Below are 72,089 nucleotides of genomic sequence, written 5' to 3' on the forward strand. Positions count from 1 at the left end.
CAGATGGATCGTTTGGACTCACTTGATTTTGAATCACTTGAGACATGCAAATCATATCACATGGGCAAGATGACTGAAAGGCCTCGTTTTCAGTAAGATGGAACAAGAGAGCAACTTATTGGAAGTAATACATTTTGATGTATACAGTCCAATGAGTGCTGAGGCATGCAGTGGATATCGTTATGTTCTTACTTCACAGATGATTTGAGTAGATGCTGAGAATATTTACTTGATGAAACACTAGTCTGAATTATTGAAAGGTTCAAGTAATTTCAGAGTGAAGTTGAAGATCGTCGTAACAAGAGGATAAAATGTCTGTGATATGATCATAGAGATGAGTATCTGAGATACGAGTTTGGCACACAATTGAGACATTGTGGAAAGTGTTTCACAATTAATACCGCCTGGAACACCATAGTGTGATGGTGTGTCCGAACATCACAACTGCACCCTATTGGATATGGTGCACACCATGATGTTTCTTATCAAATTACCACTATCATTTATGGGTTAGGCATTAGAGACAACCACATTCACTTTAAAAGGGGCACCACGCAATTCCGTTGAGACGACACCGTTTATAGAAACCTAAGTTGTCGTTTCTTAAAAGTTTGGGGCTGCGATGCTTATGTGAAAAAGTTTCAGGCTGATAAGCTCAAACCCAAAGCGGATAAATGCATCTTCATAGAATACCCAAAAACAGTTGGGTATACCTCCTATTTCAGATCTGGAAGCAAAAGTAATTGCTTCTAGAAATCAGTCCTTTCTTGAGGAAAAGTTTCTCTCGAAATAATTGAGTGGGAGGATGGTGGAGACTTGATAAGGTTATTGAATCCTCGCTTCAACTAGTGTGTAGCAGGGCACAGGAAGTTGTTCCTGTGGCACCTACACCAATTGAAGTGGAAGCTTATGATAGTGATCATGAAACTTCGGATCAAGTCACTACCAAACCTCGTAGGACGACGAGGATGCGCACTACTTCAGAGTGGTACGTGATCCTGTCTGAGATATCATGTTGTTGGACAATACTGAACCTACGAGCTATGGAGAAGCGATGGTGGGCCCATATTTTGACAAATGGTTAGAAACCATGAAATCCGAGATAAATGGATCTTTGAGAAGAAGACGGACGTGGACGGTAATGTTACCGTCTATGAAGCTCGACTTGTGGCAAAGAGTATTTTCACAAGTTCAAGGAGTTGACTACGATGAGTTTTTCTCATCCGTAGCGATGCTTAGGTCCGTCGGAATCATGTTAGCATTAGCTACATTTATGAAATCTGGCAGATGGATGTCAAAACAAGTTTCCTTACCAGTTTTCGTAAGGAAAGGTTGTATGTGATACAATCAGAAAGGTTTTGTCGATCCTAAGGATGCTAAAAGGTATGCTAGCTCCAGCGATCCTTCCATGGATTAGAGCAAGCATCTCGGAGTCAGAATATATGCTTTGATGGGGTGATCAAAGTTTTTGGGTTTATACAAAGTTTGTTAGAAACTTGTATTTACAATAAAGTGAGTGGGAGCGCTACAACATTTCTGATAAGTATATGTGAATGACATATTGTTGATCCGAAATAATGTAAAATTTCTGGAAAGCATAAAGGGTTGTTTGAAAGGAGTTTTTCAAAGGAAGACCTGGATAAAGCTACTTACATATTGGGCATCAAGATCCATAGAGATAGATCAAGACGCCTGATGATACTTTCAAAAGACAGCACACCTTGACATGATTTTGAAAGACTTCAAAATAAATCAGCAAAGAAGGAGTTCTTGGCTGTGTTACAAGGTGTGAGTATTGAGTGAGACTCAAGACCTGACCACAGCAGAAGATAGAGAAAGGACGAAGGTCGTCCCCTATGCTTTAGACGTAGGCTCTATAGTATGCTATGCTGTGTACCGCACATGTAGTGTGCCTTGCCATGAGTTGGTCAAGAGGGTACAATGGTGATCCGGGAAAGGATCTCATGACAGCGGTCGAACTTATCCTTAGTATCTAGTGGACTAAGGAATTTTCTCGATTATGGAGGTGGAAAGGAGTTCGTCGTAAAGGGTTACGTCGATGCGAACTTTGACACTAATCCGGATGACTCTGAGTAGTAAACCGGATTCGTATAGTAGAGCAATTATTTGAAATGGCTCCAAATAGCGCGTGGTAGCATCCACAAGATGACATAGATATTCGTAAAGCACACACGGATCTGAAAGGTTCAGACCCGTTGACTAAATAACCTCTCTCACAAGCATAACATGATCAAACCAGAACTCATTGAGTGTTAATCACATAGAGATGTGAACTAGATTGTTGACTCTAGTAAACTCTTGGGTGTTGGTCACATGGTGATGTGACCTGTCAGTGTTAATCACATGGTGATGTGAACTAGATTATTGACTCTAGTGCAAGTGGGAGACTGTTGGAAATATGCCCTAGAGGCAATAATAAATAGGTTATTATTATATTTCCTTGTTCATGATAATCGTTTATTATCCATGCTAGAATTGTATTGATAGGAAACTCAGATACATGTGTGGATACATAGACAACACCATGTCCCTAGTAAGCCTCTAGGAGACTAGCTCGTTGATCAATAGATGGTTACGGTTTCCTGACCATGGACATTGGATGTCGTTGATAACGGGATCACATCATTAGGAGAATGATGTGATGGACAAGACCCAATCCTAAGCCTAGCACAAGATCGTGTAGTTCGTTTGCTCAGAGCTTTTCTAATGTCAAGTATCACTTCCTTAGACCATGAGATTGTGCAACTCCCGGATACCGTAGGAATGCTTTGGGTGTGCCAAACGTCACAACGTAACTGGGTGGCTATAAAGGTGCACTACGGGTATCTCCGAAAGTGTCTGTTGGGTTGGCACGAATCGAGACTGGGATTTGTCACTCTGTGTAAACGGAGAGGTATCTCTGGGCCCACTCGGTAGGACATCATCATTATGTGCACAATGTGACCAAGGAGTTGATCACGGGATGATGTGAGTTACGGAACGAGTAAAGAGACTTGCCGATAACGAGATTGAACAAGGTATAGGGATACCGACGATCGAATCTCGGGCAAGTAACATACCGATGGACAAAGGGAATTGCATACGGGATTGATTGAATCCCCGACATCGTGGTTCATCCGATGAGATCATCGTGGAACATGTGGGAGCCAACATGGGTATCCAAATCCCGCTGTTGGTTATTGACCGGAGAACGTCTCGGTCATGTCTGCATGGTTCCCGAACCCGTAGGGTCTACACGCTTAAGGTTCGATGACGCTAGGGTTATAGGGAAAGCATGTACGTGGTTACCGAATGTTGTTCGGAGTCCCGGATGAGATCCCGGACGTCACGAGGAGTTCCGGAATGGTCCGGAGGTAAAGATTTATATATGGGAAGTCCTGTTTTGGTCACCGGAAAAGTTTCGGGTGAAATCGGTAATGTACCGGGACCACCGGGAGGGTCCCGGGGGTCCACCAAGTGGGGCCACCAGCCCCAGAAGGCTGCGTGGGCCAAGTGTGGGAGGGGACCAGCCCCAGGTGGGCTGGTGCGCCCCCCCACCAAGGCCCAAGGCGCATGGGAGAGTGGGAGGGGGCAAACCCTAGGTCCAGATGGGCCTTAGGGCCCATCTAGTGGGGCGCCTCCCCCTCTCCTCCCCTTGGCCGCCCCCCTTGATGGGATCTAGGGCTGGCCGCCTCCTCTTGGGGGTGGAAACCCTAAGGGGGGCGCAGCCCCCTTCCCCCCTATATATACTTGAGGTTTGGGCTGCCATACACACACGAGAAAGTCTCCTTTTGGTGCAGCCCTACCCCTCTCCCTCCTCCTCCTCTCCCGCGGTGCTTGGCGAAGCCCTGCGGGATTGCCACGCTCCTCCATCATCACCATGCCGTCGTGTTGCTGCTGGATGGAGTCTTCCCCAACCTCTCCCTCTCTCCTTGCTGGATCAAGGCGTGGGAGACGTCACCGGGCTGCACGTGTGTTGAACGCGGAGGCACCGTTCTTTCGGTGCTTAGATCGGAATCAACCGCGATCTGAATCGCTACGAGTACGACTCCCTCATCCGCGTTCTTGCAACGCTTCCGCATCGCGATCTACAAGGGTATGTAGATTCACTCCCCTTCCCCTCGTTGCTAGATTACTCCATAGATTGATCTTGGTGATGCGTAGAAATTTTTTGAATTTCTGCTACGTTCTCCAACACATGTACCCACGGGCTTTCTCTTTTTGCCTGAATGAAGACGACTCCATTGCTAAGGTTCTTACTGCAACTGACCCAGCCATGATCTTTAGTCTACCTCTCTTGATCCAGGCGAGAGAGGAAATCAAAGAGATCCAGCAGGGGTCGACGCAAATTCGTGTGGCCAATGACCGTTGTGACATCTGGGAATGCACGCTCGGATGTTTCTCGTCCAAGAAATTCTATAACCACTGCTACAAGCAGGTTGTGGCAGATGAGGCGTTCGGTTGGCTCTGGAAAGCCAAGAGCCTGATAGAATTCAAGATGTTCGGGTGGCTACTCCTAGTTGATCGTCTGAGTACCAGGAATATGCTCAAACGCAGACATTTTGCTGTCACGGGGGGCAACTACACATGCATGTTCTGTCAAAACCCTCCCGAGGAAACTATGGAACATCTGTTCTTCAACTGCCCCTTTAGTCAACACTGCTGGAGTAAAGTTGGAATGGCGTGGCCGATAGATGCCAACAGATTGGCTCTGCTGCGTGGGGGTAGGGATAACTGGAGGCAACCTCTTTTCATGGATATATTTCTTTTGGCTGCTTGGAGTCTATGGATGGAGAGAAACAACCAACACTTCAGAGGGATTCAGCATTCCTTCGGAGCATGGCTGGCTAGATTCAAGCATCTCTTGGAGTTGCTAACACATAACTGCAGAGAGGAACTTCGCCCCTTCCTGTCTAACTACATTGTAAATTTGGGTCACTAGGGTTGTAGATAGCTTGCATGGCCAGGAGAGCCGCAAAAACCCTTTGTAACGCATATGTAACTGTTCCTTTGTGAGTAATACAAAGTCAGTGGGAGCCTCTCCCACTGTCATTCACCTTCAAAAACATAAATAAATCATGCTCCAACTTCATCACATAACGGTTCACCATACGTGCATGCTACGAGAATCACAAACTTCAACACAAGTATTTCTCAAATTCATAATTACTCAACTAGCATGACTCTAATATTACCATCCTCATATCTCAAAACAGTCATCAAGCATCAAACTTCTCATAGTATTCAATGCACTTTAGATGATAGTCTTTATTATACCTATCTTGGATGCCTATTACTTTAGGACTAAATTTTTAACCAAAGCAAATTACCAAGCTGTTCTAGAAGACTCTCAAAATAATCTAAGTGAAGCATGAGAGATCAATAATTTATATAAAATAAAACCACCACCGTGCTCTAAAAGATATAAGTGAAGTACTAGAGCAAAATTATCTAGCTCAAAAGATATAAGTGAAGCACATAGAGTATTCTAATAAATTCCGATTCATGTGTGTCTCTCTCAAAAGGTGTGTACAGCAAGGATGATTGTGGTAAACTAAGAAGCAAAGACTCAAATCATACAAGACGCTCCAAGCAAAACACATATCATGTGGTGAATAAAAATATAGCATCAAGTAAAGTTACCGATGGACGAAGATGAAAGAGGGGATGCCTTCTGGGGCATCCCCAAGCTTAGGCTTTTGGTTGTCCTTGAATTTTACCTTGGGGTGCCTTGGGCATCCCCAAGCTTAGGCTCTTGCCACTCCTTATTCCATAATCCATCAAATCTTTACCCAAAAATTTGAAAACTTCACAACACAAAACTCAACAGAAAAACTCATAAGCTCCGTTAGCGGAATAAAACAAACCACCACTTCAAGGTACTGTAATGAACTCATTCTTTAATTATATTGGTGTTAAACCTACTGTATTCCAACTTCTCTATGTTTCATAACCTCCGATACTAGCCATAGATTCATCAAAAAAGCAAACAACACACGAAAATCAGAATCTGTCAAAAACAGAACAGTCTGTAGCAATTTGTATCAAACGCAAACTTCTGGAACCTAAAAAATTCTACCAAATTAGGAAGTCCTATATAATTTGTTTATTGATCTACCGCAAAAATAATCAACTGAAAAGCACGTTTCTGTGAATTATGAAAACTAATCTCGTGCGCGCAAAGTTTCTGTTTTTTACAACAAGATCAAATAACTATCACCGTAGGTTATCCTAAAGGTTTTACTTGGCACAAACACTAACTAAAACACAAAACCACATCTAACAAGAGGCTAGATGAGTTATTTATTACTAAACAGAACCAAAAAGAAAGAAACAAAATAAAATTGGGTTGCCTCCCAACAAGCGCTATCGTTTAACGCCCCTAGCTAGGCATAAAAACAAGGATAGATCTAAGTATCATCATCTTTGGTATGCAATCCATAAGTGGCTCTCATAATAGATTCATAAGGTAATTTAGTTTTCTTCCTAGGAAAGTGTTCCATGCCTTTCCTTAACGGAAATTGGAATCTAATATTCCCTTCCTTCATATCAATAATTGCACCAATCGTTCTAAGGAAAGGTCTACCAAGAATAATAGGACATGTAGGATTGCAATCTATATCAAGAACAATAAAATCTATGGGCACATAATTCCTATTGGCAACAATAAGAACATCATTAATCCTTCCTATAGGTTTCTTAATGGTGGAATCCGCAAGGTGCAAGTTTAACGAACAATCATCAAAATCACAGAAACCTAACACATCACACAAAGTTTTTGGAATCGTGGAAACACTAGCACCCAAATCACATAAAGCAAAGCATTCATGATCTTTAATCTTAATTTTAATAGTAGGTTCCCACTCATCATAAAGTTTTCTATGGATAGAAACTTCTAATTCAAGCTTTTCTTCATAAGATTGCATTAAAGCGTCAATGATATGTTTGGTAAAAGCTTTATTTTGACTATAAGCACGAGGAGAATTTAGCAGGATTGCAACAAGGAAATACAATATATTAAAGAAAAATTATCATAATTAAATTCCTTGAAATCCAAAATAGTGGGTTCATTGCTATGTAAAGTTTTGACCTCTTCAATCCCACTTTTACCAATTTTTGCATCAAGATCTAAAAATTCCGAATCATTGGGACGCCTTTTTACTAAAGTTGACTCATCTCCAGTCCTATCATTATCAAGATTCATATTGGAAAACAAAGATTTAATAGGAGACACATCAATCACTTTTAGATCTTCATCCCTATTATCATGAAAACTAGAAGAACACGCTCTTACAAAGCAATCTTTCTTAGCACTCATCCTAGCGGTTCTTTGTTTGCATTCATCAATGGAAATTCTCATAGCTTTGAGTGACTCATTGATATCATGCTTAGGTGGAATAGATCTAAGTTTCAAAGAATCAACATCAAGGGAAATTCTATCCACGTTCCTGGCCAATTCATCAACCTTAAGCAATTTTTCTTCAAGCAACGCATTGAAATTCTTTTGTGAATTCATAAACTCTTTAACACTAGTTTCAAAATCAGAGGGCAACTTATTAAAATTTCCATAAGAATTGTTTTAGGAATTACCATAATTATTAGAGGAATTACTAGGAAACGGCCTAGGATTAAAGTTTCCTCTATACGCGTTGTTACCAAAATTGTTCCTACCAACAAAATTCACATCCATAGAATCATTATTATTCTCAATCAAAGTAGACAAAGGCATATCATTAGGATCAACTCTTATTAGCAAACAACTTCATAAGTTCATCCATCTTTCCACTCAAAACATTGATCTCTTCTATTGCATGAACCTTTTTACTAGTAGATATTTCGGTGTGCCATTGAGAATAATTAACCATAATGTTGTCTGGAGTTTAGTAGCTTCTCCTAAAGTGATTTCCATAAAAGTGCCTCCCGCGGCCGAATCTAAAAGATGTCTAGAAGCAAAATTCAATTCGGAATAAATTTTTTGTATAATCATCCATAAGTTCAATCCATGTGTAGGGCAATTACGTATCATCAATTTCGTTCTCTCCCAAGCTTGTGCAACATGTTCATGACCAAGTTGCTTAAAATTCATAATATCATTTCTAAGAGAGATAATCTTAGCGGGAGGAAAATAGTTAGAGATAAAAGCATCTTTGCACTTATTCCAAGAATCTATACTATTTTTAGGCAAAGATGAAAACCAAGTTTTAGCACGATCTCTAAGCGAAAACGGAAATAGCTTCAATTTAACAATGTCATTATCCACATCTTTCTTCTTTTGCATATCACACAAATCAACAAAGTTGTTTAGATGGCTAGCGGCATCTTCACTAGAAGGCCAGAGAATTGATCTTTAACAAGATTTAGCAAAGCAACATTAATTTCACAAGATTCAGCATCAGTAAGAGGAGCAACCGGAGTGCTAAGGAAATCATTGTTGTTGGTATTGGAAAAGTCACACAATTTAGTATTGTCTTGAGCCATCATGATAAACAAGCAATCCAACACACAAGCACACAAGAGGCAAACGAGAAAAAGAGGCGAATGAAAAAGACGCGAATAAAACGGCAAGGGTGAAGTGGGGGAGAGGAAAACGAGAGGCAAATGGGAAATAATGTAATGCGAGGGATAAGAGTTTGTGATGGTTACTTGGTATGTCTTGACTTGTGCGTAGACTCCCCGGCAACGGCGCCAGAAATCCTTGTTGCTACCTCTTGAGCACTGCGTTGGTTTTCCCTTGAAGAGGAAAGGGTGACGCGGCAAAGTAGCGTAAGTATTTCCCTTAGTTTTTGAGAACCAAGGTATCAATACAGTAGGAGGCCACACGCAAGTCCCTCGTACCTACACAAACAAATAAGAACCTTGCAACCAACGCGATAAAGGGGTTGTCAATCCCTTCACGACCACTTGCAAAAGTGAGATCTGATAGAGAATATAAGATAAATATTTTTGGTATTTTTGTTTTATAGATTGGAAAGTAAAGATTGCAAAATAAACGGCAACAGAAATAGCTAGTTGACGGGAGATTAATATGATGGAAAATAGACCCAGGGGCCATAGGTTTCACTTGTGGCTTCTCTCAAGATAGCATAAGTATTACGGTGGGTGAACAAATTACTGTCGAGCAATTGATAGAAAAGTGCATAATTATGAGAATATGTAGGCATGATCATGTATATAGGCATCAAGTCCGCGACAAGTAGACCGAAACGATTCTGCATCTACTACTATTACTCCACACATCGACCTCTATCCAGCATGCATCTAGAGTATTAAGTTCATAAGAACAGAGTAATGCATTAGGCAAGATGACATGATGTAGAGGGATAAACTCAAGCATATGATATAAACCCCATCTTTTTATCCTCGATGGCAACAATACAATACATATAGGTTCCCCTTCTGTCACTGGGATCGAACACCGCAAGATTGAACCCAAAGCTAAGCACTTCTCCCATTGCAAGAAAGATCAATCTAGTAGGCCAAACCAAACTGATAATTCGAAGAGACTTGCAAAGATAACAAATCATACATAAAAGAATTCAGAGGAGATTCAAATATTGTTCATAGATAATCTTGATCATAAACCCACAATTCATCGGATCTCGACAAACACACCGCAAAAAAAGTTACATCGAATAGATCTCCAAGAAGATCGAGGAGAACTTTGTATTGAGATCCAAAGAGAGAGAAGAAGCCATCTAGCTAATAACTATGGACCCGAAGGTCTGAGGTAAACTACTCATACATCATCGGAGAGGCTATGGTGTTGATGTAGAAGCCCTCCGTGATCAATGCCCCCTTCGGCGGAGCGCCGGAAAAGGCCCCAAGATGGGATTTCACGGGTACAGAAGGTTGCGGTGGTGGAAATAGGGTTTCGGGGTGCTCCTGGATGTTTTCGGGGTACGTAGGTATATATAGGAGGAAGAAGTAGGTCGGTGGAGCCGCGAGGGGCCCAGGAGGGTGGGGGCGCGCCCAGGGGGAAGGCGCGCCTCCCTGCCTCGTGGCCTCCTCGCTTCTTTCTTGACGTCCACTCCAAGTCCCCTGGATTGCGTTTGTTGCAAAAATAACTCTCCCGAAGGTTTCATTCCGTTTGGACTCCGTTTGATATTCCTTTTCTGCGAAACACTGAAATAGGCAAAAAAACAACAATTTGGGCTGGGCCTCCGGTTAGTAGGTTAGTCCCAAAAATAATATATAAGTTTATAATAAAGCCCATTAAACATCCAAAACAGATAATATAATAGCATGAAACAATCAAAAATTATAGATACGTTGGAGATGTATCAGAAGGCGTTAGCCGAGGCCGAGGACAAAGCGGCCAAGGAAAGCGCCGCGCGCGAGAAGCAGGAGGCCCGGGTCAGCGAGGTCCAGCAAGAGCTCCAGGACACCGTCAAGAAGTACGAGTCCTTGGAGTGTGATTCTAAGACTCAAGAGTCCGAACTTGCCAAGGCCCGCCAGAGCGCACAAGATGCCCGAGCCGAAACCCAGAGCGCCCTCCATGAAGTCCAGGCGTCCAAGAAGATCACGCCGGGTAAGGCTTTCATTATGCGAAGCAAATCTGCAAAGGAAACGTTCCTTTTACTTACCCAAATTTGGAGCTCTCCAGGGGCGTTTACGGATCTGCCACGCAGCATATCAGATGCTGCGGAGTTCTATCAAGCCGAAGAAGGGAGCTCTACGGAGAAGCTGTCCTGGTCTCAATACCTTAGACCGGAACATCCGGTGCCCTTTAGCGACCAGCTGAAACAGCTGGTCGAGCTGCACAAGGCGGCCGAACTAGCCATGAAGGACCTAATAGTCCGGCTATGGCCTGCCGAGCCCATGCCCGGCAGCTACTTCGAACTCGTGAAGCGGCTTGAGAGTGCCTGCCCGCGGCTTGAAGTCATAAAGCGGTCGGTCTGCATTGAAGGTGCGCGGATGGCCTTTGCCCGCGCCAAGATGCACTGGGCGAAGATGGATGCCAAGAAGCTGATGACCGAGGGGCCGCCTGAGGGCAAGGAGCACCGCCGACCCGAGCTATATTTTGATAGTGTCCTGGAGGGATCCCGCCTTGTGGCGGAGCAGTGTGCGAAGGATGTGATCTTTGAATGAATACATTCATATTTGTCTCGCCCTGTATTATGAAACAAAGACAATTTGTGTAATATAATGCTTTGTGTTAAATTTTTACCTCCTGTGCGGCCGTTTATTAAATCCGAGGGTTGGCCAGTCGTCGGCTTCAGCCCCCTCGTAGGTAGTACGGGGGTGTTCGGGATGGAATCTAAACACTCTTGACCCAATTATTTGGTCCTTGAATGAGGTGTTTAGCGCAACGAACAAGGCAATCGGACTATAACGCTTTATCACCCTCACTTAGCCATAGCAGTTCGACAATAAAAATGTAGGCGCAGCCCCTAGCATCCAAACTAGGGTGTTGTAAACACCTGATTGGGTAAGTACCGACCCTTCGCATGATGCGGAAAAAACCTCTATTGATTTGAAACCTCCGAACAGTTGACCGGCTCTCGCCGCATCATGACAGTCAGTTTTCGGCTTTCTCTACTAAGGTGCTCATCCGGATGAACCGGGACACAATCGCAGTAGTTCTCCCTTTACTACCCTAGCCAATATAGCGGAACGTAAGGTAGTAAGCACAGGAGCCGGGCAACCCAACTATTGACCAAAGACATGATTCGGAGCCAATTCATATAATGCTAAATTCGGGGTGCCGAACTATACTGTAAAAGTGTTCGGACTTTGTTGCCGTAGTGCAGGGCGCTATGAAGCCCCTGGCAAATATGAAACGTACCAAAGTGTACGGGTGCTATGTGATAAGATTATCAACAGAAAACAAAGGAAAACAGGAAGAGAGCAAAGGTAATAAGCCGGGGCCTTAAAATTTTGGGCCGCAAACTGCTTCCATTATAATTTGATAAATATGTCAAGGCGTATTGATACAAATAGTGCGATAAGCAACATGCTATTTAGCATGCCATGATCAAGAGCGAGCTGCATGCGGGTATGTAAAACAGGTATAGCAATCGTTAGCAGAGACCACCTGGGGATTCCCTTGTACGTTAAAGCTCCTTGCCTCCTTGGTGTATCCGTCCCATGATCGGTCCGATGATCAGGTTATCGAAAAAAGCCTCAAGAAGAGAAAAACCTGAAATGAAAAAGAAAAAGTGAAGGTGTGCGGATCCAGGGGCGGTTGAGCCGCATTATGGATCATGGTCTAGCTTTGCCTCCGTCCGTGCCCATGGTATTTTGAGTGCGTAGTTATGTACGCGGGGCACAAATGTCACCGCTTGATCGGGAATGGGACAGAGGCCGGATTGCTAGTCAAGCTCTGGACGAGCTGGACCGTCCTGCTGCAGAGTAGTTCGGACTCGCTTGACGGTGTGCGGAGGCTTTACTGCTGAATTGAGGTTCTGCCTAAAAAGGCTACTTTGTACTTCTGCTGCAAGGGCCGCGGTGTGTTCCTCGGTACGGAGGGAGCGCTCCGTATTTCCGTTGACCGTTATTACACCGCGTGGTCCCGGCATCTTGAGCTTGAGGTAGGCGTAGTGCGGCATCGTGTTGAATTTAGCGAATGCGGTTTGTCCAAGCAGTGCATGATAACCACTGCGGAGAGGGACGATATCGAAGATTAACTCTTCGCTTCGGAAATTATCCGGGGATCCGAAGACCACTTCCAGTGTGATTGAGCCCGTGCAACAGGCCTCTACACCTGGTATGACACCTTTAAAGGTGGTTTTTGTGGGCTTGATCCTTGAGGGATCGATACCCATTTTGCGCACTGTATCCTGATAGAGTAGGTTCAGGCTGCTGCCACCATCCATGAGGACTCACGTGAGATGGAATCCATCAATAATTGGGTCGAGGACCAGTGCGGCTGAACCGCCATGACGGATACTGGTTGGGTGATCCCTGCGATTGAAGGTGATCGGACAGGAGGACCATGGGTTGAACTTTGGGGCGACAAGCTCCATCGTGTAGACATCCCTGAGTGCACGATTGCGCTCCTTCTTGGGGATATGGGTGGGGATATCTTCTGTCCCCCTCTGTTTGGCTGCAGGGGCTCCTCGTCATCGTCCTTGCTCTGTGATCCCTTTTCCTTGTTCTCGGCATTTAACTTGTCGGCTTGTTTAAAAACCCAGCAATCTCTATTGGTGTGGTGGCTGGTTTGTCTGGGGTGCCATGGATTTGGCACGGACGGTCGAGTATGCGGTCCAAGATGGATGGTCCCTGATTGTTTCTTTTATACGGCTTCTTCCGCTGACCGGACCTGGAGCCGCTGAATCCAGCGTTGACAGCAGTGTCATCGGTATTGTCACCATTGCTTCGGCGTTTGTGTCTACTGCGTCGGAACTTGCCGTTGCTGTTTTTGGCCTCGGAGCGGCTTGCATCGCTGGCCGTATTTTTAGTACGGGCCAGCCAGCTATCCTCACCCGCACAAAAGCGGGTCATGAGTGTCGTGAGGGCTGCCATAGATTTCGGCTTTTCCTGGCCGAGGTGGCGGGCGAGCCATTCGTCACGGATGCTATGTTTAAAGGCCGCTAGGGCTTCGGCATCCGGACGTTCGACTATCTGGTTCTTTTTAGTTAGGAACCCAGTCAAGAATTTCCTGGCTGACTCCCAGGCTGTTGAACTATGTCACTTAAGTCATCGGCATCTGGTGGCCGGACATATGTGCCTTGGAAGTTGTCAAGGAAGGCCTCTTCCAAGTCCTCCCTGCTGCCAATGGAATTTTCAGGCAAACTGTTTAACCAGTGCCGAGCTGGCCCTTTGAGTTTTAGTGGGAGGTATTTGATGGCGTGGAGGTCATCTCCGCGGGCCATATGGATGTGGAGAATAAAATCCTCGATCCATACAGCGGGATCAGTAGTTCCATCGTATGATTTGATATTTACGGGTTTAAACCCTTCTGGGAATTCATGATCCATTACTTCGTCAGTGAAGCAAAGAGGGTGTGCGGCACCTCTATATCGGGCCGCGTCGCGACATAGCTCCGATGGAGTCCATCTGCGGTTTTCGGCCCGGGCGTGGCTAGGTTTGTCACGTCCGAATAGATAGCCATCATCGCGTGTCGAGGCACGCCCTCGCGATTCGTAGATCGATCTAGTATGTCTACATTATTATCCAATTTTTGCCGCAGGTCATAGGTATGTCCCCGAGGTGTTTTATCTCTACCCTTATGGTGAGGTGGAGCAGGCTGGTGTTCGGCTTGAGTTGCCGCTTTCTCCCGACCCCGTGGTGGTCGGTCAGCCGCTTTGCGCGATGATGGTATGGGCTCCATCGCCTCATCATCAAACTGAGGTAGCAATTTACGCTGCGGGTAACTTTTGGCTGGGCGTTTAAGGTCGTATTCTTCGGCTGCCAGGACATCAGTCCATTTATCGTTGAGCAGATCTTGATCAGCTTGAAGCTGCTGCTGCTTCTTTTTCAGGCTCCTTGCAGTGTCTATGAGCTGGCGCTTAAAGCGCTCCTGCTCGAGGGGTTCCTCAGGCACGATAAAGTCCTCGTTACCGAGGCTCACCTCCTCCTCAGAGAGCGGATGATAATTACTGTCCTCCGAGTCTTCATTTATGGCCTGTTCGTCAGGGCTGACTTGCCCATCCTCCTGATTGTCCTGTTCGGTAGTTTGTTCGTCGTGGTCTTCTACGTCTTTGGCACCGTCCGGAGTGTTGTCATCTCCTGTGTCGGTGTTGTTGTCCTTGCTGCGGCGTGGTTTAGAGTGGCGCCGCTGACGCCGGCGCTTTGGTTGTGTCTTAGGGGGGTCACCCTCCACTGGGTTTTCCTTATCATCACCGCTATTATCTTTTGGCGTATCCACCATGTATACATCATATGAGGAAGTGGACGTCCATCGTCCGGTGAACGGCGTGGCTTGGGCCTCCTCTTCTCCAGCATCGTTGTCCATATCGTCGATGTCTTCGGAGTCGTAATCGAGTGTGTCGGTTAAGTCATCGATAGTGGCTATGAAGTGGGTGGTGGGTGGGAAGCGAAATGATTTGTCATCAGCCTCCAGTTCGAGCCGGACATAATTCGGCTGTGAGTCTTCCGCCAAGGACAGATTTTTTAATGAGTTTAACACATCACCGAAAGGCGAGTGTCGGAAGATGTCTGCGGCGCTGAATTCGAAGATCGATCGAGCTCGGCATCCGCGGACGCATGTGGTTCGGGGCTTGTAGCCGGAAACGAGTCCGGAGTTCCGGTGACACATATATCACATGAGGCTAAGTCTGTGTGCGGCTCCAACACCGCGGAATCTGTGGCCTCCGTGGCAAGGTTGAGCTTCCCGTCCTCGGATGGCGCGATCTGCTCCGGATCTAAGGCCAGAGTAGTTACAGGAGCTATCTCCTAGATGTGGTCCGATGACAGATTTAAGTCATGTTCATCGAGTTGACAGGGAGCGGCTGCCGCGGTCTTGAATCCGTCGAAGATCAAGTCTCCGCGGATGTCCGCGACGTAATTCAAGCTCCCGAATCTGACCTGATGGCCAGGGGCGTAGCTTTCGATCTGCTCCAGATGGCCAAGCGAGTTGGCCGGCAGTGCGAAGCCGCCGAATACGAAGATCTGTCCGGGGAGGAAGACTTCCCCCTGGACAACATCGTTTTAGATGATTGAAGGAGCCATCAAACCTCTTGACGACGGCACAGTGGAACTCTCAATGAAAGCACCAATGTCGGTGTCAAAACCGGCGGATCTCGGGTAGGGGGTCCCGAACTGTGCGTCTAGGATCGATGGTAATAGGAGACGGGGGACACAATGTTGACCCAGGTTCGGGCCCTCTCTATGGAGGTAATACCCTACTTCCTGCTTGATTGATCTTGATGAATATGAGTATTACAAGAGTTGATCTACCACGAGATCATAATGGCTAAACCCTAGAAGTCTAGCTTGTATGACTATGGTAATGAGTATATCTATCTCCCCCTCTGGATTAAGCCCTCCGGTTTATATAGACACCGGAGGGATCTAGGGTTACATAAGGTCGGTTACAGAGAAAGGAAATCTTCATATTTGATCGCCAAGCTTGCCTTCCACGCCAAGGAGAGTCCCATCCGGACACGGGTGAGGGTCTTCGGTCTTCATATCTTCACAGCCCACCAGTCCGGCCCATGGCTAATAGGCTGGACGCCCGAGGACCCCTTAGTCCAGGACTCCCTCAGTGCCCACTCTTGACCTTTCCTCTTGACACTGTACAAAAAAATTGACTTATCTCATGAAAGTGAGGTATGCAATCTATTAGCATTAATAGTGCAAAAATCTGAAGGTAGTAACAAGATTCATCGTTGGTATACTGGCTGTGCAACAGCATTAGAATGCCTTAGCTGAAAAATCTTTAATACATCCAGAATCAACAGCTAACCCTGAAATAATCGAGTGACATTAAATGGAATTGCTTAAATTTATCTGTGGCATTAGACTGAGTGCGGCATTAGTTAAATGTGGCATCACTTTAGCAGTAGCATTGCTTGAGTTGACCACTGGCCTTATACTAACAGCAAAAAGTGGCAATAAGAGCATGGGAGGCCCATTCGGACAGTGGGCGCACCAGTACGATGTACCTCCACAGACGCATAGAGTGGTGAGGGAGGTATGGTTGCCCAGAGCAACAAATATCCAGACAACATATGTGAATTACGTCCCATTTTTGTTCTCTTTAGCTACTGATTTTCCCCTTTTCAACCTAGATGCGGGTTCGATGCCTAGTCTCTTGGACAGTACAGTCTCCCTTCTTTTCCTTATTCAACCCAGACATGGATTAGTCTGCATGAAGTAGGGTTTCCTTTAATAGTGCAAGTTAAGGTTTTCATCTGCGTGACCAGCAGAGCAGAGGATAGCAAATTGGGAAGATGGTGGAGTGGAAAAAGATCCACATGCAGTGACGTGGCAGATGGGGCAATAGAACAATGGTATGGTTCGAAAAGAGGTAGGATACCTGAGGGTCGGCGGGAAGTGGCTTCGCTCGTGGTCGTCATCCTCCGCACACACTACGGCAGCGAGCTTGGGGAAGGAGGCCATCCCGCATGGGCGCTAGGTCTTAGAGGATGGCCTTGTCGTCAGTGCGTGACCTCGCTCGCCGACAACGAGTGTGTCAACACTGCACGTCCTTTTCTTCCCCGACGGATCTGTGACCACCGGTGAGGAGGGAGAGAGAGGCCGTCTTTTTTAGATCTGGATAGAGGATGATAGTGTGAGAAGCAAGTGGGCAGCCCTTAGCAAGAAAGCGCTGAAGCTCCAGCCTATATATCTTTTTTATACTACTAGTACTAGAGGTGGAGTAGTGGTAGAGTAGTTTATATTTTCTCTACATACAGTACTAGTTAGTCATGCTTCAAAACTGAACGGCACGCCAACTAAAAAATAAAAGGTTGATAACTAATGCGGCACCTCGGGCCAACGCGGCCAGATCGCATTTTGCACGAGAAATTACACACCATGTTTCGTTGACATGTGATCCCGCTCCCACATGTCAGTGAGACGACGGCGAGTCCTTTTGTACAATTTCCGAATGGACGTCTATGTAGGTAGGGGCGCCTCTTCGTGTACCGTGGCAACCGTCCACCGACTCTTCACCTTTCCCTCTCAATTTGGAACTGTTGTCGCACGCTCTTCCTCCCTCCTCCATTTGCGTTCACCCTTCCTTCTGCCATTGTTCGATCATCATCTCCATGGAGGGAACAGGCCGGAAACGACCCCGTTATTCTTGCCCCGATCTGAATGATGACGTGGTGGAGGAACTCATTGATTGGTGCGATGTCATCACCTCGGCTAGCATGGCAGGTTCGTTCAAGACCATTCTCGACTCAACTAATAACATCATTACAAGGAACCCAAGGGTCCAGGAGCGGTTTGATCTCCCCTTTCTTCTTCGCCGTCACCCTGCTGACTGGCGCGCGGACGACGGAGGCCTCGCCTTGTGCAAGTTGACACCGCTTGATAATGATACGTGTGGTGTTAAGATGCCATCGCTTGAGGGTAAGTCTTGGGCAGGCGCAAATGGAGATTGTGTTGTTTATATTGGGTACAACTGCGAGTGGGAACTTGTGAATGTGTACACTCGTCACCGGGTTCTACTTCCAAAAATCTCAGACTGCCCACAGGTTGAGCACACCGGTATTCTACGTACGTTCAACTACAATCATGGTGACTGTCGTCTACGGAAGATAGCAATTTGTCGAGTTCCCGACCGCTCTTGGGATTACACGACCTATGAAGTTGTTGCTATCTTCGACAAGCTTGTTGCCTTCCTTCATAGTTCGACTCGATGGATATTGCTAAAAAAAAATCAATTTCTACACACGGATGATCAGTACTGTGATGGAATTCAATACGAGGTCTTGTGTTTGCTGCCACCACTCGTGGCACTATTTTTGCATGGAATCCTTATGCTTTCAGTACGTTTGTATTCCACCGTAATTATAATTGTTTCATCCACATGCATGCAGGTTAGCTAGTTTCCCTTTACTAATTAACCTTCTTGTGTTTCTAAGGTCCTGTGAACATTCCACCATCTATACTTGCAAATTTTTATAACCAAGGGGGAGATCACGATGCTGATGATCACGAGCAGGACCCATATACTCAGTGTCGCCTGGCAACTTCCGACGGATCACCTCTTCTTGTTTGTATACAGGGCACTGCTGATGTTACTAAGGAGGCGGGTGTTGTCTGGCATGGTCGCACTCTCCGGACCTATTCCAACATCCGTTGCAGGGTATTCGGGATGGATACTACTGTGCTAGCGCCAACACCTTCTCCCTGGTTTAGTATTGATACTTTTGGAGGAAACTCGCTCTTCCTTGGACAAAACTATCCAATGAAGGTGAAAGGCGATCCAGCTGCTGTTGACACAACGTTACTACCATTTATGAGAAGCAACTGTATCTATACCTCTGACATTGCTATGGTTCCCTACCATGGCTATCACAATATGCGTCCTAATATAGGTCGCTTCAGCCTGGATGATCAGTCATGCGTCGGTCTCGAGATTGACAGTAGCTGCCCCTTCCCAGAGAATCACTTCTGGTTCAAAGCAAGCGTTTCCAACGCCGATGAGTGGTTGAGCTGAAGTTCATTTCATTGCTTGTTATTTGTTGTGTGATGAAAACTTTAGTATTTATAATGTATCCTCATTGTCGTTGTGGGTTGATGATCTGTTGTATGTAATAAAATGATATGTATGTGATAAACTTACTAAATTTATGAATGGCTTTCGAGTCGCTTCTCTGAGTGGGTGCTGCGACGAGGCAAAAAAATATTTTCCGAATACATAATTGTACGTGCATTGCAACAGGTTATCGGATGAGTCCAATCAACAATAGTACTACTACTATTTGTACTAGCTTCACATGCTTCATGCGTTGGGCGGGTGTTTTTACTGTAGCTGTGAATCCCATCATCCTAGGTCCTTGGATGAGTCCAGTAGAAATTGCATTCTGATGTTTGGGTTCGAACTTTCAAAACTGCTGCACTATCTCTACGTCTACCTATGATACCACCTATGATACTAATCTATGATACTATGCACTATAAATGTAGTATCATACACTAGTATCATACGCATGATACTAGTATATGATACTCCCCACTATGACCAGCCTAATTGTTTCATCCACATGCATGCGGGTTAGCTAGTTTCCCTTTACCAATTAACCTTCTTGTGTTTCCAAGGTCCTGTGAACATTCCACCAACTATACTTGAAAATTTTTATAACCAAGGGGGAGATGACGATGATGATGATCACGACCATGAGAACCCATATACTCAGTGGCGTCTGGCAACATATTCCGATGGATTGCCTCTTCTTGTCAGTATACAGGGCACCGCTGATGTTACTAAGGAAGCAGGTGTTGTCTTCCATGGTCGCACTCTCCGGACTTATTCCAACATCCGTTGCAGGGTATTCGGGATGGATACTACTGTGCTAGCGCCAACACCTTCTCCCTGGTTTAGTATTGATACTCTTGGAGGAAACTCTCTCTTCCTTGGACAAAACTATCCAATCATGGTGAAAGGCGATCCAGCTGCTGTTGACACAATGTTACTACCATTTATGAGAAGCAACTGTATATATACCTCGGACATTGCTATGCTTCCCTACCGTGGCTATCACAATATGGGTCATGAAATAGGCCGCTTCAGCCTGGATGATCAGTCCTGCGTTGGTCTCGAGATTGACAGTAGCTGGCCCTTCCGAGACAAACTCTTCTGGTTCAAAGCAAGCGTTTCCAACGATGAGGAGTGGTTGAGCTGAAGTTCATTTCATTGCTTGTTATTTGTCGTGTGATGAAAACTTTAGTATTTACTAGAATGTTTTGTTGGAACTAATCTATAATCCAACATGTATCCTCGTTGTCGTTGTGTGTTGATGACTTGTTGTATGTAATGAATGGTACATTTGCATATGCATGTCATAAACTCAATTTATAAATGGTTTTCGACTCACTTCTTTGAGTGTTAGTGCCGTAGTAGTATAGCCAGCATCCGTAGTAGCATGATCCGTAGTACTATGAAGTTGCCACATCACATAGAGCCAACCAATAGTTAGTTCTAGTTAGATCAACTAGAGCTAGGTGTCGCACGGAGGCCGAGAAATATGGTGATAGCGTGACTGCATGAGGTGGGCTTGTACGTAGTATGACGTACGCACAGGACTTGCCGTGTTTCCTACTCCTCCGGTCTAAATGTGGAGAAGATTTGGTCGAGTTCTTCCTCCTTTTGCCGACACGTGGGACATCCAGCATCCAGGTCGTGTCATGCAAGAAAATGGAGTGGTAGTTGAAGCCACGTGATGTGCATCTTGGGTTAAACTGTAAATAGAATCTTACTACTCTTGAGTAACTCCAAAAGCGGCCACCAAAGATCTTTATTGGATTTGTTGTTCATCACCAGCACGTCGAGGTGAAAGATGTGCAGGTTCAGTGGGTCCTTTTGCGTTTTCACTGACATGTGGGACCGCATGTGAGGAAACAGACGATGGGCGCCGCACGTCTGCTGGCTGGCTGAGAAGAGAGATAGAGGAGGGCTGAGCACGGACTCCAGGAAATTTGTTCTACGTAACCAGCACCTCGATATAGGCTCGATATAGTGGGGTGGCATGGGCCATAACTAGCATTCATGTCTAGCAGTACAGCACACACCACCCACATGAGTCCCATCCGACACCAATTTTCTTGGAGTCCGTGCTACAGTTATCTCTTCTCCCTCCTGTTTTCTCAGCCATCGCGCGGTGGGCGGGGTGGGGTTTTGCCGGTAGTCGGTTTGCTCAACTGCGGTCCCACTTGTAAGTGAAAATGCAACACAGCACGCATTCCCCCTTGAGCAGCGTGCCGGACCAACCGTGTGGGGGTGTGACGCGAACACGACAGGCTTTTCCTTTTGAACTTGTAACTTGTAAAATTTGGTTCTTCTCCATGGCGTGACCGATAGATAGAAATAACGATTTTCCCTAGAGTAATGAGAAGTTTGGTTCTGGCGCGGTTCATGCATGGAGTATGTACAAAAATTACGAAGTTGATGCGAAAGGTAAGATAATTACTAGTAGTACCATATACTACTACATGGATTTGACGGAAAGATAAAGATACATACGGACCATCAATGACATCCTCACGCCCTAGTGCGCCGGGTCATCAACCGACGTGTGAGGAGCAGCGGCGTTGGCGGCGAGCTCAACGTGCTTCTGAACAATGTCGTCCAAGGTTACCCTGCAGGTCAAGAAGGCCAGTGACCTATCGTCCTCCTCTGGCACATAGTAGTCCTTGTGGACGATTTGCGCGTAGACGTGAGTGATTATGTCGATGGTGTCTTGCTGCGCCAGGCGCTGCGTGGTGAGCGCGACCTCGAGGTGGACATTCTCCGGCGCGATGGCGGGCAGTTGCAGGGCCACCAGTGCATCGAAGAGGTTGTCACCATAGAGGCCGTTGAGGATGGCGGGCATCATAGAGCCTGGGCGCGTGGGCTGGAGGCATACATCAAGGTCGTTCGCGAGATTCTTGACGACGGCGAACTTGTCGAGGAAGCCGACGAGGACCTTGTCGAACATGGAGATGAAGCTGTCGTCCAAGCGGCCTCTCGCCCTGGCGGCCTCAAGCATGACCTGGAGACGTTCCTCGGTGCCGGGCCGCAGGCCGGCGTCGTGGACCATCTGGCACAGCCGGCTGATGCTCACGCTCATCACCTCCATGGGTCTAGCTTCTAGTCAACTGATCTTGCGATTGGAGTGATCACTCTTGCCCTTGGTTAGGGTGCGTAGGTGCGTAGGATTTCGTAGATTGGACTGGCGGGGAGCCTTTATATGAGAAGTGCAGACTGCGTTGCATTCACATGTGTGTTGGCCATCTACTCCTCAGCCCTCTACTGCACCTGCCTTTGGCTGTATGACAGGTGGGCTAGCCACCTGTTAGGCCCACGTGTCATTCACCCAAACGCAGGTGCAATAAGTCAATGAAGCTGCGTCCCCCTCCGTCCCAAAACACTTAGGCATGGTACATTAACTCCCTCCTCGTTTCTTATTTCGTGACATATCAACCAATGAGAGATGTGGGCCATGCATGCTTTCAATGACTTGAGACTACCAAACAAGACATGCAGCGGTTAGTTCATTGCATGTAATCCTATTAATTAGCAAAAAGACATTAAGTTCTCTCGCTTTCCCCTTCGTCTTGTCACGGTGCACAACTGCTGGCTATATGATGTTGCCATGTCATATAGAGCCATCACTTGTAGCCACTCATACAATAAGGTTAGCTATAAGGCTGGCTATAAGAGTACTACTTTTTCTCATCTTCTCTCTCTCTTTCTTCATATTTATTGTATATCGGCCTAGGAAACCGCATATAGCTAGGCTCTTGCATGAGAGCCCACTCCTCGTTTTCACTTGCTCTAAGATGACTTAGAGCATGGTTAATAGTATATCCAGCTGCTGGCTATAAGCCAGTGCCATGTCATCTACAACCCATCTTATAGCCAACATGTACAATAGTAGATCAAAAGAGTGTACTACTTTTTTATTATGTGGCCCACCTTTCATTCTCACAAAGTGCCTAGGAGCACGTGCTAGAGCTGGCTCTTCATGAAGAGCCCGCTTACCTTCTCTCTCCTCTTCTCTTTCCTCCAACTAAGCAGAAATATACTAGTTTATTCCTTATAGCCCGCTGACTCAGCTCTATTGTTCTTGCTCTTAAACACCTACACGGAGGGAGTAGTCTCAAGTCATTGGATGCATACGCACCCCACGTCTCGTATTGGGTGATTTCTTTTTTCGTGGCAAAAAAATAGGGAACGAGGTGGGTAGTTAATGCACCGCGCCTAAAAGTTTTGGGATTACTATTTGGTTTTCGTAACGTGACTAATGCACCAGTACGGAGGGAGTACATAGTAGTCTTTGATTGCAATTTTTGTTGGTAGCTTACAAAGTTGAGAGCTCGGTGAGTACAATAGTAGTCTGATTGATGAGACTTCAGATTTGAGCCATCTACCGGAAGGAATAAAACAATACAACATGTATTTATTTACAGAGGGAGTAGTACATTTTTTTACATGCATTACTAGATATTGCTAGTCAAATACTAAATCCAGATGGACGTGGTAGTACTACTAAATCCAGACGGTGGTGCTAGTACTAGTAGTAGTACTACCAATGTAGTAGCACTGTACTACCCGTTGGTCAAATTATTACGTGCTGCTCCTCACAGTGAAGTGACAAGACCCTGCGCCGGAGATGACACCTGAGTATAGGCGCCGTGTTCAGCATACCATAGTCAGCCTCACCGTTTGCAGTCACTATATATCATCATGGCTGTAGAGCTAGCCTGCTTACAACTAGCCGTGTTCGACATAATTTCCCGTGCGTAGATGCCCGTGCATTGCACGGAACACCAAGATTGGGGGTGGACGGCGCCGGCAGCGGCCATCGCGCTAGATTTTTCCATGGCCTTATAGATGTGGTGGGGAGGAGATAAGGCTGATTGTGAGAGACAAGAAGTTTATTGTAAATAGGGAACAAGTGCGGGCATCTTTTTGCAAAACTAGAGAAGTTTGGTTTGTATGCGTCAGATCTAGATCCGACGGCTATTGGTGAAAGATGGCAGGCACAACATCATCACCAACTCAGTACCTCTTTGATTCGTAGGATTTTGGAAACGCATGAATAGGACATGGCAATATTACAAGTTTCAAACTGATATTACAAATGTTAGGAGTAATGCTGCACCTACGAAGAGGGAATCTAGGAAGTTTACGTAAGAACTTTCGTTACTTTAGGTGGATGCAGCATTATCGTACAAACTAAAATCCACCGCCCTAACAAGTCACTAATGAGCAAATAATTTTTTGAGTCTCTGGCCACTTGATGTTTCAAAAACAAATTCAGCTTCTGCAGAGACTTTCTCATTTAGGCTTAGACGCTTGCGGTGATAAGCACGCCATTCATTGTTGCGCCAGAGAACGCCAAACCTCATTACCTTGAGCACACTTGCCTCCAGAACAAAGAACCTGGCCAATTTAATCTCAGACGTGCTGCCTCGGTAGTCGATCAAATCAATTTCTGTAAGATGGAGATCAAGGCATTCGATGAGATTGTTATAGTGCAACACATTTTTCACTTTCGGGTCTTTTTTTATCTGGAAAAGAAGAGAACATATTAGAGCAGCTGGCTGTATAAGATTGCCGTGTAATCAAGAGGTACCAATATCATTCGCTCATACGATAGGGTTGGCTGGCTAGTGATATTTTTTCACTCTCTCTCTCTCTCTCTCTCTTTCTCTTTCCTCTCATTTACCTAGGAGCACGTGAAGAGCTTGGGCATTTGTTGCCTTCCACTATGTGGTCGATGCCATATTTCTCAAAAGTATGCCACATAATATACATCAATGTCAAACAAAAAGATTTTGGCACCGCTCTCGCGATGTGAGAGAGTTGGCACCGTTGTGCACACAGACCCACATGTATAAACAAATCAATCAAACCAACTACACCAGCCTCTCACTCTCCAAAACAAGTTGTCGGGGAAATGACACCTATGGGATCACAAGAATCCCTACTACGGTTGGCGGGGTGCAGGGTTGAGCGAAGAGCAGGTTTAACAGGAAGCACACGGTTCGTTTACCAGGTTCGGGCCGCGAGGATGTGTAATACCCTAGTCCTGCTTTGGTGGATGTATTGAGTGTTCTTGTGTTCATGAGCTAGCTACGGGGTGCAACTTGCCCAAAAGAGCCGAATCCCTCTCCTGGTCGCCTCGGGCCTCCTTTTATAGGGAAAAAGGGGTTGCCACAGTGGCACACAGGAGGTGGAAAGGTCTACAGTGCTACGAGCTTATCGCCCGTATTACAGGACAAAGCGCATTAAATGTGTCGCTTAGTTGTCCCTTAGCTTTATCGGGGACGGGAACGAGGCCCGTCCCGTCCGTCGCCACCTCGTCTTGCTTCGACACGCACCCAGGCCAGCGATGCGTGTGGCGCCATGTAGGCAGGCAGGTAGGCAGCTGAGGTGGCGTGGTGGCAGGGTCTTCACGAAGATCTGCATGCCACCACGCAGGTGCTTGCTGAGTTGGCTTGGAAGCCGCTCGTCGCCACGCAGGTGCCTGCCCAGCTGGCTAGGCTGGCAGCCGCATGGAAATGGTGGTAGCGTCTTGCTTGGTGTGGGCCTGGGAGTGGCCCCGCTGATGCCCTCGGCAAGGGCTTTGCCGGGGGCCCGGCAAGGGTCTTGCCGTGGCGTTGCATTCGTCCCCCGCAAGGCGCTTGCCGGGGGTCTTGTGAATCTCCTCGGCTAGGATCCCGTCGAGGGGCACCGTCTTCTGGTCCTCATCTGATCTTGTGTGTTCATGATCTTGATGAAGATCTGCATGCCACCAAGAAGGTGCCTCCCGAGCCCTTGTCCCAACGCGGTTGACTACGTTGGAGGCCGTGGGTTCAAGGGTGGCGTGCTCCAATGGTGTTGGGCGAGCTGCCCTGGCAAGGTTCGTGCCGGGGCCGCTGAGGCCGCCCCGGCAAGGGCTTTGCCGGGGGGACCTGCTTCGTCCCTTTGCTCTTTGTGTCTCTGGTCTTTGTTGTTGCCTTGTTTCTCTTGGGCTTCGGCTTCTCTCCTCTGCTTTGATAAGTGTGGCGGTGGCGCGCGGCTCTGACTGCCCATGCACAAGTAAAGGGGTCAAGAGGAGAGCCCCTACTTATGTGCACCGACAGGAGCCCCCGGGCCTGGGCCACACATAAGCGCGACACGTTGTTGGGCCAGGCCCAGAACGGTGCGCGGGCAGGTGGGGCGGATTTTACTGTAGTAACTTTTCGTCCGCTGCGCTTCCCCATTACCCGTGTTGTACGCTCGACGTGGAGGGTCGTGCGTGAAGTGGGGGTCATGCGTGGGTTAGTTCCCGCATTCATGCGTCACATCATGGTAAAGGGGCGGCTCATTTACTCGGGCGGACCCGGGTCACGGCCTTCAAGGCATCCGTGCTCCATGATCACGGGGCGGGGAACGGTCGCTTCACCCGTCCCATCGACTCTGCTTGCTCGCCACGTGTCCTTCATGCAGGTGGCAGGTGGTGGAGGCGGGAAACCGGTCCGTTGCTGATTGGGGCAGCGGGTCGGTTCTGATTCCCCGCGCCCCCGATGGCCGGATTGGTTGAGCGGGGCAGCCGAGCCCCGACCCCGCCTCTTTATAAGAAGGGGGAGGGGGATGGCATCCCGTATCCCTCCATCGTCCGTCTTCATTCACTTTGGCTCCCTTTCCTCCATCCGCCATGGCAAGAGGAGGCGCAGGCTTTTTGACGGTGGCGGCGAGAGTCGCTGCCGACAGCGCGTCCCCCTCTCTCAAGAGCTCGCGGTGGCAGAGCCAGCCATGAGAGGAAGGGGGAGGGGGCAAGGCCGAGGTCGTCGTGGCGCTCGGGGAAGAGGGGGACGGGGCGGCGCACCAGCCTCACCTCCGCCAGCGATGCCTCTTCCAATGGAAGGCCACGTTGGGGACCAGCCTTGTGAGTTATTCATCAGGCTGCGCTGGCCACCGCGCCGTCGTCTTCGTCTTCCTACCCCATTTTCTCGGGAGATGGAGCTCGATCCGCCCCAGGCTCTCAGGCTGCACATGAGGGGCTGTGGGAACGGCGGCACGCGGGTCAACGTCGACTTCCCCGCTCCTCACGTCATGTACCTCCGTCGCGGATGGAAAACATTCGCCCGCATCCACTGCCTGAAGGCGGGGTTCGTCCTCTACTTCAAGTTAATGGAGGGTGGCCTGCTCTCCGTCAAGGTCTTCAGAGATCTTGGAACTCGCCTGAAGTGCTGTGTGGAGAGCTCCTCTGACGATGAAGATTCCTCCTCGAGCGAGAGTGACGAGGAGGACAGCGACAGCGACGACGAGGGTAGTAGGCGGGAGGATGACGGGTCCGATAGGTGTTGGACACGCCATCCAAGGCGATGCCGGCAGCACCTCCATCTGCATCGCCAGCTCCTTGAACTTCTCGGGGTCGCCTCCTTGGGCAGCTGGTTTGGGAGGCCAGAGAAAATGAAGAAGGCGGGTGGCGGGCCGTCAAGTCGGAGTACGCGGGCATCGACGCCTTCATCGCGTATTGACGGTCCTGCCGCCTCATCTTCCAGCTCTTCCCCCATCATCATCATTACCAGCCTCTCTTCGGGGCGGCCACCGGGATGTTCTCCTGGTGCCTTCTGCTGCTCGTGCCTTGCCTAGGCGCTCTTTTTGCCCTTCCGTCATCTTGTTCCGTTTCCTGAGGAGAGGGACAAGAAAGGGATTACGGGCACCTTATCGTTTTTTAGTCTTTAAGCCTACGGGCCTTTGTAAACTTTAAATCTGGTAATCCCCTTGCTCATGTTTGCATTCCGTACGAACTATACCTGTTTGGAACATATTAATGAAAAAGGGGGCTTGCCGGGTTTTTGCGCATGAGCGAGGCCTATGCCAAGGAACGAATCCTTGCTATTCGTAAGATAGACATTATCACCCGGCAACAGGCCTTGCCGTCCTTTCCTTCATCCATAGCCACACTCACGCTCTTGGCGGAGGCTGGGGTGAAGTAGGCTCAGGCCACTCATTTACTTCCTCGTCGCCGCGACAGCAACTAAGTTCCGGCCCCGGGAATAGTTCTAGGGCACAGGAACAGGGGAGCACGGAGGCCTAGGAATAAAAAGAGGTTTCATATGTCCCAATTTTGTACGGGAATGCATATCAGGGGATAAAGGACTTATCTGGGTTAGCAGCTCCCGGCGACCTTGGCTCGTCGTGGTCAGATCTCCAGGCCTGCAGCCTCCGGCAACCTTGGCCTGGCGGGGTTTGGACGTCGGCCTGTCCTCTTTCCTTCAGATAGCCCAGCAAAGATGTTTACGCATCCTGCGAACCTAAAAATGACAGGAGAGAACAAAAAGACGCATACTCAACCTCCAAGCTAGGGGTTAGTCGCCGCTAAGCACTATCAACCCTAACCGAGGGAGAGACTCGATCTAGCATGCATGATGAAACTTAGGGCGCCAGCGCTTCATTTATTTATGCTCAGGGTCAGCGCCTGGCTTTGTACAAAGGGTTACATGCCTTGTCGGCAAGGCTTGTAAAAAAGGGTGGCTTGCCGAGAGGCCCGACAACCGCGCCTTATGGGTAAAACTTGCGAAGATGTTCGATGTTCCAGGAGTTGCTCACTGGAATACCATCTTCGGTCTCTAGGCGGACTGCGCCGGGCCTGGTGACTCGTATTACCCGATAAGGGCCTTCCCACTTCGGCGTCAACTTGTTGGAATTCTTGGCCGATTGAACGCGCCGAAGAACAAGTTCGCCTTCCTCAAAGCTTCGGGCATGAACCTTGCGGCTATGGCAGCGGTGCAAGGCTTGCTGGTAGCGCGCTGCTCGCACAGCCGCCCGAAGACGATCTTCCTCGAGGAGCGTTGCGTCATCTTGCTGCAGTTGCTCTTGCTCAAGCTCATCATAAGCGAGCACTCGGGGTGACCCGTATGTGAGTTTCGTGGGGAGAACTGCTTCCGCCCCGTAAACGAGGGAGAAGGGTGTCTGGCTGATGGCTCGATTTGGTGTCATCCTGATTGACCAAAGAACCGCCGGCAATTCATCGATCGAGCGCCTTCCGCACTTGTGCAGCCTGTCAAAAGTCTTCATTCGGAGGCCTCGCAACACTTCTGCATTGGTTCTCTTAGCTTGGCCATTGCTCCATGGATGTGCAACAGAAGCAAAACAGACCTTGCTATCGAGGTCCTGGATGTTTGCATGAAGGTGCGGCTTGTGAACTGCGTGCCGTTATCGGTGATGACCGTGTTTGGTGCGCCAAAACGGCTGACTAGTCCCTTGAAGAACTTGACGGCTAATTGTGCTCTCACCTTTCTCACAGCTTCCACTTCTGGCCACTTGTGAACTTGTCGATTGCGACGTACAAGTACTCAAAGCCCCCGATGGCACGGGGAAAAGGGCCCAATATATCGAGCCCCCAGACCAAGAATGGCCAGGAAAGAGGGATTGTTTGGAGAGCTTGGGCTGGTTGATGAAGCTTCTTTGAATGGAACTGACACGCTTCACACTTGGTTACTAGTGTCGTCGCATCTTGGAGGGCTGTGGGCCAGAAGAAACCTTGCCGGAATGCCTTGCTGGCAAGGGCCCTCGACCCTATGTGGGAGCCACATATGCCTCCGTGTATCTCTGCCAACAGCTCCAGTCCTTCCTCCCGGGGAATGCACTTCAATTTCACACCGTTTGGTCTCTTCCTGTACAGAACGTCATCAACGAACTGGTACATGGCGGACTGACGGGCTACTTTCTCCGCTTCTTCCTGTTCCTCGGGAAGCTCCCCTGTTTGGAGAAACCGAACGGTATGTTGTGCCCATACCGGAGCCTGAGGCTCGACGGCAAGGACTAAAGGCATCTCCTCCGCCATGGGAGCGGCCGTCTCTACGGCTAGGGCTTGATGCCCTGCCGGAGGCAGTCACTTCACGGCAGGCTCAGTGTTTCCGGCAACATCCTTGCCGGCGGCTCCGGGGAGCTCGGCAGGAAAGTACTTGCCGGGCATTGATTTCCTCCGTTTGTTCTGCTCCGTTGATGGTTCGATGGATGGCTGAGTTAATTGAAGCACAAAGGTACCTGGTTCCACAGGCAGTTTGAGGGCAGCGCGTTTTGACAGGTAGTCGGCGATGTCGCTCTCTGCTCGGGGAACGTGCTCCGGCTGTATACCGTCAAAACGCTCTTCCAGCTTCCTCACTTCATCTACGTAGGCTTCCATCAACGGGCTCCGGTAATCCTTGTTGACTTGCTTGACGACAAGCTGTGAGTCACCCCTGACGATGAGTTTCTTGATTCTGAGGTCTGCCGCGATCCTGAGACCGGCAAGCAATCCCTCGTACTCGGTAGTGTTGTTCGTCGACATCTCCCTGGGGAAGTGCATTTGGACCACGTACTTAAGGTGGTCTCCGGTGGGTGTGACAAGCAGTACACCAGCACCGGCGCCTTGCAGCGAGAAAGCCCCATCAAAGTACATGATCCAGTCGCAACTCGCCTCCTTGCCGGGGAAAGCAGTCTCCTGAACTTCTTCGTCGGGTGTCACGGTCCATTCTGTGATGAACTCCGCCAAGACTCTGCTTTGAATCGTCAAAGTGCTCTCGAACTTAAGGCCAAAAATAGACAGCTCCAGTGCCCATTCCACAATCCTCCCAGTCGCATCTGGGTTATGCAGTATCCGTTGCAACGAGAGGCGGGTGACGACGGTGATCTCGTGTGCTTGGAAGTAATGACGCAGCTTCCTCGAGGGCATAAGGAGGCCGAAGAGCAGTTTCTGCACACCGGAGTACCTTGATCTAGCCCCCTGCAAGAGGGAGCTAACAATGTAGACCGGGTGCTGCATCATCTTCTTCTTCGGCACCACCTCAATTAGCTGTGTCACCTCTGCGCCAATGGCATCAGGCTCTGTTGTCGCTATCACTTCTGCGTCGACCTCTCTCTGCGCCACTAGCGCAGCACTGACCACTTGATTCGTTGCCGCTAGGTATAGCAGCACCGGCTCTTGTGGTTTAGGCGCAACTAGTATTGGCGTAGAGTAGAGGTATTTCTTTAAGTCTTGCAGCGCTGCTTCGGCCTCCGGGGTCCACTCCATTGGGCCCGCCTTTTTCAAAATTTTGAAAAAGGGAAGGGCGCGCTCGGCGGACTTGGATTTGAATCTGCTCATGGCAGCAACGCAGCCAGCAAGCCGACGCACATCCTTAATCCGCCTGGGCGCCTCAATTTGCTCAATGGCCTTGATCTTGTCCGGCTTCTCCTCGATCCCATGCTGCGACACAAAGAACCCGAGAAGCTTGCCGGACGGGACGCCGAAGACGCACTTCTCAGGGTTCAGCTTGAGGTTGATCTTGCGCAGGTTCGCGAATGTCTCTTCCAAATCTGGTATGAGCGTTACCCTGTCCTTTGTTTTGACCACTATGTCATCCATATAAGCCTCCATATTTTTATGGAGCTGGGGTTCAAAACCAATTTGGACAGCTCTTCCAAACGTTGAGCCAGCACTCTTCAACCCGAAAGGCATCCGTATAAAACAATACGTACCACATGGGGTGATGAATGCTGTCTTCTCTTCGTCTTCTCTTGTCATGAAGATCAGGTGGTACCCTGAGTAAGCGTCAAGGAATGACAAAAGGTCACACCCAGCCGTGGAATCTACAATCTGGTCAATGCGCGGCAACGGGAAGGGATCTTTTGGGCAAGCCTTATTGATATCCATGTAGTCAATACACAACCTCCACTTCCCATTTGCCCTGCGCACTACCACCGGATTTGCCAGCCACGTTGGGTGGAGCACTCCTCTCACCAAGCCTGCTGCTTCCAGCTTCGAGATCTCCTCTGTGATGAACTCTTGCCGTTCCAAAGCCTGCTTTCTGACCTTCTGCTTGACGGGTCGCGCATGAGGGCAGACAGCAAGGTGGTGCTCAATCACCTCCCTGGGAACGCCGGGGATGTCGGATGCTTGCCATGCAAACACATCGACATTCGTCCGCAGGAAGGTGACGAGTGCATCTTCCTATTTGCTGTCAAGGGTGGAGCTTATGGTAAAAGCCCCTCCCGTGCCATCTTCCCTAACGGACACCCTCCTGGTCTCTGGCGGCGTGGCTCTGGATTTCTTGCTCTTGCCGTTGGAGCTCTCTGGCACGTCCTCGACGGGAGCACTACACTCTGAAGAGGTGCGCTTGCCGGAGTGGGTGCTAGAGCCCTTACCGGTCTTCTTCTTCCCTCCCGGAGCTTCAGTGGCAGGAGCAAGTGCCTTGGCGGTGGCTGCTGCAACTACTTCCTGGTAGAGTTGGTCAGCGCAAATCAGTGCATCTTTCTTGTCAGAGGGGACGGTGATGATCGTCACTGGCCCAGGCATCTTCAGCGTGTTGTAGGCATAGTGTGATGCCGCCATGAACTTGGCCAGCGCTGGGCGGCCAAAGATCCCGTTGTAAGGCAAGTGGATCTTGGCAACGTCAAAGTCGATCCTCTCCGTCCTATAGTTCAAATCGCTTCCAAATGTCACGGGCAGTGTGACTTTTCCCTTTGGTTGGCTCCTTCCCGGGTTGATCCCCTGGAATGTGCCCATTTCTTCGAGGTCCCCGTCAGGAATCTGCAGCCTCTTGATCACAGCAGGCGAGATCAAGTTCGGACCGGCCCCGCCGTCAACCAGCATCTTTATCACTTTGAGGTTGCGTATTGTTGGTGAAACCAACAACAGCAAGCACCCGACCGCAGTTGTGCGATCAGGGTGATCCTCGGTGTCAAAGATGATAGGCGTGCTGGACCACTTTAGTGGCTTCTGGGCATCGAACGACGGTTCTGCCGCTGTGATCTCACGCGCCCACTGCTTGAGCTCGCGGTGAGAAGTATGCAGCACGGCACCGCCGTCAACGCACATAGCCTCTATAGCTTTCTGAAACTCATGGTCGCCGGACTCGTTGTCCTATTCGTGATCATCGTCTTCCTGCTTCTTGTCGCGACCCCGGGCGTGCCTCTCTTGCTGTTTGTCCTTGCTGCGGTGGCCTGTTTGGCCGTCACGCTTCTTGCCGGACCCCTCGGCACCATCCTGGCCCTTCTCCTTGTCCCGCCTCTCATATTCAGCTTTTTGCTTCTCAGCAAGCAGCTCAACTTGTCGGCAGTTCTGGAGGTCGTGGCCCTTGGTGCGATGGATCTTGCAGTATTGCTTGTCGGAGTTTCCTGCTTCTCGGCAGCCGCCAAGGCCCGGCAGGCGACGCACCCGGCAATCTCCTTGCCGGGGTCGTTTGCCCTAGTCTTCTTGGCGGCGCCGGCGTCGTCAGATCCCTCGACGGCAAGTACGGCTTTACCCTTACGCTTCCTGTTGCGGCGCCGGCTCTTCTTTGCCGGGGCGGCAGTATTTTTGTCCGAAGAGTCGGTTTCCACCCCGGCATCCTCACCAGGGTACTTCCTTCCCTCTTCAGCCTGAGCACATCTGTCGGCCAGAACGTAGAGTTCTGCCACATCTTTCACCTTGTTCATCGCCAGCTCTTCACGCATCTTGCTGTTGCGTACATTCTGGTGGAATGCACTGATGATGGCGGCGGGATGAACATCCCGGATGTTGTATTGTACTCGGCTGAACCTCTGTATGTACTTGCGCAGGCTTTCGCTTTCTTTCTGGGAGATGACATGCAAGTCGCTTGCCTGGCCATGAGCTTGGTGACCTCCCGTAAAGGCGCCAACAAACTCATGGCACAAATCCGACCAGGAAGAAATAGAATCTACTAGCAAGTGCATCAACCACGACATGGCGTTGGGTTTAAGTGCCAACGGGAAGTAATTGGCAACCACCTTATCGTCGCGAGCTCCGGCGGCTTGCATCGCAATGGTGTAGATGTTGAGGAACTCCGACGGGTGGGTCTTGCCGTTGTACTTCTTGCCAATGTCGGGCTTGAACGTGCGGTGAGTGGGCCACTGGAACTGCCGCAGCTCACGGGTAAAGGCCGGTCAACCTACCTCATAACGTAGGCCACCGGGGCCGCCCGGATCTGGGTGGTCCATAGTAGGCCCTGCTCGCCTATCTGACTGATGGCGTGCTTCGCACCGGCGCTCGATGGTGGTTCGAGCGTCTTCGTGAGCTCTCTCCCGGAGCACTTGGCGCTGATCGCGGTGGGTCCGTGGGTCGGACGACGCTATGGAAATATCATCACAAGCATCGTCACGACGGACCGACGCCCGTGGTAACTGATGAGGAGGAGGAGAATGCACTGTGGCCGCAGCGCCTCCGGTCTTCCCACCACTAGCTCGTGGTGCCTCGACGGATCGCCGGCCTGAGGGACCCGCTGACGGCAGTTCGTCCTTGTTGGCGATGCCAACGAGGCTCCGGATGGTGGCTCTCCACTCGTCGAGCTTCTCCGCAGCAGGAGGGAAGTCGAGGAGCAATTGCGCGCGCGCCAAGGCTTCTGTCAGCGTCGGCGGTGGCGAAACCTGCGTGGACCGTGATGCGCTCCGGCCTCTAACCACGTAAGAAGGAGCTCTATCACGGCCCTGCGGTTGCACGCCGTCTTCGCCAGCGCCTCGGCGAACATGCTGGCCTTCTGTGTCCCGTGAATGATGCACGGGACTTTTTCCGCGACGGCGCCCGGGGTCTTCGGCGTGGTGACGCCGTTCGTCGCACGCAGCCTGGGAGGAGCGCGCCGTGGGCGCCGGCGTAGGTGTCTTCGAAGCCGCCGCGCCGCCCGCAGGTGGTGCGACGATGCTCTTGGAGGGCCCCGCGCCGCCTGCGGGGGGCCCAACTCTGTATTTGTATTTGATGGCATGCGGCTCGTTGCCTGGCACACGAGCGACGCCGCTCACCAAGCTCTGGCTGCCAGAGCGATGTTGATGGTCGCGGGCCGCGCCTCGGGTCCTATCCGCGACCGGCCCGCTGCTCGCCCGCATCGGTATGGGCCGTTCGGCTCCCGATTAGCCGATCACCGTGATCGTCTTCTTCTTGGGAGCCATGGCGACGAAGGACCGCTAAACTAGCTGCTAAACTAGATTCTCTCAACTGCGCTCCCCTACCTGGCGCGCCAAAGATGTCGGGGAAACGACACCTATGGGATCACAAGAATCCCTACTACGGTTGGCGGGGTGCGGGGTTGAGCGAAGAGCAGGTTTAACTGGAAGCACACGGTTCGTTTACCCAGGTTCGGGCCGCGAGGATGCGTAATACCTAGTCCTGCTTTGGTGGATGTATTGAGTGTTCTTGTGTTCTTGAGCTAGCTACGGGATGCAACTTGCCCAAAAGAGCCGAATCCCTCCCCTAGTCGCCTCGGGCCTCCTTTTATAGGGAAAAGGGGTTGCCACAGTGGCACACAGGAGGTGGAAAGGTCTACAATGATGTGAGCTTATCGCCCGTATTACAGGACCATGCGCATTAAATGCGTCGCTTAGGTGCCCCTTAGCTTTATGGGGGACGGGAACGAGGCCCGTCCCGTCCGTCGCCGCCTCGTCTTACTTTGACACGCGCCCAGGCCAGCGATGCATGTGGCGCCATGTAGGCAGGCAGGCAGCTGAGGTGGCGCGGTTGATTTTTGTAAGGAAAACTGCCTGGTAGTTTTGCATACTGAGCTGCATGAGTTTACTATCTCATATCATGCACATTACTGAATTGTAGTGCTGCTCTGGTTGCCCATTTATTCATTGTGTCAATGTTGCTTTCGTATTACCTTACCTGGCTGATGATAGATGTGCCATATTGGATTAATTTGGTGTAGCTGGTATGGTCTGGTTGCCCAAACGTTCGTTGTGTCAATGTTTCTTTCCTATTATCCGACCCGGCCAATGATAGCAATGCTAGTGTGTTAATTTGGTGTAGGCTGCTGAAGATAAGAAGACAAAACTCTGAAAACAATAAGGCAACCCCATTGTTTTTTTCCAATAAATGTAGGCCAGATAATATGGCAATAACTCATGATTAATCTGTTCGGTTCCCCTCCTAATTTATGTTATGATGCACTGGTCGAGACACAATCCACTATCAATAATATAAGCCTGCCAAAATCGCCATCTGAATCTGTTCAGTTTCCTCTGTCTCGAATGCAACGGAAAAAATGTATGTTTGTGAACCAATTAATGGCTGAAGCAATGATGGAAATGGTGGAGGAATCAGAGTTGCACATTCGTGCGCAACAATAACTGATCAATGTTTTCAGAGACAGTGTAGCAAAGCAGGAAGAACTTGCCCACATGCTTATGAGCGTCATCCGCGCTGAGGTTGCAGATTGTGACGTTGTAGATCGTTAGGTTCTGTTCATTTATTTGCACTGGCATTAATCTTTGATTGCCTAGTGGATATAATTTCCTGTAATATATGCTGGATGTGCAACGTTTTTCCCTGTATGCCGTACCTTTGCTTGATCGGTTTTGGTCCTGTGCATAATTGCTCGTCGTAATGGGCTCAAATTATCTAATTGGGCCTAAAGACATGTACGAACTTTAGTGGGCCCATTAAGTTAAAGGGCCGTTACCAGGCCGAAAGTTAATGGTCGGCCCTCTTACCTCCCGGGTCGTTAACAGGTCGACATCGAAGCGGGCAACAGGTGGGCCCATTTGATTTCACGGGCCGTTAACAGGCCGTTACTAAGGTCGGGCTACATATGGCCCAACTATACTGTTGGCCTTTAGCAGGCCGAAAGAGACAACGGGCTCGTACTGGACCATGAAGAGCATGGGCTGCTAAGAGGCCGAAAGTCAGGTCGTACTGTAAATGGCCCAACTGTGTTGTGGGCCTTGAGCAGGCCGAAAGAGAAACCGGGCTGGTATTGGACCATGAAGAGCATGGGCCGTTAAAAGGCCAAAACTCAGGTCCGACTACAAATGGCCCAACTCATTTATGGGCCGTCACCAGGCTGAAAGACACACCAGGCCAGGGATTGGCCCAACACTTAAATGGGTCGCTAAAAGGCCAAAACTCAGGTCCGACTACAAATGGCCCAACTCATTTATGGGCCGTCAACAGGTTGAAAGACACACCGGGCCGAAAATTGGCCCAACACTTAAATGGGCCGCTAAAAGGCCGAAAGATGTACATCCTGAAAATTGGCCCATCCCTTGAATGGGCCGTTAATAGGCCGAAATCACATCGGGCTGATATTGAGCCCTAATATATAACGGGCTGTTAACGGGCTCAAACTGACGATGGGCTACAATGGTGTCAAATCTTTAACGGGCCGTTGACGGGCCGAATTGGCACATCTCGTATGGGCCGTAGACTTAAATGGACCTGACACAAGTAGGCCTTATATGGGCCGGCCTGCTAATTTTTACTGGGCCGACCTTTTTCACCGGAATGGGCCACTGTTGGGCCGTGCCACATGTCGACCTATCATAGGCGCCTCCTGTCCAATGAGTGGATGACATTTGTCCCAACGGTGAGGCAACACGTGTTTCCTCCGGCCAATGAGAATTTTACACGTGGAAAATCCTCATTGGTCTGGGCTGTTAACGGGTTATCGGATCCAAAACCGGACCCGATAGCTTAACGGCGACCCGTTACGGTGGATGCCACGTGTCGGTCACCCTTGACGAAAGCACTTCCATGACGCGCCATTTATCGTCATGGAAGTGGACACTTCCGTGATGATAATTTTGGTAATGTCATGGAACACTTCTACGACAGCACAGGTATGACTATCCTGATTCTGTCATAAAATTATCATGAATGTACATGCATGACAGAAAACGTGACCTACTGTGACAAACACGTATCATCACGAAAGTATATTTTTTTGTAGTGTAGGCTGGTCATAGTGGGAGTAACTTAGCAAGTAACATAGCGCATTCCAAGACAAGTTTGCTTATGTAGCAAATAGTTAATGAAGAGAGAAGCGTTTGGAGTAACATAATATGTTCCTGTAACATAACGTAACCCAAAGCAAAATGAGTCTATAATGTAATAAATGCAATCATCTATGACACTACATGTATGTTACTTTGCACTATAAAGATAGTAACAAAGACTAGTATCATATGCATGACACTACTATGACCAGCCTTATGCGTCTAGTCGATCGAGCTCTCCCTGCACCAATCCTATTGATCCCAATCCGCCAATCTCTTTGTTGCTCCCAAGCCTAACTCCGAGCCCAGCGCCACCGTGTTGTCTGGTACTAGAAGTTCTCATCTTCACGTGGCTCGCCACGACGTGGTCGGAACACAATACTGGGCGGTTGCCTGAGGGAGGGAGAGGTTAGCCTGCCGACGTACTTGTACACGTTAATGACCCCGTCTCTACAACTAGTAGAATGCATCCTTAAGAACCTGGTAACAGAAACATTATCCTGCAGGGGGAAAAGAGGCCGTCGATTATTTCAATATAGAAACAAGCAAGCAGTCATTGTACGGACAATGGCCGTTAAGTGACACATATTTCACTTCAATTTTAAATACTGTAGCTGATTGGGTTATCATGACCATGCTTGCAAGCATCTCCCATAGACCCAACTTGTTTTTTGAGGAACATAAACCCAATTATAATTAAAAATAAAGGCTTTCTCCACTTAAAACCAAGCACAAGACCTCTTGGCGGCGGCCCAGGTACTCTCATTGCAGGCCAACTCGTCACAGCTTGCTTACATTAAAAATAAACACCGTCACTGTCTGATTCGTGGCTGCATTTAAGGGACATATGCGAATCTCAAAAGAAAAAGAAAAGGCTAGGGATATACCTTAAATGAAATACTCAAATTATAAAAGTTGAAGACATCATTTTTATCAGGGCTAGAAATTTAGAAACACCTTAGTTGAATATGAAAAGCACAAAACAAAATAAACTAAAATGACAATTGCAGGAAATTTATTCCTGTAGTTCACCAAAATTGTTCCGGTAGTGCAAATACAAATGTTTCATCACTACTATGCAAAGAATCAAGGGAAACCATGTTTATATAGTTGTTGCAATTTGTTCAGTGCTGCAAATAAAATGTTCCCATATTTCATAAATAATGTTAGATTGTTACTGCACAAAGAAATATATAATAGTGCAAAAAATGTTCTTGTAATTTGGAATAATAATCGAACAATCCATCACTACAAAGCAATCATATTATATATGTACTTACGGATTATTCCACCATAACAAGCAGACTTTCCAAATATCTACTCCCTCCGTTCGGAATTACCTGTCGCGGAAATGGATGTATCTAGACGTATTTTAGTTCTAGATACATCCATTTGCGAGACAAGTAATTCCGAACGAAGGGAGTATGACCCAACAAGGTAGTAGTTCTTACGTTTGCATTTTGGACAATAATATGCGACGAATATTTTATTTGTAACATAAGAAATTTAGAAAATACTATATCGAACAAAAAAATTCAGATGAGCATGCGACCATGGTTTATTATAAATAAAAAAGCAAATACCTTGTTTTGCCTACACTCAAATTTGTCTTTAATATGCATAGAAACACCAAAAGAAAGGCTAGGATGTACTTAAACCTTCCAATTTTTTTGTCTCAACGGAAGCTTGAATTTAAGTACTCCCTTCGATCCATATTAATTGTTGCTGATTTAGTATAAAGTTGTACTAAATCCAATGTTCGGGATATCGCTTCTCGATAACTTATCGGTCGTCCCAAGATAAGAGACAAATTGGCTTATCGGTCGATTTTATCAGTCGACTATTTATCGGCAAGTTTTTTTTAAATCTCATGTTTTCGTATCATCGGGATCAATGAACATGACAAACTTGTAAGACATGTCACCTGTTTTCCTCTTAAGCGGCCTGAGATATACCGGAAGTAGCCATCTACACAAACAGGAGGCATCAAGACTACGAAACTCAACCAAAATAAAAAAATTGGGAGCTAAATTGGTTGGGTCCCACAGATTTACGGGTGAATGCCAGCAAATATCGGTGATATATCGGTTGTCAGACCGATATATTGGCTAGACCGATAAATACCAGTGGTATTCACTTATCTTATCAGTCTAACCCCGATAAACGATAAATCGGCTGATTTATCGGCTTACCAGCCGATATTTTGAACGGTGCCTAATTCAACGACAATTAATATGGACTGGAGGGAATAGTAAAATTGTACCGTGGCCAACTGATAACTGGTTGTTAACAAACTATACTTATGATTTACATCTCAACTAGTTTGTTCAATATCTCCATTTAACCTTTTGTTTTAGTGAAAAAGATAAACAGCAACACCCCCTCCCCCCCCCCCCCCCCCAATTTTTTTTTATATACGAACGCACCAAAAAATGGTAAGAAAGGTAGATGTGAGCCTTCATTGTAAATTTTACTTTTAGTTGAAATATGCAGGTTTTGGATACCAAGCTTTCTGGCCCAAATAATAAATTTATACCATATCTTGATGTAATTTTCATGAAATGCATTTTACTACAAGATTTTTAATATTTTTAAATGTATATGCTATTTCAAATGAGTATAACAAAAATATAACATATATTATGTCGTGTAATTAAGGCCTTAATTAGGGCATTAGGCTATGAAAACTTATAGGTCTAGATCCAATATATGAATGGACTTAAGTCACAAAGTTTGTCAGAGTTTGTACTTTGTCTGAGACCATGTAGCTAGGAACAACCGAGAACTATAATCGGCAACGGATCAAACCAACTCAACAGCCCTTTAATATGTACTCCCTCAGTTCCAAAATAATGGAAGTTCTGGATTTCTCCTAAGTCAAACTTGCTTAAGTTTGATCAACTCTACAGAAAAATGTGCTAAGATCTACAACATAAATATATATGAATTTTTTTTCGGTACACCCCCCTTAAAAGTTGGCACGGATCTTAAAGTTACTTAAAAGGCTATCACTGTATTAGCTTGCAGATTAGACATATTGAATATATTGATTTGGATACAAAAGATTATATTATTCTTTTTGATTGAAAGGGTGCCTTGTAATCTTCATGTTTAATCTGCATCGAAATCCGTAAGCTTTTTAAGGGGGTGTACTGAAGCGAAGTTTATATTCTACAAAGAATCTCACGAGACTAATATTTTTTGAATTGTTTGGATCGCTTACCACATGTGTCATGAGACTAATTTGATGCTTTATATGTTGACATATTTTTCTATATAAACTTGATTAAACTAGAACATATTTGGCTTAATTGTGACAAACCCAAAACTTCAATTATTTTGAAACGGGCGTAGTACATATATATTCAGGTGTCGTTACATAACGCAATCAACCAGCCGATACGAATTACGATCCTAGTATAAACTCACAAGGAAGATCTGATGCGTACGTAGGGTGCTTGATACTCACGCTACAAGATAATACTATCTTTAGCACGTGGTATTCGAAAGAGGGCGACCTGGATAGGATAGGCCATACGTACGTAGCGTACGACACTTGAGAGGTGACGAATCCAGAGAGCAGGGCGGTAGCTAGTCAGCTAGGTTGTGCAACGGACGAAGCAACACTGCCTTCCCGAACGAAGCAACAACGACGAGTATAAAAGCCGGCCGGGCTCTCAGACCTTGTAGGCTCGCAGTATCTGAAACAACAAAGTTCGTTCGATCGAGTACCTCGCCGGCAGCGGGATCGGGCAATGGCAGGGGAGTCCCTTGGCCCGCGTGCCCGGCCGACGGTGCCCTCCCCGCCTGACGCAGCAGCCCGGCGGGCGGCGGCGGGGAAGGGGAAGAAGAGAAGCGCGTGGCTGGCGGCGGACGGGAGCAAGCGGTGGGGGGAGGCCTTCTTCCTGCTCTACACGCCCTTCTGGCTCACGCTCTGCCTCGGCCTCGTCGTCCCCTTCAAGCTCTACGAGGTACACTGCCTACCTACGCTGCATGCCCTCTGGTCGATCTTGACAGCAACGAACGAAGCAAAAGCCATGTCAAGAGTCACTCGGCTCGGTTCACGGAGCATTTTTGGATTTATACTGTGATGTGCAGAGGTTCACGGAGCTGGAGTACTTGGTTATTGGATTGGTGTCTGCCGTGCCTGCGTTCCTCATCCCGCTCTTCCTCGTAGGCAAGGTACGACGTACTACTAATCTTGATCCGCACAACATCAACAACATTTGCACCTTAAAACTCAATTCAAATGATGGGCTAATATTATTTCAGTTACAATCAATATTGTCACAAACCTCATACATGCATGGTTAACCTCAATTAACACCAGGAATGTGTTCAGGTTTTCGTAAAATGAGTTTATTGGCACAACATGATCATTTGACATTATTAGCACCGCATTATTGGACACTAACTAAATATGGGACAAAAACTCTTATCGGTCACAAATATCTTTCCACAAATCATTTCTTCAAAAAAGGGCATAAAAGTGTGTTCAGAAAATTATTTTTAACCATGGGACACCAAAACAAAATTGTACAACTAATATCTAGGACTTCAGTAATATTATATCGTTAGGACCATAAGTTAAGTGTAAGAATTGACAGGTATGAGATATCTAAACATTGATTTTGGATATCCAAATATTTTTATACGTATAACTTTTTGCACAGGTAATTGTTTTTTTGCACAAATGATATGGACAAAATAGTTTTATAACCCCCACAATTTTTGCATTTAAAATATTTCCAGATAAAACTTTGCGTAATTGGTACAAATTAATTGCTTTTGTCACACACAAAAAACCATACATCAATTATTCAAAATTTGACCTCAAATGCACAGTTTTGCCCAAAATAAACAGATCATTGCACCTGATTTTTGATTTGTCAAATATTTTGCAGAACTGAATTGTACTTGAAAAAACAAACATGTTGGCAAAGAATAATTTCAAATCCTTCATAAATCATTCATAAGTTAGGTGTGGCGCCTTTTTCCCCGTTTGTTCTCTCTTCCTATCTTCCTGCCCTAGATTGTATTTCTTTTGGAGAAGAGCTCTTGATCCCCTTGAGTAGCAAGAGATTTATGCCTTGTATATGGTGCTGCTTAGTGGTTAGTGCACCAAATTGTGTCTCCTTATATGTTAGTTTACTTGGAACTGACATGTGTGTCATCATTCTTGACTCCAGAGGAACTAGAACGGTGGGTTTGCTGGTTGCTCGCATGTTTGAACAAAAGGAGTAATGTTAAAATGTCTTAAATAAATAAATAAAGCGTAAATATTCTTAGAACTCATTTTCAAACTTGTTTTTACTAATGTTGAGCACAGAGATCATATATTTGAAAGCTAACCCAATTTTTATTTCATTTCAGGCAGACAACAATAGAAGTTTGAAAGATCGTTATTGGGTTAAGGTAATTATTTTCTCTCTGGATCTTTTGTGACCCTATTTGAGTTCTAGGAATATATGTTGTCTTGGGAAACCTGATTACTGCATGTTTCATATTCTAAATATATTTGTGACTACAAATTATATGTCACTCAGTATTAATTTAGACCTACTAAAATGAAAAAGTTTGTTACAAAATTATTAAGAATAAAACTTTGGTCAAGTGACACTCCTAAAAATTTTCTGTAAGGTAAATCAACATGCTACTCAGTATTTCTGGATAATGTAGTATTTAGTGTTTATATTATTCAGTTACCTGTACTTGCTTTGTTATTGAGCTTCTAATACAAGTAACCTAAGCGGTACTTCTCATTGTTTATGGTCATCTTTATATTTGGTAAGGCAATTGTTGGTTCACTTTATATCTTCAAGACTGCTTGCTAATCCAGGGCACTTGTTTCAAATGCAGGCTAATGTTTGGATTATGGTTTTCAGTTATGTTGGCAACTATTTTTTAACACATTACTTCTTCACAGTTCTTGGTGCATCATATACTTTTCCGTCATGGAGGATGAATAATGTAAGATCATGATGCAAGAGATGATGGGTGGGGGATTGGACCTCTAGTGTCACTCTTTACTAATTTAATAGTAGTGAAGTTATGACACTGGTGCTAAAGAAATCAGGAATTTGTGTCATCCCATACCTTTATTCCAACTTCAACACTTCATATACTTCCCTCCATCCACTCTAATTGTTCAGTTGTCTGTTAATACTAGGGTTTGAGTTTCCATGTATTGAAAAAGTAGCATGCCCTAGCAGTATGAGTTCCAAGCCAGTTGTTGCCTCGTTTTGCAGCTCATTGATGCAAATTTAATTTTACGCTTGATTATAAAAATAATTTAGTTGTTACATGTTGTTAGTGCAAGTTACATAATCCTCGTTGATACGAACTACATAAACTTTCCTGGCCAAGTGAATTGGGTTAGAAGATGAACGAAGACTAGTTTTGTCTTGCCTGAACTGAACCGCTACATTATTAGAGTTTCTTGGCCGAAAGTGCAACAAAACAGAATACTCAGCGCAGTCCGCAAGTTGACCAGGACACAATACTTTGTCCATTCTACAACTTTGAGACTTTAACTACATTTCATTTATATGCATGCTTATCTTTATAGTACTAGGTATTGTTGTATACTACTACACTCTTTAAAAAAATCGAATCAACGTATTCCTTGTTGATTTTTCCTTCATATTTCAGGTACCACATACAACATTTCTCCTGACTCATGCTTGCTTCCTATTTTATCACATGGCATCAAATATAACACTTCGCAAATTACGCCACTCTACAGCTAATTTGTCGATGTCTCTTCAATGGTTGTTTGAAGTTGCGTGGATTTTAGCACTCGCATACTTCATAGCATACTTGGAGACCTTAGCCATTTCAAATGTATGTTCCAACATGTATTTCTCCCATAAATAGCATTGGTTTCTTCATGCATACTTAGACACACTATGTAGCTTTTTCCACCATCTAAAACTATTTAACTTCCCTCTGCTTGCTTATACTGGTAGTCCTCAATGATGTGTGTATTAAATCTTTAAAAGAGAACATTAGGATATATCAAATTCGTCCACATTCCAGGTTTGTAATTACAAATTAGTGGTTGATCATTAGTCATGCACTATAGAAATGCCTAATCAAAAGTTAATTTGTCTGTGCACCTAGAGGACCGAAGTGAAGAGAAGCTAGTTTAAAAAGGGGATTGGTTTATTGTTATATATAGAACGGAATCTGCACAATAGAAACTTCACAGTGTTTAACTATTGAAACTTAATGTTTCAAAAAAAATTACTCCTTCATGGATTGGTTATTGACTAGAGTTATCTCCTCTGTAAACATCTACAAGTGTTGTTTCTCAGTTCTAATTGATTTTATATGAAACATTGCATGCTTGTTTGTTTGAAGTAATATATTCTCCTTCTACATTTATACATTTTATCGTAATATATTTTTTATTCCGAAAGAAATTATCTACTGATTTTTTTTGGACATTTGCAGTTTCCATATTATGAATTCATCGATCGGGATATAATGTACACAGTAGGCTCATTGTTTTATGCCTTATACTTCCTTGTCAGCTTCCCAATGTTCTCAAGGTAAAATGAGTAAAAAATGATCTGTTTCAAATGCTTGAGCTACTGTTTGTTTAAAAGGAATGTTATGATTTACCCCTATTCCTGTTATGCACTTTATCGATGAAGTTGTGCATTACGACAACATTTCCATACTCCTAACTTAGTCCATTTTAGCCGAAATATTTATTATACAATATATGTATGAAGAAGCCATGATAGCTTTAGTACACCAAAAATGTGTTAGTTTCAACTTGCAAGAATTTACTTGTATATTGTTTCTGCTGGGTTGATAAGAATGAGATACTTCTAGTGTCTCCTTGAGTTACCAATCACCATCCCTAACAGGAATAAATTCCGCCCTTTTATGGTAATAAATATTCTTATTCCCCTTGTCCACAAACTAAACTAGCATGATGTCATATTTATGGTAGACTAAAATCATGCATCCTTCTTGTCCTTCAAGTCCGAACTCTCTTTATTATTCCAAAGATAGGCTAGGTATTCCTTGTTTTGTGGGTGCCTTCATTAATAAGGAGACACTCTGCTATTCAATACGAATTGCACCATTCCTCTGCACCTGCAGCTGGCAACAACATATCCAACCACCCGCACATCTCGGCCTCTATCTCTCTCTAATCACATGTCACAATCGTTTTGGTAGCAGAGCCAACGATCTCTCTTGTGCCTGTTACCATGGGTGAATCTGCGAGTTTTAACGAATGCATCTCCATCACCACCCTCAAGGAATTCAATGAGCACATGCTCAGTGAGTTTAATACCCTCACCGCCATCATGTAGGAGAGTATGGCGACCATCGCGACCTTCAAGAGGAGCGGAAGGAGCAGGGCCTTGCCAATGCACACTTGAAAAAAAACTGGGCATGGAGACTCCTCTTGGCGCTGACGACACCACCGGGCTGGGGGAGGTGGCTCTCCGCATGTGACCAAGACAACGGGTGCCGCCATCAACACCGCCAACATCCATTGATGGTTGATCGCCCCGCTAGTGGCATCCGCCACATTTCTTGCTGCTAATAGTTCGTCCTGCCTCTGCCGATATTGCTCAAGGGGTGGCATGCCCTCCCCACCAATGAGCACATCGATAGTTGGACTCTCCATTATCACAAGTTGGAGTTCCCGACCTACAATGGCGACGGTCACCCGTTGTCCTGGCTTAATTGATGCGATCATTTTCTTGCAGCTCAATGCACACTAGTGAGCGAGAAAACATGGGTGGCATCCTACCACCTCACGGTCGTGGTTAACATGTGGTACTGCAACTTGGATAACAAGCATGGCCAGTCCACCTGGGAGGACTTCACACATCAATATATGCTTTACCACCCTCTCGCGGCAATCCGTTCGACGAGGTTATTTAGTTCACCTCTAGGTGTAGTGGCCGACTACGAGAAAGTATTTCTGGCTCTCGTCTCATGATGTAAGTTCTTTCCTGACGAGGAGGAACACGACACCTTCATAAGTGGTATTTTCCAACCCCAAGGCTCCAGTTCTTCTCCTTAAGCTAATGACAGTCAGGGCCGCTGCCCGACCAAATCGTTGGAGTCACTCGTCCGGTCCTACTACCCCTCGGACGCCTTGGTTGGGGACACTTATTCGGCACCTCCCATCGTCAATCGTACATTCATTCTCTCTCTCCAAACGAGATGGAGGAGCTACGTCACCAGGGCCTTTGCTAGAACTGTGGAGACACCTTTGTCCATGGACATTGCTACAATTTTTATGTTGCTGATTACATTCTACCCTAATGATGATGAGCCTACCACTAATGTTGGGAAGAGTTGGCAACCCCAATTTTTGTTGCTGGCCTTGTTCGACATTTGCGGCTCTAGAACCATGCAGTTGCACATATCCATTGGTGGCGTCTCCCTTATGGTTCCCATCTACACTGGCTCCACACACAATGTTGTGGCGTTTGAGTTGACTAAGCGCGTGGAGATCACTTTGCACAAATGCGTGTAGCTTTCTATCGTTGTTACCAATGGCGATTGCATTACCAGCGATGACATATGTTGTGGCACTTTCATCGCCATTGACCGGGAGGCTTTCTCCCTCGACTTATACCCCATCCCACTTGGCTTGTTTGACGTTGTGTTAGGGGTCCAATGGCTCAGTACACTAGGTCATATCCTTTGTGACATTACCCAACTCTTCATGGCCTTTTGGCGCGATACTCATTGGGTCATCTGGCACGGGGAGGTGGCACCCACTGGCACACCAACACTTCTATCATCAATATGCCAGCCAGAACCTCATGGCCGAGTTGATGGGACCCTCACATTTTATCAATACCAACACAATATTGCTTCTTGCCGATACATCAAAGCATAAAAGCTTTTGGGAAAGAGAGAGAGAGGAGGGAGAGAGGGAGGGAAGGAGAGAATTGGAAGAGAGAAGACCAACACAACTCACAAGTACGTATGCCATTCTAGATAGCCGTGCTTGAACAATAGAAATGGTAGCCATATTTTTATTTTATCTTGAATAAATTCCATAAACACTAGTACTATAAGCTTGTGTTGTGACACAGAAATGAAAATTAGACGTGTCTTGCACTGGATCCCAAGTCTAAATGCAACTACATTTAACTCTATTACTTGACATTCAGGATTGATGAAAAAGCAGAGAAGTGGAGTCTGTCGAGGGTAGCCATTGATGCCCTGGGTGCAGCAATGCTTGTCACAATAATACTTGACTTGTGGCGCATATTTCTAGGGCCAATAGTGCCCATCCCTGAGTCAAGACAGTGTGCCCAACCAGGTCTTGCATGGTTCCAGGTGCACACATAGCGCATCTAATCCTCTAGCAATCCTGCAAATTCTTTGTTCCACATGTACTATATTGGACAGTGCTAGCTCTTCATAGACTATACTCATTATCACTATATAGTTTACCATTAGAGTCTAGAGGGATGTTGTAGACCTGTTATGTAAATGTGGATGATTTGTAAATCTCTTTGTTTGCTTGGTTTGTTGTTTACAAACAATCTTTGCTTCATGATTAAACCTTATTCTTGGTCATGCCACATTTTTCGGAGTAAAAAAACATCTTCATCCTTATTCAGAAATCGGATTTTGGAACACTTGTGATTACACCAATGCACTTGAATTATCTTGAGTCACATGGGGATCATCACCAAGAGTGAGCATGATACGTTGTTGTTGTGGCTGTTGTGGTGATTGTGGTTGTGTTTGTTTTTGGGCATCCAAGTGCAAATGATATTATCTCATTCATTTATGTATGCACTAGCTCTGTACATGGTATATTTTGCAGTTGGAAAACACACAGAGAGTGGTGTGTACTCGTTTTTTGAGGGAAAATTATCATGGCACACTTTATTAACATCAAATAATAATTGCACCGTACACGTGATATTGTAGAAGAAAGCTAGGTGGCTGGTCGGTCCAATTCCAAATAGAATTGAGGACCATCCTAGGACGTAGCCCAGTTTTCAAAGATGCAAAACATCACTAGCAGGGTATGTGGCCCATTATTGCCTTTATTCGACCCAAATCTAGAGCAAATGTCATTAGAGCATGATTAATAGTACGGCCAACTGATGGCTATGTGATGTTGAAATGTCTTCTATACTTAAGCTTATAGCAGGCAAGTACAATTGTGGGATATAAATATGTACTACTTCTTTGATATATGACTCATCTCACTCTATTACATAGTGTCTAGGAGCATCTGTTGTAGCTCTTCCCTCTTCTCTCTCCTCCAAATTAGCAAAAATATAATATTTAATGTCTTTCAGCCCGCCTACACCATTGATACGTCTCCAACATATCTATAATTTACGAAGTATTCATGCTATTATATTATCTGTTTTGGATGTTTATGGGCTGTACTAAACACTTTTATATTATTTTTGGGACTAACCTATTAACCGGAGGCCCAGCCCAAATTGCTGTTTTGTTGCCTATTTCAGTGTTTCGAAGAAAAAGAATATCAAATGGAGTCCAAACGGAATGAAACCTTCGGGAGAGTTATTTTTCGAACGGAAGCAATCCAGGAGACTTGGAGTAGACGTCAGGGAAGCTTTGAGGAAGCCACGAGGCAGGGAGGCGCGCCCTACCCCCCTGGTCGCGCCCCCACCCTCGTGGGCCCCTCGTGGCTCCCCTGACCGACTTCTTTCGCCTATATATGTCCATATACCCTAAAAACATTGGGGAACAGAATAGATCGGGAGTTCCGCCGCCGCAAACCTCTATAGCCACCAAAAACCAATCGGGACCCTGTTCCGGCACCCTGCCGGAGGGGGGATCCCTCACCGGTTGCCATCTTCATCATCCCGGCGCTCTCCTTGACGAGGAGGGAGTAGTTCACCCTCAAGGCTGAGGGTATGTACCAGTAGCTATGTGGTTGATCTCTCTCTCTCTCGTGTTCTTGATTTGGCACGATCTTAATGTACCGCGAGCTTTGCTATTATAGTTGGATCTTATGATGTTTCTCCCCGTCTACTCTCTTGTAATGGATTGAGTTTTCCCTCTGAAGTTATCTTATCGGATTGAGTCTTTAAGGATTTGAGAACACTTGATGTATGTCTTGCATGTGCTTATCTGTGGTGACAATGGGATATTCACGTGATCTACTTGATGTATGTTTTGGTGATCAACTTGCGGGTTCGGTGACCTTGTGAACTTATGCATAGGGGTTGGCCCACGTTTTCGTCTTGACTCTCCAGTAGAAACTTTGGGGCACTCTTTGAAGTTCTTTGTGTTGGTTGAATAGATGAATCTGAGATTGTGTGATGCATATCGTATAATCATACCTATGGATACTTGAGGTGACATTGGGGTATCTAGGTGACATTAGGGTTTTGGTTGATTTGTGTCTTAAGGTGTTATTCTAGTACGAACTCTATGACAGATCGAACAGAAAGAATAGCTTCGTGTTATTTTACTACGGACTCTTCAATAGATCGATCAGAAAGGATAACTTTGACGTGGTTTCATACCCTACAATAATCTCTTTGTTTGTTCTCCGCTATTAGTGACTTTGACGTGACTCTTTGTTGCATGTTGAGGGATAGTTATATGATCCAGTTATGTTATTATTGTTGAGAGAACTTGCACTAGTGAAAGTATGAACCCTAGGCCTTGTTTCGAAAGATTGCAATACCGTTTACGCTCACTTTTATCCTTAGTTACCTTGCTATTTTTATATTTTCAGATTACAAAAACCTATATCTACCATCCATATTGCACTTGTATCACCATCCCTTTGCCGAACTAGTGCACCTATACAATTTACCATTGTATTTGGTGTGTTGGGGACACAAGAGACTCTTTGTTATTTGGTTGCAGGGTTGCTTGAGAGAGGCCATCTTCATCCTATGCCTCCCACAGATTGATAAACCTTAGGTCATCCACTTGAGGGAAATTTGCTACTGTCCTACAAACCTCTGCACTTGGAGGCCCAACAACGTCAACAAGAAGAAGGTTGCATAGTAGACATCAACCATCTTATTGTACTTGCCCTTAGCTCGTTTTGCTGCATTGTGGGCCTGCAGTTGGCGTTGTGGAAGTGCCCCAGTGGCCGAGATTTGTGGTGCAATGCACCCCAATACCAGCCTCCAAGCTCGACAATCCCGCCATGTAGAGCTCTCCAATACTTTGGGGGTGGGGGGGGGGAATCCGACCTAGGTCTATTTTTTCTGACTAAAGAGTACAACAGGGGAGGTGGTCAACTACTATAGAGGTCGGCCTAATTCACGGATGGACCTCCCGAGGCCGTCTCTAGAAACTCTAGGCCTCGGTGCAAAATGCAATATAGAAACCGTAAATTGTCTCTAGAAGACATGATGACTTATGATGATTGTGGAGACAAGAGTCACAAGCTGCGTCCTCGCCTCTAAGTGAGACATCGTAGCTTGCTACCGCTTGTAGTATCGCTTCTGTCTTTGGCGAGGTCCTAGAACGGCCTTGCCGAGTTCGACGCTCATCGTTGTTCTCCTCATGCTGCCCCTGCCCTTCAGGTTGGCGTGAAGCAGAATACTGACGTTAGAAATTTTCTAGATGCTTGATGATTAGCAAGACTATGGTTAATTGAATACATTCTCCTTCGGTCTCAAAATATGTGTCTCAGCTTTAATACAACTTTATACTAAGATTAGTACAAAGTTCACACACTTATTTTTGGACGGATAGAGTACTTAACTGAAATCCCCTATACTGGGCACCTTAACGCGACAAGTGAGTCACGAGACCACCACCCCCCCCCCAAATAGAGAGATACACATGTGACATGTCACGTTAAACTAACTTAGGATCCCAGATTTATCCGGGCGGGTCCACCACGTCTTTCTCTAAGGGGCGACCGAGAGGCAATCGGGAGGCAGCGCCTAGGGTTAGGGTTTGTACGTAGGGTGGTGACGATCTCGGGGCAGCGGAATCACGGCTGGCGCACTGATCTTGGCAGGCCACGGTGTTGGTGTTCTCCGGATTGAAGGTGGTGCCCATGGCGTCCTCTTCGAGCAGGGGGAGGGCCTTCGCAAGGGGGCAACTCCGAAGAAGGCGGCTCCTACTGCAGCGGGGAGTCAGATGAACAGTGAGAAAAGGAGATCCTCGGAATCTCCAGTAGACGTCAAGACGTCAGAGGAGGCTGCGACCATGTCGGCGAAGATGGGGGGACTTGCGCGGACGGAGAAGGAGGCGGCTGGTTTTGTGTTTGATGATCCAAGCCCTGGGAAGAAGCAGGACATAAAGTGGGCAGTCATAGGGAAATCCTTCTCACCTCGTCCGTTGAACAAACGTGCTTTTGAAAGAGCGATGTGATGTCTACTACACAACCTTCTTCTTGTAGACGTTGTTGGGCCTCCAGGTGCAGAGGTTTGTAGGACAGTAGCAAATTTCCCTCAAGTGGATGACCTAAGGTTTATCAATCTGTGGGAGGCGTAGGATGAAGATGGTCTCTCTCAAGCAACCCTGCAACCAAATAACAAAGAGTCTCTTGTGTCCCCAACACACCCAATACAATGGTAAATTGTATAGGTGCACTAGTTCGGCGAAGAGATGGTGATACAAGTGCAATATGGATGGTAGATATAGGTTTTTGTAATCTGAAAATATAAAAACAGCAAGGTAGCAAATGGTAAAAGTGAGCGTAAACGGTATTGCAATGCTAGGAAACAAGGCATAGGGTTCATACTTTCACTAGTGCAAGTTCTCTCAACAATAATAACATAATTGGATCATATAACTATCCCTCAACATGCAACAAAGAGTCACTCCAAAGTCACTAATAGCGGAGAACAAACGAAGAGATTATTGTAGGGTACGAAACCACCTCAAAGTTATCCTTTCTGAGCGATCTATTCAAGAGTCCGTAGTAAAATAGCACGAAGCTATTCTTTCCGTTCGATCTATCATAGAGTTTGTACTAGAATAACACCTTAAGACACAAATCAACCAAAACCCTAATGTCACCTAGATACTCCAATATCACCTCAAGTATCCGTGGGTATGATTATACGATATGCATCACACAATCTCAGATTCATCTATTCAACCAACACATAGAACTTCAAAGAGTGCCCCAAAGTTTCTACCGGAGAGTCAAGACGAAAATGTGTGCCAACCCCTATGTATAAGTTCAGAAGGTCACTGAACCCGCAAGTTGATCACCAAAACATACATCAAGTGTTCTCAAATCCTTAAAGACTCAATACGATAAGATAACTTCAAAGGGAAAACTCAATGCATTACATGAGAGTAGAGGGGGAGAAACATCATAAGGTCCAACTATAATAGCAAAGCTCGCGATACATCAAGATCGTGCCGAATCAAGAACACGAGAGAGAGAGAGAGAGAGAGAGAGAGAGATATCAAACACATAGCTACTGGTACATACCCTCAGCCCCGAGGGTGAACTACTCCCTCCTCGTCATGGAGAGCGCCAGGATGATGAAGATGGCCACCGGTGAGGGATCCCCCATCCGGCAGGGTGCCGGAACAGGGTCCCGATTGGTTTTTGCTGGCTACAGAGGCTTGCGGCGGCGGAACTCCCGATCTAGGTTTCTTTCTGGGGGTTTCTGTATTTATAGGAATTTTTGGCGTTAGTTTCACGTAGGGGGTGTCTCCGAGTCGTCCACGAGCGCCCCCACCCTTGTGGATGGCCAGAGACTCTTCTGGCCCAACTCTTTTACTCCGGGGTCTTCTTTTGGTCCATAAAAAATCGTCAAAAATTGGCACGTCAATTGGACTCCGTTTGGTATTCCTTTTCTGTAAAACTCAAAAACATGGAAAAAACAGAAACTGGCACTGGACTCTAGGTTAATAGGTTAGTCCCAAAATCATATAAAATAGCATATAAATGCATATAAAACATCCTAGATGGATAATATAATAGCATGGGACAATCAAAAATTATAGATACGTTGGAGACGTATCACGATGCAGAGAGCCTGGGGACTCCATCGTGAAGCCCAGTTCAAGGAATTGGGTGGGAATAAGTTTATGATCAGGTTCGGTAGCGAGGGAGATTGGAAGCATGCCCTCCATAATGGTCCGTGGCAATTTGACTTCAATATTGTAGTCCTGAAGGATTATGATGGGGTGACTAGACCGTCCGAGATGATTTTTGACACTACTGACGTCTGGAAAAGAGAACAAAGGAGTTTGGTGAGGCTATTGGGAACTGGCTGGGTAGAGTGGTTAAAGTGGACGTTGGTGAAGATGGACTCGCTAGAGGAACACAACTCAGGGTGAGAACCAAGATAGCATTGCATGAGCCTTTAGTCCGTGGTTTTTACCTGAAAACGAAGGCGGATGATGAGAAGATGAAGAAGCCAGAGGATGATGAGAAAACATGGTTTGACTTTGCATATGAGAGTGTCCCTTGGCCCACTTTTTGTTTTGACTGCGGAAGACTAGTGCATGTAAATGGACAGTGCGATCCCCCTGTTGATCCGTTGGCGCAATGCGGGGAATGGCTACGGGCTTCACCAGAGAGATCCTCGTCGGGGCAGCATGAACACAAGCAGTGACAGGGAGGCTCAAGCAAAAGTTTCAGTAAAGAGAGCTCAATGTCAAGTGGAGGAGAATATGGATCGAAAGGGTATGGGCACGTCAGGGACTTACCAACCCGTCGATCCTTATATAGGGAGTACACACCTGATACGTCTCCAACGTATCTATAATTTTTTATTGCTTCATGCCATATTATATTCTGTTTTGGACATTATTGGGCTTTATTATACACTTTTATATTACTTTTGGGACTAACCTACTAACCGGAGGCCCAGCCCAGAATTGCTATTTTTTGCCTATTTCAGAGTTTCGTAGAAAAGGAATACCAAACGGAGTCCAAACGGAATGAAACCTTCGGGAACATGATTTTCGGAACGAACATGATCTAGAGGACTTGGACCTTACGTCAAGCAATCAACGAGGAAGGCACGAGGTAGGGGGCGCGCCCTCCACCCTCGTGGGGCCCTCGTTGCTCCATCGACGTACTTCTTCCTCCTATATATACCTACGTACCCCCAAACTACCAGATACGGAGCCAAAAACCTAATTCCACCGCAGCAACTTTCTGTACATGAGAGATCCCATCTCGGGGCCTTTTCTGGAGCTCCGCTGAAGGGGGCATTGATCACGGAGGGCCTCTACATCATCTCCAAGGCCTCTCCAATGAAGTGTGAATGGTTTATCTCAGACCTTCGGGTCCATAGTTATTAGCTAGATGGCTTCTTCTCTCTTTTTGGATCTCAATACAATGTTCTCCCCCTCTCTTGTGGAGATCTATTCGATGTAATCTTCTTTTGCGGTGTGTTTGTCGAGATCCGATGAATTGTGGGTTTATGATCAAGATTATCTATGAACAATATTTGAATCTCCTCTGAATTCTTTTATGTATGATTGGTTATCTTTGCAAGTCTCTTCGAATTATCAGTTTGGTTTGGCCTACTAGATTGATATTTCTTGCAATGGGAGAAGTGCTTAGCTTTGGGTTCAATCTTCCGGTGTCCTTTCCCAGTGACAGTAGGGGCAGCAAGGCATGTATTGTATTGTTGCCATCAAGGATAAAAAAGATGGGGTTTAGATCATAGTGCATGAGTTTATCCCTCTACATCATGTCATCTTTCTTAATGCATTACTCTGTTCTTCATGAACTTAATACTCTAGATGCATGCTGGATAGCGGTCGATGTGTGGAGTAATAGTAGTAGATGCAGGCAGGAGTCGGTCTACTTGTCTCGGACGTGATGCCTATATACATGGTCATACCTAGATATTCTCATAACTATGCTCAATTCTATCAATTGCTCGACAGTAATTCGTTTACCCATCGCAAATACTTATGCTATCTTGAGAGAAGCCACTAGTGAAACATGTGGCCCCCGGGTCTATTTTCCATCATACTAATCTTCCAATACTTTGTTATTTTCTATTGCCTTTTATTTACTTTGCATCTTTATCACAAAAATACCAAAAATATTATCTTATCATCTCTATCAGATCTCACTCTTGTAAGTGACCGTGAAGGGATTGACAACCCCTTTATCGTGTTGGTTGCGAGGTTCTTGTTTGTTTGTGTAGGTGCGAGGGACTCGTGCGTGGCTTCCTACTGGATTGATACCTTGGTTCTCAAAAACTGAGGGAAATACTTACGCTGCTTTACTGCATCACCCTTTCCTCTTCAAGGGAAAACCAACGCAGTGCTCAAGAGGTAGCAAGAAGGATTTCTGGCGCCGTTGCCGGGGAGTCTACGCTCAAGTCAAGCCATGCCAAGTACCGATCACAAACTCATCTCCCTCGCATTACATTATTTGCCATTTGCCTCTCGTTTTCCTCTCCCCCACTTCACCTTTGCCTTTTCTTCGCCTTCTTCCCAGATGTCTTTTTGTTTGTGTTTCCACGTGCCTTCTATTTGCTTGCATCTTTGCTTGCTAAAAATCTATTGATATGGATCCACTTAAAGTGTTCTACTTGGATCATCTTCGATCCTTATGCGCTCGTGCTGAAACCCCAACTAGCCTAGTTGATGGGAAATCTTTAGATGAGCATGCTCACTTTGTGTGTCACCGTTTGTCTGAAAAAGGGAAACTCTTATGGAGTCAAATAAACAGACTGTTGTGTTATGCTTGGAATCTTTGTGAAATTCATGATTTTACTTGTTGCTCTAAGAACCCTAAAAAACACCTTCCCTACCTATGTGAGTTTAATGAAAATGAAATCTTATCTTCTTATGCAAAGGGTGTTTATAGTTACTATGATATCGAATAAATTGAAGAATTTGTTGCTTTTAAGGGTGCTTATGAAGTTGCTTCTTTGATTGAAAAATATGATATTACTCTCTACGAATCTAAATTTTTTGACATACTTAAATATTGCTATGAAAACTATGCTCATAATGTCTATGTCAAAGAACTTATTGAGAGAATGACCGTTGCTTTGGAAGAAAATAATGATATGCATGAATCTATAGATAATGATGATTCCGATGATTTGATTGAAATATCCCTTGATGAACATGATGCTTGCTATTCTTGTGGCCATGATGCCAATATTTATGAAGATGAATTTGCTATAGTTCCTTATGTTAAACATGAGATCGTTGCTATTGCACCCATGCTTGATAGTTCCTTCGATGAAAAGCATGATTGCAATGATTTTACTATAAATTATCTTGATGTCAATTGTGCTAATAATATGCAAAACCCTAAGCTTGGGGATGCTAGTTTTGCTATGTCTACTACTTATTGCAATGATCATGATTGGGGTGATTCTTCTTATGATCTTGAAAATTTATTTAAGCCCCATGATGAATATGAGATTGATAATAGTGTTTGCAATAATATTGAAAGTGGGTTTGGAAGAGTGTCAACTTTAAAACCCACATATTTGGAGAATTTTCAATCTTATGGTATTTTTGACAAAAGTGGGTTTGGAAAGGTCATGACTTTAGTTAATGATAACCCCACTATTTTGGAAGAGTGTCAACTTTGCATGCATGTGGATCGTGTTGAAAATATTTTATGTGATAACTATATTTTTGAATTTGCTTATGATCCTACATGTAACTATTTTGAGAGAGGAAAATATGGTTGTAGAAATTTTCATGATAATAAATTACCTCTCGTTATGTTGAGATTGCTATTGTTTCTTTCCGCTTCCTTGCATATGCTAGTTTTTGCTTGCTATGATAATTTGTTTGCCTATAAGATGCCTATGCATAGGAAGTATGTTAGACTTAGATGTGTTTATCACGTGTTCTATGATGCTTTTTTATGCTTTAATTTCCTATCTTTTATGTGAGCATCATCGAAATCTCAATGCCTAGCTAAAAACGCTTTAAAGAAAAGCGCTTGTTGGGAGACAACCCAATATATTTTGCTTCTGTTTAGGAATAAATAATATGTCTAGCCTTTGGTTAGATTCTTTTTTGTGTTTTAATTAGCGTTTGTGCCAAGTAAGACCGTTAGGATAACCTACGGTAATAGTTATTTGATTCTGCTGCAGAAAACAGAAACTTTGTGTGCACGAGATTAGTTTTCATAAATCACAGGAACGTGATTTTCAGTTGATTCTTTTTGATGTAGATCAATAAACAAATTATCTAGAACTTCCTAATTTGGTTGAATTTTTCACGTTCCAGAAGTTTGCGTTAGTTACAGATTACTACAGAATGTTCTGTTTTTGACAGATTCCGTTTTTCGTGTGTTGTTTGCTTATTTTGATGATTCTATGGCTAGTAAAATAGTTTATGAATCGTAGGGAAGATGGAATACAGTAAGTTTAACACCAATATAAATAAAGAATGAGTTCATTACAGTACGTTGAAGTGGTGTTTTCTTTTCTTTCGCTAACGGAGCTTATGAGATTTTCTGTTGAGTTTTGTGTTGTGAAGTTTTCAAGTTTTGGGTGAAAGATTTGATGGATTATGGAACAAGGAGTGGCAAGAGCCAAAGCTTGGGGATGCCCATGGCACCCCAAGATAATCTAAGGACACCTAAAAGCCAAAGCTTGGGGATGCCCCGGAAGGCATCCCCTCTTTCGTCTACTTCCATCGGTAACTTTACTTGGAGCTATATTTTTATTCACCACATGATATGTGTTTTGCTTGGAGCGTCTTGTATTATTTGAGTCTTTGCTTTTTAGTTTACCACAATATTCCTCTCTGTACACACCTTTTGAGAGAGTCACACATGACTTGGAATTTATTAGAATACTCTATGTGCTTCACTTATATTTTTTGAGCTATATAGCTTTGCTCTAGTGCTTCACTTAAATCTTTTAGAGCACGGTGGTTGATTTGTTTTATAGAAACTATTGATCTCTCCTGCTTCACTTATATTATTTTGAGAGTCTTAAAACAGCATGGTAATTTGTCTTAATCATGAAATTAAAATTCTCTCATGAGTGCGTTGAATACTAAGAAAAGTTTGATGCTTGATGATTGTTTTGAGACATGGAGGTATTAATATTAGAGTCATGGTAGTTGAGTAGTTGTGAAATTGAGAAGTACTTGTGTTGAAGTTTGCAAATCCCGTAGCATGCACGTATGGTAAACGTTTGTAACAAATTTGAAACATGAGGTGTTCTTTGAGTGTCTACCCTTGTGTGGAGGTCGGGGGCGCGCGATGGTTAACTCCTACCAACCTCCCCCTTAGGAGCATGCGCGTAGTGCTTGGTTTTGATGACTTGTAGATTTTTGCAATAAGTATGTGAGTTCTTTATGACTAATGTTGAGTCCATGGATTATACGCACTCTCACCCTTCCACCATTGCTAGCCTCTCTAGTACCGCGCAACTTTCGCCGGTGCATTACACCCACCATATACCTTCCTCAAAACAGCCACCATACCTACCTATTATGGCATTTCCATACACTACTAGAATTAGCTTATTTGCCGTCTGCCAGTTCTTTGCCGTCTGCTGGCTGACGGCAAAGAAGGTCTTTGCCGTCCGCTTCAGGAAAACAGACGGCAACGAACTGGCTGATGGCAAAGAAGGTCTTTGCCATCAGCCAATTCTTTGCCGTCCGCTAGCGGACGGCAAAGAATCTTTGCCGTCAGCTGGCAGACGGCAAAGAGAGAGGTGGCCCCCGCTAACGAGCTGATCATAAAAAACTTAGGGGGCCCCCTTCTTTGCCGTCTGCCAGCAGACGGCAAAGAGAAAAAAAGCGGATGGCAAAGGTGGGGCGGACGGCAAAGAGCTAACCTAAATAACGACCGAGCCCCACCCCGCCCCTCCATCTCTCTGTTTATGTCTCCTCCCCGACAACCACCGCCACCCGTCGCCGCCCCCGCGCCGCCCCCAGCACCCGTCGCCGCCCCCTTGCCCCGCCACCCGCCCACCCGCCGCCCCCGCCGCCGCCCCCTTGCTCCGCCACCCGCCCACCCATCGCCCCTCGCTCCGTCGCCCCGACCACCCGCCGCCCCACTTGCCCCACCACCCGCCGCCGCCCCCTTGCCCCACCACCCACCGCCGCCCCCTTGCCCCGCCGCCCGAACGGCCCACAGCGGCGGTGCCCCGCCTCCCCACCGCCTGAACAGCCCACCGCCGCGGCGCCCCCACCACATGCCCAGCGCCCCGGCGCCACCGTCACCCCCGGCGCCACCGCCCCGAAGCCCTGCGGCCCCCGTCGCCACCGCCACCCTGCCGCTGCGAAGCCCCGGCCAACGCCATCTCTGGTGAGTTTTTTTTTCTGTTTTTTCTTTTTTGCTGTTTAATTGTTAGATTAGACTAGATATGTGTTAGTGTTAGATTTAGTGCTAGATTATATTAGATTAGACTAGTGCATGGGTTTTAGTTAATTAGTTATATAATTATAAGAAGTAGAAAAAAGATGAAAAAAGAAGAAGAAGAAAAGAAGAATATGTAGAAGGGGGAAGAAGAAGAAGAAGAAGAAGAAGAAGAAGAAGAAGAAGAAGAAGAAAAAGAGGAGAAGATGAGAAGAAGAGGAAAAAGGAAAATAAGGAAGAAATAAAAGAAGAAGAAGAAGAAGAAGAAGAAGAAGAAGAAGAAGAAGAGAAGGAAAAAAGAAAAAGAAGAAAGGAAAGAAGAAGAAGAAGAAGAAGAAGAAGAAGAAGAAGAAGAAGAAGAAGAGGAGAAGGAAAGAAGAAGAAGAAGGAGAGAAGGAAACACCCCGACCCCGTGACCCCCTGACCCCGACACCCCGACCCCGACACCACACCCCGACCCCCTGACCCCGACACCCTGACCCTGACCCCGACACTACACCCCGACACCCCGACCCCTGACCCCGACACCACACCGTGACACCCCGACCCCGACACGACACCCCGACCCCGAAACAGCACCCCGACCCCAACACGGCACCCCGACACCGACACGACACCCCGACCCCCGACACTCAGACCCCCGACCCCCGACACCCTGACACAGCACCCCGACCCCGACACGGCACCCCGACCCCGAAACGCCACGCCGACACCCCGGCACGACACCCCGACCCCGACCCCCGACACCCTGACACCCCGACCCCGACCCCCGACACCCTGACACCCCGACCCCGACCCCCGACACCCTGACACCACACCCTGACGGCAACACCCCGACACCCCGACCCCCGACACCCAGACCCCGAAACAGCACCCCGACCCCGACACGCCACCCCGACACCCCGGCACGACACCCCGACCCCGACCCCCGACACCCTGACATCATATATTTTTTGATTTTGTTATGAGAAACATCATATATGATTGTGTTGATCGGGTAGATTTAAACATCATATATATTTTTTGATTTTGTTATGAAAAACATCATATATTATTATTCATGCCAGTGATTTTTTATGTTCTACTAATTTCGTTTACTCTTTGTCATGGCAGGTGTTGAAAGATGGTGGGCGCTGGTCGGGAGCGCTCCGAGGCCCCTTCTTCATCGGCGCGTGGTGGGAGGTCTTCCATTCCACATGCACCTCTCCGCCGAGCGTTGCTGGACAGTATGGCGACACCGCCGGGCCCTTCTTCGTCGACAGCGGTGCCCAGCAGGGGACGAGGTAAGGGAGGGAAGAAGAGAGGAGCACGTGGTCGCGGGAGAGGAGGTAGGGTGACTGCTAGGGCGCCTTCCTCGCCGCCACCCCCAGCTGTTTCACCCGAGCACATGACTGCTAGGGTGAACTCGTCCGAGAAGGAGGCTACACGGACTCCGGTCCACGAGCCTTCAACCCACGAGCCTCGGGTCGACGGGCCTTCGGCCCACGAGACCCCGGAGGAGCACACGTCTGGATGGGGTACCTGGCCGGATGAGCCTGAGGGGCCGAGTGGCCATGATGATGATGGCGGGGAGCCGACTGATATTGAGGAGGAGGGGGGCACCGTCTACCAGCGTGGTTGTACATGGCTCCCGTCCGTGCCGGCGACCCGCGAGCAGAGGTGGTTGATTTACCCTGATGGGGAGAGGTAAGTGCATTTAATCTTTTTGTACCTTCTGCATTCACGTTTCTTCAAATATCTAATGCGTTGGCCTTGTCATGCTGTAGGGGTTGGGACCACCATCATAGTGTCCGCCGGCCCAACTCCGTCCTTTGAGTGCTTTGCCGGCAAAACTTCCCGGGGTTTGTCACGTTGCCTGGTGAGGGTCGGCTTCCAGAGCTTGGATTGAGCTGGGAGCACTACTTGGCTGCCCCGGCCCCGCCGGGTGAGATTATCGACGGTGTCTTGTGCGACACGAGGGCAGACATGGTGATCAGAAAGTTCTGGGTAATTTCTCCTTTACACATTTAAAAATCTTCAACTAGCTAGTTATTAATTGTACTAATCAATATTGTCTCATTTGATTGCAGACATTCTACAGGTGTGAGGAGGGATACGAGGAGGAGGCGGCAAATGTTATCGAGAATGTCTGCAAGCGCCTACTACAGAACTTACGGGACGAGGCTCGGGTGCAGGCTGTTCGAGACTACTACGCCTTGCGTGGTATCAAGAAGCCCAAGCCGGCGTGCCACGATAAGTTCCTAAGTAAGGAGCAGTACATGAAGGTAATTCTTAAGGCCTTGTACTTACTTCCTTCATTTAGTAATTCATAGCCGTAGCGCTCAAGTTTCTATTTGCTAACTTAGGTGCCTCCGAGATGGTGTGCGGATCGGATGGATTGTTGGGAGGTGTTGGTCAATGAGTGGTGCTCAAAACAATGGCTAGCCGTCCACAACGCGGCCAAGGACAAACGTGCCCAAATGGAAGGTGTGCCACACCATCAAGGCAGCTCCAACTTATATCAGTTCGGGCGGAAATCGGTATGTGGTTTGCTTCATGATTCATGCAATTCATTCATCATGCTAGCTTGAGCCCTTTAATTACTAATTTACTTTGTTTCTCTCTTTCAGGCACGTTACAATAAGGCAGATAAGGTGCCAGAGGTGTACGACCTGTATGCCATGGCCCACACTGCCTCTTTCAAGAAAGTCAAGGCATTCTCTCCGTATGACCTCGATGATGCAAACAACTTCACCAACATCTCCTCCCACGACAAGCTCGTGAAATATAGAGATGAGGGGAAGGCGAGGAAAGGGGAGGACTTTAACCCGAGCCAGGGTCCCATTGATCCAGAGCTGGTGATGATATCTGGTGGCGGGAGGTCCCATGGCTCCATAGCCATTGGAGATGGACTTATCTGTTTTCCTAGCACTCTCCCAGAGATCAAGGCGCGCTAGTCGAGCTCCGCTCCTGAGATAAGGCCTCGTGAACAGCCAGTCCAACTCGCCATGAAGGTTAGTTATACGTACTCAGCTATCTTTCTCCATTACATTGTGTGTGCTTCCATCAATGATTAAAAATGGTAATGAGGAGTGGTGTTGCAGGCTGCTATACAGAGTGAGAGAGATAGAATGGAGAATCTTCTGGCGGAGGCGGCGGAGAGGCAGCGGGAGTTGGAGGAGAGGACGACAAAGATGTTAGAGGAGGAGAGGGCACGGAATGACATGCAGGCAAGGGCCATGTACGAGCTCCTTGTGGTACGTTTCTTCTGCAGATTAGCCAAAACATTCATGTAGTGCTTGTCTCATTACTAACTAGTATGACTGATTCGTCAAAACCAAATGTGCAGTCTGTGTGCGAGAAGACCGGTCAGACCGCTCCGCCGATGCCAGTGATTGCTCCTGGGACCACGGTGAGTTTAATTTGAATGGACATTACTTGCTAGTCTTAACATTTGAGTGTCATCATGCTAACGAGACATTGGAAATGATCTTTGGTGCAGTGTAACTCCAGACAAGCATCGCACGATCCTTCTCCAGCTACCGGCACGAGCCTGCCCGCTCCTACACCTCCATGATCATGGTAAGTTTCTCTAGTGTTTTGCTTAACAAATGCATAAAGACCTAGACTTAGCCTTATTTCCTCCAATATGCTTACCACAATGACCTAGACTTAGCATAATTAGCTTAGTTAGCTCATAAACAATCCATTTTACCCAAGTTAGCTCTAAAATGACCCATTTTACCTTAGTTAGCTCATAAATGATCAATTTTACCCAAGTTAGCTCTAAAATGACCCATTTTACCTAGACTAGCTCCAAAATGATCCATTTTACCTATGTTAGCTCTAAAATGACCCATTTTACCTAGATTAGCTCCAAAATGACCCATCTTAGCTAGGTTAGCTCCAAAATGATGCATTTTACCCAAGTTAGCTCTAAAATGACCCATTTTACCTAGATTAGCTCATAAACGATCCATTTCACCTAGGTTAGCTCACAAAGGATCAATTTCACCTAAATTAGCTCATAAATGTCATATATTCTTCTTGTTCTTCTTCATTTTCTTCTTCTTCTTCTTCTTCTCCAAAATGGCATAAGTTAGCTATAAGTTAGCTCTAATATGCTTAGTTCACTCAAAGATGGCATAATTAGCTAGGTTGGCTCCATTTTACCTAAGTTGGCTCTAATATGCTAAGTTATCTCTACTATGCTTAGTTTCCTATAGGTTAGCTCCAAAATTACTTATGTTAGCACAAAATGACCAAGTTTACATAATAAGCTTAATTATAGTCTTCTTCTTCTTCTCCAAAATGACATAAGTTAGCTATAAGTTAGCTCTAATATGCTTAGTTCACTCAAAGATGGCATAATTAGCTAGGTTGGCTCCATTTTACCTAAGTTGGCTCTAATATGCTAAGTTATCTCTAATATGCTTAGTTTCCTATAGGTTAACTCCAAAATTACTTATGTTAGCACAAAATGACCAAGTTTACATAATAAGTTAATTATAGTCTTCTTCTCCTTCTAGTATTCTTCTAGTCTTCTTCTAGTATTCTTCTTGTCTTCTTCTTCTTCTTCATTTTCTTCTAGGTTAGCTCCATTTTACTTAAGTATGCTTACTTCTTATAGTCTTCTTCTTCTTCTTCTTCTTCATTTTCTTCTTCTTTTTCTAACATCTTGTTTATCATTTTGCAGATTTGATTTAATTCATGGAAGCTTGCATGGATGGAGTGCTTCGTTTCCATTTGTGCTTTTATAGATGGAGTGCTTGTTTGGATGAACTATGTTTCTTTTGTATCGATGAACTATGCATGTATGGTAGGATGACACTATCGTAATATGTATGGTTGGATGCATGTATGTGGAACTTGCTATGTATGGTTGATGGAACTATGCATGTATGATGAAATTATATGTGTTGGATATATCATATGTTTGTTGTGAACTTGCCATGTGAAAAATATATATGTATCATCTATTTGCTGTGAAAATGGTTGGGTATAAGAAAAAAACAGAAAAAGAGGCAATGCAGGCCCTTTGCCGTCTGCCACCGACGGCAACGGGCTCTTTGCCGTCCGCCGCGGACGGCAAAGAAGCCATGTGGCAACCACCTATGCTTCCTGGCAGCTGACCCATTTGGTCAGTTTGCCTACAGTGGCAGACGGCAAAGGCTTGATGCTCTTTGCCGTCAGCGGCGGACGGCAAAGGCTGCCGTTAGACGCCTAACGGACTAACAGCGAATTTATTGCCGTCGGCTTTCTTTGCCGTCCGCCGCTGATGGCAAAGGCCCCTTTGCCGTCCGCTTCAGAAAGCAGACGGCAAAGAAGCTCTTTACCGTAGCCTACTTTGCCGGAGCCTTTTGCCGTCCGCCATCCTTGCCTTTGCCGTCTCCCGTGGCAGACGGCAAAGTAGCTGATTCCTGTAGTGATAGTCATTCCGAGATATATTGCCATGCAACTTTCCACCGTTCCGTTTGTCATGACACATTCATCATTGTCATATTGCCTTGCATGATCATGTAGTTGACATAGTATTTGTGGCAAAGCCAGCGTTCATAATTCTTTCATACATGTCGCTCTTGAATCATTTCCCATCCCGGTACACCGCCGGAGGCATGCATATAGAGTCACACTTTGTTCTAGTACGAGTTGTAATCATTGAGTTGTAAATAAATAAAAGTGTGATGATCATCATTCATAGAGCATTGTCCCAAAAAAAAGAGAAAGGCCAAAAAAAGAAGGCCCAAAAAAAGAAGAAAATAAAAAGGGACAATGCTACTATCCTTTTTCCACACTTGTGCTTCTAAGTAGCACCATGTTCTTCATGATAGAGAGTCTCTTGTTTTGTCACTTTCATATACTAGTGGGAATTTTTCGTTATAGAACTTGGCTTGTATATTCCTGCAATGGGCTTCCTCAAATGCCCTAGGTCTTCATGAGCAAGCAAGTTGGATGCACACCCACTTAGTTGCATTTTGTTGAGCTTTCATACATTTATAGCTCTAGTGCATCTGTTGCATGGCAGTCCCTACTCCTCACATTGATATCTATTAATGGGCATCTCCATAGCCCGTTGATACGCCTAGTTGATGTGAGACTATCTTCTACTTTTTTGTCTTCTCCACAACCACCATATTCTATTCCACATATAGTGCTATGTCCATGGCTCACGCTCATGTATTGCGTGAAAGTTGAAAGAGTTTGAAAATTCTAAAGTATGAAACAATTGCTTGGCTGAAACCGGGGTTCTGCATGATTTGAGTATTTTGTGTGACGAAGATGGAGCATAACCAAACCATATGACTTTGTAGGGATGAACTTTCTTTGGCCATGTTATTTTGAGAAGACATAATTGCTTAGTTAGTATGCTTGAAGTATTATTATTTTTATGTCAATATTAAACTTTTATCTTGAATCTTTCAGATCTGAATATTCATACCACAATTAAGAGGGTTACATTAAAAACCATGCCAAGTAGCATTCCGCATCAAAAAATTTGTTTTTATCATTTACCTACTCGAGGACGAGCAGGAATTAAGCTTGGGGATGCTTGATACGTCTCCAACGTATCTATAATTTTGATTGCTTCATGCCATATTATATTCTGTTTTGGACATTATTGGGCCTCATTATACACTTCTATATTACTTTTGAGACTAACCTACTAACCAGAGGCCCAGCCCAGAGTTGCTGTTTTTTGCCTATTTCAGAGTTTCGCAGAAAAGGAATACCAAACCGAGTCCAAACGGAAAGAAACCTTCGGGAACGTGATTTTCGGAACGAACGTGATCCAGAGGACTTGGACCCTACGTCAAGCAATCAACGAGGAAGGCACGAGGTAGGGGGGCACGCCTACCCCCTGGGCGCGCCCTCCACCCTCGTGGGCCCCTCGTTGCTCCACCGATGTACTTCTTCCTCCTATATATACCTACGTACCCCCAAACTACCAGATACGGAGCCAAAAACCTAATTCCACCGCCGCAACTTTCTCTACCTGAGAGATCCCATCTCGGGGCCTTTTCCGGAGCTCCGCCGGAGGGGGCATTGATCATGGAGGGCCTCTACATCATCTCCAAGGCCTCTCCGATGAAGTGTGAGTAGTTTATCTCAGACCTTCGGGTCCATAGTTATTAGCTAGATGGCTTCTTCTCTCTTTTTGGATCTCAATACAATGTTCTCCCCCTCTCTTGTGGAGATCTATTCGATGTAATCTTCTTTTGCGGTGTGTTTGTCGAGATCCGAGGAATTGTGGGTTTATGATCAAGATTATCTACGAACAATATTTGAATCTCCTCTGAATTCTTTTATGTATGATTGGTTATCTTTGCAAGTCTCTTCGAATTATCAGTTTGGTTTGGCCTACAAGATTGATCTTTCTTGCAATGGGAGAAGTGCTTAGCTTTGGGTTCAATCTTGCGGTGTCCTTTCCCAGTGACAGTAGGGGTAGCAAGGCACGTATTGTATTGTTGCCATCGAGGATAAAAAGATGGGGTTTATATCATATTGCATGAGTTTATCCCTCTACATCATGTCATCTTTCTTAATGTGTTACTCTGTTCTTCATGAACTTAATACTCTAGATGCATGCTGGATAGCGGTCGATGTGTGGAGTAATAGTAGTAGATGCAGGCAGGAGTCGGTCTACTAGTCTCGGACGTGATGCCTATATACATGATCATACCTAGATATTCTCATAACTATGCTCAATTCTATCAATTGCTCGACAGTGTTTACCCATCGCAAATACTTATGCTATCTTGAGAGAAGCCACTAGTGAAACCTATGGCCCCCGGGTCTATTTTCCATCATATTAATCTTCCAATACTTTGTTATTTTCTATTGCCTTTTATTTACTTTGCATCTTTATCACAAAATACCAAAAATATTATCTTATCATCTCTATCAGATCTCACTCTCGTAAGTGACCGTGAAGGGATTGACAACCCCTTTATCGCGTTGATTGCGAGGTTCTTGTTTGTTTGTGTAGGTGCGAGGGACTCGTGTGTGGCCTCCTACTGGATTGATACCTTGATTCTCAAAAATTGAGGGAAATACTTACGCTGCTTTACTGCATCACCCTTTCCTCTTCAAGGGAAAACCAACACAGTGCTCAAGAGGTAGGCAACACCCTCGGCGGACTCCCACACTGGTGGGATGAAGCAAAAGGGACGAGAGTAGGAAGAGGTCCAAAGCCCACATAAAATGCAGGGAAGGAAAAAGACCTGCGCCAAGTTATAGAAGAAAGAAGGGAGAACGATTTGCGTAGTGTGCTGGAAAAAAGGTCAGGGAAGGAATCATCTCCCCGAAAAAGCATTATGATCTCGAAGGAAAATGATGACCCACAAGTGTAGGGGATCTATCATAGTCCTTTCGATAAGTAAGAGTGTCGAACCCAACGAGGAGCAGAAGGAAATGACAAGAGGTTTCAGTAAGGTATTCTCTGCAAGCACTGAAATTATCGGTAATATATAGTTTTGTGATAAGGTAATTTGTAACGGGTAACAAGTAATGAAAGTAAATAAGGTGCAGCAAGATGGCCCTTTTTGTAGCGAAGGACAAGCCTGGACAAACTCTTATATGAAGGAAAACGCTCCCGAGGACACATGGGAATTATCGTCAAGCTAGTTTTCATCACGCTCATATGATTCGCGTTCGTTACTTTGATAATTTGATATGTGGGTGGACCGGTGCTTAGGTACTGCCCTTCCTTGGACAAGCATCCCACTTATGATTAACCCCTATTGCAAGCATCCGCAACTACAAAAGAAGTATTAAGGTAAACCTAACCATAGCATGAAACATATGGATCCAAATCAGCCCCTTACGAAGCAACGCATAAACTAGGGTTTAAGCTTCTGTCACTCTAGCAAACCATCGTCTACTTATTACTTCCCAATGCCTTCCTCTAGGCCCAAACAATGGTGAAGTGTCGTGTAGTCGACGTTCACATAACACCACTAGAGGAAAGACAACATACATCTCATCAAAATATCGAACGAATACCAAATTCACATGACTACTTATAGCAAGACTTCTCCCATGTCCTCAGGAACAAACATAACTACTCACAAATCATATTCATGTTCATAATTAGAGGGGTATTAATATGCATGAAGAATCTGAATGTATTATCTTCCACCAAATAAACCAACTAGCATCAGCAACAAGGAGTAATCAACACTACTAGCAACCCACAGGTACCAATCTGAGATTTTGAGACAAAGATTGGATACAAGAGATGAACTAGTGTTTTCGATGAGATGGTGCTGGTGAAGATGTTGATGAAGATTGATCCACTCCCGATGAGAGGCTCGATGATAATGACGATGGTGATGATTTCCCCCTCCTGGAGGGATGTTTCCCCGGCAGAACAGCTCGGCCAGAGCCCTAGATTGGTTCCGCCAAGGTTCCGCCATGTGGCGGCGGTGTTTCGTCCCAAAAGCTTCCTTTTGATTTTTTCCAGGGTGAAAGACTTCATATAGCAGAAGATGGGCACCGGAGGCCTGCCAGGGGGCCCACGAGGCAGGGGGCGCGCCCCCACCCTCGTGGATGATGGGTGGCCCCCCTCTGGTTGATTCTTTTGCCAGTATTTTTATTAATTCCAAAAACTGCCTCCGTGAAGTTTGAGGACTTTTGGAGCTGTGCAGAATAGGTCTCTAATATTTGCTCCTTTTCCAGCCCAGAATTCCAGCTGCCGGCATTCTCCCTCTACATGTACACCTTGTAAAATAAGAGAGAATAGGCATAAGTATTGTGACATAATATGTAGTAACAGCCCATAATGCAATAAATATCGATATAAAAGCATGATGCAAAATGGACGTATCAACTCCCCCAAGCTTAGACCTCGCTTGTCCTCAAGCGGAAGCCGATCACGAAAAATATGTCCACATGTTTAGAGATAAAGATGTCGATAAAATTAAATACGGACATGAGGGCATCATGATCGTTCTTATAACAGCAACATATATATATATATATTGTCATATGATTTCTTATGCTCAAGTAACAATCTATTCACAATGTAAAATATGAATCAGAAACTTCACTGAAAACTAACAAACAATAATCTCGGTCATTGAGGCAATTGCAATTTATCATAACATAGGAAAGAGTCAATATAAGAGCTTTTCAGCAAGTTCACATACTCAACTATCATTTAGTCTTTCACGATTTCTAACACTCACGCAATACTTATGGTTATGGAGTTTTAATCGGACACAGAGAAAGATAGGGGCTTATAGTGTTTCCTCCCAACCTTTTACCTCAAGGGTAATGTCAACAATAATAGTTCATGCTAACTTACATCCAGTTGGATATATATATATATATATATATATATATATATATATATATATATATATATATATATATATATATATATATCAGGATCTTTCCAACACGATGTGCTTGCCAAAGGATAAAATGTAAAAAGGAAAGGTGAAGATCACCATGACTCTTGTATAAGGTATAAGACAAGAAAAAGATAGGCCCTTGGCAGAGGGAAGCAGAGGTTGTCATGTGCTTTTATGGTTGGATGCACAAAATCTTAATGTTTTCGAAAGAACGTCACTTTATATTGCCACTTGTGATACGGACCTTTATTATGCAGTCCGTCGCTTTTATTTCTTCCACATCACAAGATCGTATGAAGCTTATTTTCTCCACACTAGAAATCATACATATTTGGAGAGCAATTTTTATTGCATGCAACAATGACAACTTACTTGAAGGATCTTACTCAATACATAGGTAGGTATGGTGGACTCTCATGGCAAAACTAGGTTTAAGGATATTCGGAAGCACAAGTAGTATCTCAACTTGGTGCAAAGAATTTGGCTAGCATGAGGAGGAAAGGCAAGCTCAACATGTTGGACGATCCATGACAATATACTTTATTTCGGATATAAGAAAACATAACCCATTACGTTGTCTTCCTTGTCCAACATCAACTGTTTAGCATGTCATATTTTAATGAGTGCTCACAATCATAAAAGATGTCCAAGATAGTATATTTATATGTGAAAACCTCTCTTTCTTTATTACTTCCTATTAATTGCAACGATGACCGAAACTATGTTTGTCAACTCTCAACAACTTTTATTCATTTTACTCTTTATATGTGAAGTCATTACTCTACATAAGATCAATATGATCTCTTTATTTATTTTTATTCTTTCTTTTTTCTTTTATTCCGTCAAGATCATATCAAGATAATCAAGCCCTTGACTCAAAACTAATCTTTATTATATATGGCTCACGGACTCGATTACATAGAAGGATCGTAAAGCAAAACTCAGAACTAAATCATACTAAAACTTTGTTCTACTAGATCAAGATATTACTAAAAGGATCGAACTAGGAAAAAGGTAAAGATAAGAGTGTGATGGTGATACGATACCGGGGCACCTCCCCCAAGCTTGGCAGTTGCCAAGGGGAGTGCCCATACCAGATACTCAGTTCTCCTTTGCTGGTGAAGAAGATGGTGGTGATGATGGATAATCGCACATCGAGCGTAGGAGATCCTCCAATTTGCGGATAATGCCCTTGAGTGCGGTGATATGCTCTGGAGCTTGATCCTCCATGGCCTTCTTGATCCCATCATCCTTGTTGATCTCCCCGGGTTCTTCTCTCTTCAGCTCTATCTTCATTAGCCATGCATCGTTGCCCTCATTGTTGGAGGAGGGGGACGACATGGTGCCTGCCTTGACAACTCTGGTAGAAAACAGCTCGAAACAAAAACAGAGGATATTTGTGTGATACGAGGGTCAAAACCTTCGGGAGATTATATAATGAATTTTTACCGACCAAAAGAAGTATCGTGCAAGAAAACGGAGTCCGGAGAGCACACGAGGTGCCCACGAGGCAGGGGGCGCGCCCAGGGGGTAGGGCGCGCCCTCCACCCTCGTGGACGCCTCGTGTCCTTCCCGGACTACTTCTTATTTTCCTATTTTCTTAAATATTCCAAAACGGAGAAAAAGTGCTATTATAACTGTTTTGGAGTCGGTTTACTTACCGTAAGATACGTCTCCAACGTATCTATAATTTATGAAGTATTCATGCTATTATATTATCCATCTTGGATGTTTAATGGGCTTTACTATGCACTTTTATATTAATTTTGGGACTAACCTA

The 72,089-nt window shown here is 45.9% G+C and overlaps 1 protein-coding gene across 2 annotated transcripts; it reads left to right on the plus strand.

Moving 5' to 3' along the window:
* Nucleotides 1–41,429: 41,429 nt before the first annotated feature.
* LOC109737950 (cycloeucalenol cycloisomerase) lies at nt 41,430–49,804 on the plus strand. 2 transcript variants are annotated; one of them, XM_020297065.4, is made up of 7 exons: nt 41,430–41,706; nt 41,834–41,917; nt 43,109–43,150; nt 43,595–43,705; nt 44,387–44,578; nt 45,191–45,288; nt 47,893–49,804. In XM_020297065.4, the coding sequence occupies exons 1-7, from the start codon at nt 41,491–41,493 to the stop codon at nt 48,071–48,073; spliced, it is 924 nt and encodes a 307-aa protein (XP_020152654.1). In that variant the 5' UTR covers nt 41,430–41,490; the 3' UTR covers nt 48,074–49,804. The 2 variants fall into 2 exon arrangements, with proteins under 2 accessions (XP_020152654.1, XP_045085250.1); XM_045229315.2 differs by lacking the exon at nt 47,893–49,804 and adding an exon at nt 46,066–47,880.
* Nucleotides 49,805–72,089: the final 22,285 nt, after the last annotated feature.

This window comes from Aegilops tauschii, chromosome 5 (assembly GCF_002575655.3).
Source record: "Aegilops tauschii subsp. strangulata cultivar AL8/78 chromosome 5, Aet v6.0, whole genome shotgun sequence".
Taxonomy (NCBI): domain Eukaryota; kingdom Viridiplantae; phylum Streptophyta; class Magnoliopsida; order Poales; family Poaceae; genus Aegilops; species Aegilops tauschii.

What these genes read in the sequence shown, in the direction of transcription:
- LOC109737950 (XM_020297065.4), top strand. Translation starts at nt 41,491, where the DNA reads ATGGCAGGGGAGTCCCTTGGCCCGCGTGCCCGGCCGACGGTGCCCTCC. An exon ending in TCCCCTTCAAGCTCTACGAG is followed by an intron (nt 41,707 to 41,833) that starts GTACACTGCCTA and finishes TGTGATGTGCAG; the next exon opens with AGGTTCACGGAGCTGGAGTA. An exon ending in CGCTCTTCCTCGTAGGCAAG is followed by an intron (nt 41,918 to 43,108) that starts GTACGACGTACT and finishes ATTTCATTTCAG; the next exon opens with GCAGACAACAATAGAAGTTT.